This window comes from Lytechinus pictus, chromosome 13, assembly GCF_037042905.1.
Source record: "Lytechinus pictus isolate F3 Inbred chromosome 13, Lp3.0, whole genome shotgun sequence".
NCBI classification, from domain to species: Eukaryota; Metazoa; Echinodermata; class Echinoidea; order Temnopleuroida; family Toxopneustidae; genus Lytechinus; species Lytechinus pictus.
In genome coordinates, this window is record NC_087257.1 from 3,834,752 (window position 1) to 3,902,937 (window position 68,186).

Consider the following 68,186-nt stretch of genomic DNA (forward strand, 5'->3'; position numbering starts at 1 on the left):
ACGGCCATGCCCCTGCTCGAACCAGATCATTTTGCACCACTGTTCAAACAGTCATAATGGAGATGGAAAAAATCAACATCTTCGCCATCATCATTATTGTCAGCATCCTCCTCAACATCATCATCATGATCATCACCTCCATCATCATCATCATCTTCATCATAATCACCACCATTATCATTATCATTATCATCATCATCATCATCATCATCATCATCATTCATCATCATTCATCATCATTCATCATCATCATCATCATCATCATCATCATCATCACCATCATCATCATATTCTCATCATCATCATCATCATCATCACCATCATCATCATCATCATCATCCAAATCATGATCATGATCATAATCACCATCATCATGATCATCATCATGATTATCATCCTCATCATCCTCATCATCATCGCCATCATATCATCATCATCATCATCATCATCATCATCACCATCATCATACCCATCACTCCTCGATCATCGCCTCAGTGCACCATTATCACCGTCTCCTCATCATCCGCTGTTCGGCTTGCATGGGGCAGTTTGGTCGCAGGCTTTAGAATAGATTAAATGGCCTTGGGAAGCGGGGGTGCTGAATTAAGCACCCCTAATTAGATTTTCTTGGGGGTGCTATAACGTTTATTATTTTCCATAGAGGCAGCACCCCTGGAAGTCTGGAAGGTGTGAACAAAATGAGAAATGTAACAAATGTGACTGTAGTGAAAACTTTTTTTTTTGCTTTTCAAATTTCTCGGGACCAAAATTAAGAAAGGTTTTCATAATACAAAACCTCCATTTTGTAGTGAAAACCACGTTTTTCTTTTCATATTTACATCAGCACCATCAGTAACAAAAAAATCATTCCCAGGGCCCTGCTCGATTACCGAACATGCAAATGTATGTGATATTTGTTAAAATAACAACCTTTTGTGTGCCTTTCCCATGCATGACCCCCCCCGTAATTATTATGATTATAGTGCCAACGTATTTTACGTGGATTGAAAATTTAGACCGATATTCCTACAGGAGAAAAATATACTTCAACCCAAATTAACAAAAGACTCTAGAAACACACGCCTTCTCCCTTTCTGAATCACCTCCTATTTCATATTGGTGGTGTTTTTCACGGTAAAAACGCTAATTAAGATTTTTAAGAAAGTTGTTTAAGCCCATTATTCTAGCAACAAGTTTTGTTGTTAAGTTTTAATCAATTGTTTTAACTAAAAAAAAAAGAACTTGTTTATTTTTTTTGATTTTTTTTAAAAACCTTAAACATATAGTTACTTGAGTGGCGGGCTTAAACAACTTTAAAAGCATTTTCAACGCACTCTCTATATACCAGAGCGCTCGGATCCCATATTTATATTCAAAGTTTCTCTTATCATTCTCAGTTTGAGTTTGATTTGAAACTATTTTAAATTTTCGTATAAACGGGATCCAAGGATTCCTATCATATACGATTATGGCAACTTTAATTGTCATCTTATTGAAACTATGCTCACTCTAAACAAGGTTACCCCAACATTGGGTAAAATGGAAACATGCATGTTTGCTGGGTAAAGACTATAGTGATACCAAATACTTTGTAAATTTTGCAGAATGTTGCGGTGAAATTTACCCTTAAAACATGCATTTGGCCCAACATGGGGGAAAATTACCCAGCAAACATGCATGTTCTTTTTCTACCCAATACTGTATAGATTTTTACTCAATATTTATTTTTTTTAATTGTATTGGCTCGATTGATTTATTACCATATAGATAACGTCTTATTTACCCAGGGAAGTTGCTCTCAAACTACTCAACCAGATATAAAGTTTATCAAATCTATACATGCTGAGCGTCTAGCTAGAAAACTGAAGGCCCCTTTGGTATGACTTGGCCGAGAATCGAACCCATGATACCCCGTTCATGAGGCGGACGCCCTACCACTGAGCCACCATGTCCGGATAAACCACAGTTCATTAATGGCAAAGTTACCAAGCTCGTATATAAAACTCCTCAAAAAAAGTTAGGAAATCTGAGTTTGGCCATTGATTTCTCCCAACCTTCAATTTTTCGCAATGCATTATTGACATCATTCAAAAGATCATCTAATTGTCTTTAAAATGATACCCTACATGATATTATTATGGTTCCCATGAAGGTGCAGGTCCTTGAAAAGTGGGACAAGGTCAAAATTCAAAAGTTGCAAAATGACACAATAATTGAAAGTCGCTCCTTTTTCCCCTGGTGATGAGTGAGTTTCTCAGCGGTTTCTTTTGTTTTCATGCACGTTATACATCGACAAACGTGGAATCAAACACCCCTCTGCACAAGCAAACACATAACAAACAAACAAACAAACAAACATGCATGGGTATTTCAAACCACGACTCAAATCATGTTATCTCACAGATCTCCATGTTAATGTTGATGTTAAGGTGCATGAAAACGAAAGAAACCGCTGAGAAACTCACTTATCAACACAGAAAAAAGAACAGTGACTTTCAATATTGTGTCATTTTGCAGCTTTTGAATTTGGACCTTGCACCACATTTCAAGGCGCTGCACCTCCACGTGAACATAATCATATCATGTATATTTTGTATCATTTGAAAGAGAATTAAATGATCTATTCATTGGTATCAATCACCTATTAATGTTTACTAAAACCGAGGAGGAATTATTGATTTTTTTTTTAGGGGTTTAGATTAATAAAACGGATCAATTCTTATCGCAAGGGTTACTTGATGGGGGGGGGGGGGGGGGGAGGGCAACAAGAGGAAGTATGTGGACAGGAAGCTCCCTATATCATACAAGGAAAATTAAAACAAATTTTTGCCGAGGAAATGGGGATACTCCTAATGCCCCTTGGATCCGCGCATGTTAAATACACTCAAACAACATAATACTGTTAATAGTTAATATATTCAATAAACAACCGATCAAAAATAATTTCACAGTTAGAAACAAAAACTTGAACTTCGATTGCGTACGTGTTTTCTTGGGAGTGAGAAGAACTATTTACATAATTTGTTTTAAACAGGAAATTTGGAAGAAAAATATCAACCCACGTCTATTGTCCCTTATTCATGTAATCATGTTTTACGATAGTGTTTTATTTCTTAACATGAATCGCTTGTTTTTTTTTTTTGAGGGGGGGGGGGGAATACTTGTAGACATATCTTAATTGAAAAAAAGGTTAAATTATATTTACAATCATAGACATATTATCAAACTACAAAATGCTGTTTAATGATTAAACTGAACAATTAAAATTTACATAAAACTGAATATCTTGAAATTATTCGAAATTGCTATATCGTAAACTTATCTCTGATGTCTCACATTATTTTGCAATATTACAAAGAAATAAGGCGATGTATACAGAAAGCTTATACTTCGTGAAATATTAATGCATGTAAACATACATAATTATATACTCATTATGGCATACCTATTCATTGTAATGAATCATTCCTGTCGCAAGTTGTAACGAAGAAACCGTTAGCAGTTACTATAGATCACAGGCGGATCCAGGGGGGGGGGGACAGCCGGCCCGTGCCCCCCTTTTGAGAAGCAAAATTAACATTTGTAATGTAAAAATGCCATTAAAACAGATGTTGCCACCTTTTTTTAAAGTGAAGACCTTTTTTTTTGCTTGTCAAATTTTTCCTCCCAAAAAATGTGCCCTCCTTTGGAAAATCCTGGATCCGCCCCTGTTATAGATCTATATTTTCAAATCCATCGACATTCGGTTTGGATTTGGTTTCTGCATGGACTTATTATAATAGGGGTGACACGAGATTTGCTCCGGTGTTAATATTTCAGAGGGCGTAGGGATTAGGATTGTCGAGTTTTTGGTTCTAAACGATGTAAATTATGGTAAGGGTTTCTAGTTGGTTACAGCCCGATAGACCGCGGGTCCGATAGACCGCGGGTCCGATAGTCCGCTGGTCCGATAGACCGCGGGTCCGATAGACCGCGGGTCCGATAGTCCGCGGGTCCGATAGACCGCGGGTCCGATAGTCCGCGGGTCCGATAGACCGCGGGTCCGATAGACCGCGGGTCCGATAGTCCTCGGGTCCGATAGTCCGCGGTGTGTGTAAAATTATGGTCAGGATATAGTGAGATCCAATGCCATCAAGAGGTCAAAAGGCCAATGATACGAGTCCATGGGGTTCTCTAACGATGACCCAAAGGACAATCGCCCCCTGACATCTACTTCAAGGAAAATATTATCCCCATATTTTTATCGTCAGGGACTGTTACCCCCCCCCCCGGAAATTTACCCTCTAGACGCCATACGGAGCCTCTAAAATGCCATCGACTTGACGACATGGCGAGATAATTTATCTTGCCATGTCGACTAAATAAGCTTATTATGTCCGCATGGCGCGATACGTTATCCTGCCACTTATAAAAAGTTATATGTCAACCTGGCGAGATATTTTTTCTTGCCAAGTCGACTTAAATAAGTTACATGTCAACATAGCGATATATCGGGATTCTCGCCGGGACTTGTACACTTCATATCTTGCCATTTGGACATATCGACTTGACAAGATAGAATATATCGCTATGTCGAAATAATAAGCGTATTAATTACTTAGGCGGCGGAAGCGGGGGGGGGGGGGGGGGGGGGGACCTTTCCCCCCTAAATTTGAGGTGGGGGACGGTCCCCCCTAGATTTATAGTTGAGAACCTTTTTTTTTTTGCTTGTCAATTGTTTTCTACGTCCCCCCCCCTAAATTGAGGTGGACCCCCCTAAAATCTTTTTGTCCCCCCCTAATTTTGGTTGATAACCTTTTTTTTTCTTGTCAAAAATTGTGGTGGTCCTTCCTATAAATTTTGGTTGACTTGCTTGTCAAATTTTTTACCTGTGTCCATCCCAAAATTTCAGGTGGACCCCCCTAATTTTTTTTGCCTTCCGCCGCCAATGATTAATTAAGACATGGCAAGATGGCATTTTCAAGGCTCCGTACTAGGGGTAATTATCCGGGGTAATTGTCTGGAGGGTAAATTTCCGGGGGGGGGGGTATCAGTCCCCGGCGGTAAAAATATGGGGATAATATTTTCCTTGAAGTAGTTGTCAGGGGGTGATTGCCCCAAATGGGTTATTGTTATAGAACCCAGGCGCGGATCCAGGATTTCGTGGAAAGGGGGGGGGGGCCAAATTTGACCTGATTTTTGGTGCCCATATGTGTACTTTTCGAGAAAAAAAAAGCGCCCACTCCTTCCCGGGAAGGCTAAATTAAGTGCCTTAAATGGATTTTGAATTATCTTATAATCACATTAAAAAAAATAAAGACCACTTTTTCATGTGTTCTTGAAAAAAAAAATCCATAAATATATAATGTAATATCAATGGGAGCGCGAAGCACGAGTGATTTTTTTTTTTTTTTGGGGGGGTTCAATTTGGTTTAACTTCTAACCAGAGTAGGCCCTACTAGAATATTGTGTGAACGGGAGCTGTAGTTTCTGTACTGTTGTGTTAGAATACCCTTCAATAATATTAATGATAACCTCTTGGGAATAATGCAATCTCGAAGCAATCGACTAATTCTCCTCATCAGTGGCGTATTTATTCAGCATGGGTGCACGGGGGGGGGGGGGGGGGGTGGCGAGGGCACCGAGTTAAAAAAAAATAATGAAATGGGGGGGGGGTAGACGTCAAAGAAAATCTGAGATTTCATTCCTAAAAACAAATTGAGGTATCGCACAAGGCCTAAATAAATAATGAGAACGCGAAGCGCGATCTTTCTTTTAAATAGATTTTTATATCCTGCAAGCCTAAGTCAGGGGCGGACCCAGCTTCCGCCAATAGTGTGAGGGGCCATTTTTTCACCCATATTTTTCCCGATCGGCCGCTCAAAGTTGACTTTTTTTTTGTTTCTTTGAAGGGGTTGTCCCAGTGCCGTAATGAGCCAACAATTTCGAGGGGGCTCGATATGGTGTATCGCATAAAATTAATAACAAGTTGCCAGTGAGCGAAGCGAGCAAGCAAATATCCTGACATTTTTATTACAAAAATACAAGGTTGTGATAGATTTTGACATAATATTTGGAAAATAATATTATATTTCATCCTAATCCCTTTCCTTTTCTCTCTATTTTTTCTTAGTCTTGATTCTCTCTATTTTTTTAACAGTCATTTCGTAGCTTTACTTTATAAGCAACATAAATGTGTAATAATCTCTTAAGCCCTATGTAATCTAAAAATGAAAAATCTTGTATTTTGTCCTGAAAATTGAACATTTTGGGCAATGTTTGTGAACCTGAACAGGATGCGTATGTAACTAGATAATTACCACGAGCGCGAAGCGCGAGCAGAAATGTTAAATATTCGTTCTGGCCTGGTCGAAAAGGGACCAGTTAAGGATGTTTTGCAGTTAGCCATTAAGACGATACACATTTCAACGATTAAATAATGCGAGCGCGAAGCGCAAGCTGAACATTTTTGATATTCCAACCTAAAAAGATGAGATTTCAAATCCCCCAATGGGACATTCGATTCATGTTTGTCAATCATGAAAAAGGATGGGTAATTTTTGGTATCTCCCTACAATAATAATGCGAGCGCAAAGCGCGAGCTGAACATTTTTGATATTCCAACCTAAAAAGATGAGATTTCAAATCCCCCAATGGGACATTCGATTCATGTTTGTCAATCATGAAAAAGGATGGGTAATTTTTGGTATCTCCCTACAATAATAATGCGAGCGCAAAGCGCGAGCTGAACATTTTTGATATTCCAACCTAAAAAGATGAGATTTCAAATCCCCCAATGGGACATTCGATTCATGTTTGTCAATCATGAAAAAGGATGGGTAATTTTTGGTATCTCCCTACAATAATAATGCGAGCGCAAAGCGCGAGCTGAACATTTTTGATATTCCAACCTAAACAGATGAGATTTCAAATCCCCCAATGGGACATTCGATTTATGTTTGTCAATCATGAAAAAGGATGGGTAATTTTTGGTATCTCCCTACAATAATAATGCGAGCGCAAAGCGCGAGCAGAAAATTTTGGACATTTTGATTTGAAACTGGATAATTTTAGCACGTTTTGAATAAGATCAAGCTTTGTATCTCAAAAAACATGCGTGCACGTGTTTTAGAGTTAGACAGAATCCTGGCAATCTGAACACATTTCATTCTTCATCATAAAAATCAATAATGCGAGCGCAGAGCCCGAACTGAAAATAATATTTGAAATTCCGATATGAAAAGGGTCAATTTAAGCACTGTTTACAGCACTGTGTATATAGGGAAATTTGATAGCACTATATAAATAATGCGAGCGCGAAGCGGGAGCTGATATTTTATTATTTATTTGACCTAGGATCGAGACATTTTAGGCCTAAGGACATTTTGTCATCATATATGAATGATGACTATCTTCTATTTTTTTTCCTAAAACTTGTTGATATTTATTTCTGAAAAAGGGACAATTTAGTTATTATGAATTCATACAAATCTTATTTCATATTTATTAATCTGTTAAGCCTAATGAGTGTGTGAAATTTGTTGACAGTGCATGAGGCCTGAAAACTGGATATTTTAAGTATTTTTGTAATCATAAATAGGATTCATTGGTTGATATATTTTTAGCAAATAATGCGAGCGCAATTTGCGATCCGGAATTTTTTAATGGGGGGATTTAAGTAGTTTGTTATAGAATTAATATATAGGTATACATAACTCACCAATCAAAATGCGAGCGCGCAGCGCTAGCTCATAGGCCTTTATTATTTTTTTTTACAATCGAGACACCTGAAAAGGTATATTTAGATAATCTTATATTAAATATAAAAAGACAATAGGTAGGCCTACTTGGCAAATAGTGCGAGCGCACAAAATGTTGCAAATGTTGATTCAAACCATAAAACGGACATTTTCCAGAACACTTAAAAACATAAATTGGTAAATGAAACCAAAATAATGAAAGGTCAAAGTCCGAGCTGATTTTTTTTTTGTATATTGATATCAAAACTTGATATTTTAAACTACATATCAGCCTATTGAGCAAGATATGTATCTCATTGAACAGGCAATGCGAGCGCGATGCGCGAGCGAAACTTTAATATAGTGACATTAAATGTTTTTAAAAATTGTTTTCCAAGTCTTCTCCTGACCTTATTTTATTCACTCGTCTTCCTCCTTTTATGTTTTGTCTTCTTTTTTCTCCTTTCTTTCCCCGTTTTTCACAATTTATTTGCTCTGTCAATAGGGGGGGAGGTTGCCCTCGGGCCGCCTCAATCCGCCTATGTTAGTAGTTGTTATGATGAACACGATGCATATCTATTAAGAAATGAATGCGACCGCGAAGCGCTAGCTGAAAACTTTATAATGATGAAATGAAAAATACATTTTCAATTGTCAGGTTAGAATATCAAATATTTTCAGCTTGTGCTTCTCGTTCGCATAAAAAACTGTAAGGTCGGGATGCGTATATAACTAAACAATGTATTGATGCCAGCGCGAAGCGCGAGCTCAATTTTTTATATACTGACTTAAGAAGGACTAAGGTATAATTCCTATTCTAATTGCTTGTCCTTTTTCTCTTCCTTTTTTCTGTTTCTTACCCCTTTTTTTGCGCCACCATGGGGGGGGGGGCAAATCTTTGCCCCCTGGATCGGCCTATGTATGTTGAAAAACACTAACACTTACATGTAGGATTGAAGCAGAGGATGAATACCTCGTTAATCAAATATTGCGAGCGCGTAGCGCGAGCTGAATTTGATAATAACCCTTTTTTGTGACCCTGAACAGTGTATCTTTCTCGCTAAACAGACTTAAAACTCGAAAACATTGTTTTTTCTGTTATCGTAAAAACGGGATATTTTAATTCAGCCGCATTAATTTAAGTTTTTTGGGCAGGACATATATTTCACTATAAACAGGCAATACGAGCAATGTTGCACCCCCGGTCGAAAATGAATTTGCATGAAGCCCCCTATTAAAGTTCAAGGTCAATTTGGCGCCCTCGGTTGAACATAAACTTGGCGCCCCCATGTGAAATATAACTTTGTCCTCCCTCCCCCTCTCTGAAACATGTATTTGACGCATTATGGTCAAAATTCAAATTAGCGCTCCCCAAGTTCGAACATCAATTTGGTGCCCCGCTAGATCGAACATCAATTCAGCGCCCCGTAGTTCGAACGTCATTTTGGCGCCATCAAATCGACGTCCAGGTCAACATCTCCCTCTTCCGTTTCCCATCTCCTTTTCTTTCTTTTTTCTTTCTCTTATCCTCATTCCCCTTCCTTCCTTTCTCTTTCTTTCCCCCTCTTCTTTCCCCCCTTTTCTTCTCTTTCCCCCATCTTTTCTTTCCCCCTTTTCTTCTCTGTTTCTGTCTTTTCTTTCCCTCTTTTCCTCTCTCTCTTTTCTCGTTTTTTCCTCTCTTCCCCCTTACTCTCTCTTTTTTCTTCTCTTTTCCTCTCTTCTTCTCTCTCTCTCTCTCTTTTCTTACATTTCTTCCCATCTTCCTCTCTCTTTAAATATTATTCTCTTCCTCTTTTTTCTTCTTCTTTTCCCCCTTTTCCTTATTATGTTCTTTTCTTTCTTTTCCCTCTTCCACTTTTTTCTCTTTCCCCCTTTACTTCTCCCTTTTTCTTTTTCTTTCCTTTCCCTCTTTTTTCTCTTTTAATCTTTTTTTCTTCTCTCCCTCCCCTTCCTCCCTCTCTCTCTCTTTCTTCTCTACTTTTCCCCTCTGCCTCTCTCTCTCTTTTTTCTTATCTTTCTTCCCATCTTCCTCTCTATTTAAATATTCTTCTCTTCCTTCCTCTTTTTTTTTCTTCTTCTTTTTCCTCCTTTTCCTTTTTCCTTTCTTTTCTTCTCTTCCTTTACCCTCCTCTTTTTTTACTCTTCTTTCCCCTTTTCTTCTCCATTTTTTTCTTTGTCTTTCCTTTCCCCTTTTTCTTATCTTTTTTCTTCTCTTCCTTTCTCCTTCTTACTCTCTTTTCTATTCTCTTCTTTTCCCATCTTCCTCTTTTTTTTATTCTCTCCCTTTTCCCCTCTTCCCCCTCTTTTTTGAGCTGGGGGTGGGGGGGGGTGAGGCAGTTCCCCCTCGGCCCCCCATGGATCCGCACCTGATAGAACCCCATGGCTTCGTATCATTTGACCTTTGGACCTCTCGATGACATTTGATATATCTGATCATAATTTTACACACACTGCGGACTATCGGACCCGCGGTCTATCGGACCCGCGGACTATCGGACCCGCGGTCTATCGGACCCGCGGTCTAACGGACCCGCGGTGTATCGGACCCGCGGTCTATCGGGATGTCCCCTTCTAGTTTGGGGGTTAGCCTTTTTATTTGGCCCAACCGTCGTGCAGGTTCGAAGGTTCAGCCTTCCCCACTTTTGCCTCAGCCCCCAACTAAAAAAGGGTTCCGTCTCCCTGTTTTGACGAGCTCTCTTGACTTCTGACGTCATTAGCATTTTCTTAAATGGCTTTCTGGTTACGTAGGCGTAGCGCATAAAATTGTTATTTGCAAGAATATTCAGTCAAAAGATATCTTCTTTATTTGGCATACTTTAAAAAGATGGAATATATAAGTATGTACATAAATAAACCCCCCAAAAAGGAGGAATTATCACGACTATGTGCGTCACATGACAAGTGGGAAAACAACTGGATGAAAGTTAATTGGAGATCGAGACTTCCACGGAAGGCTATGTACGTTGATAATGATGTCGTCCATGCAGATGCATTTATAAACAAGTACCTCTGAGCTCATTATTTGGCTCACGGAAATAAAGAAAAGATTCATCGTTTTATTTTGGTTAGCCCAAATAATCAGGGTAAAAGAATATTTATAATTATTCAAATGTAACGCAAATGACATCGTGAAAATGATGTCGTCTAGAATCCCAATAACTTACTCGCGGAAATACCGAGGACAAATTAAGCGTGAGGCGAGATCAATTATCTGTTCACAATTCTCGTAGTCAGTTTTCCCTGAAGGTATGTATTTAAATCAAGAGGGTGTTTTAGGCGGGGGAAATAATTGCGATGTTTAATAATGTGATACTAAACGTGCTATTATTATCATTATTATTGCAGCTATAATATTTATCGTTTTTCACTTAGAGTGGGTTTCTTACGTGGGTGTGGGTGAGGGGGAAACGGAGGAAAGAAAGAAAGAGAGGGAGAAAGGGAGAGAGAGAGAGAGAGAGAAAGATGGAGGGGGGGGGGGGGTTAATAAAATTGACACTGAGAGGCAATCATTATGTAAGCCTAAACTCATGAGACCACACATTAAGTTCTCATTAGACGTTTCGCGTTAACGAGAGAAAATGTGCCAGTATTTGAAATTGCACCAATTATCCCAATAATTGCACCTTCCCACCTTTTTTCAACAGAATGATGAACAACCCCTTTCGACGCGGCTGACACGACTGACGCATCAGACGCAACGGCAATGGCATGAAGGAAGGGGTTGACGGTTTACCCGGGAAATCGATGCAACGCCCAATCCTGGCAGCGATTGAAAAATTTCATTTCATTTTAATTCATTCCATTTATTTCCATATCCAACAAACATTATAGTAATATAGTGTGCGCTGTAAAACAATGTAAGGCAATAAATTTAATTAAACAATGAGTTCATAATTACAATATAGGCAGGGCGTATGGATGGGATGACATTTAAAGTGATATCCTAGCGATTGAATTAAATTGAAATGAAAATTTCATTTCATTTCATTTCATTTCATTTTGATCTAATTTAATTTCATTCAATTCAATTACATTTCATTTCGTTCATTTCCATTTCCAACGATTACAATATAATGTTTGATTTTGTACATCTTGATATGGGCAATAATATAGCAAATATCTACGAACAAAAATTATTACAGTCAAGATTATAATACAAACAGGGGGCCGTTTCATAAAGCTGTTCGTAAGTTAAGAGCGACTTTAAGAACGACTGGTGATCCTTTCTTACGCGCTAAACCATCGCCAATGTATATACCATTTACCACAAAAAAGGATCACCAGTCGTTCTTAAAGTCGCCCTTAACTTGTGAACAGCTTTATGAAACACCCGCCTGGTTTGGAATGAAGGAGGCTGCTAAAAAAGCGGAGCTGGTATGATAGAGCCTCCAATTCAAAATTATCTTATAAATAGTATATATTTACTTTACCCTGTTCTCCGCATTGCTTGCTCTTTATTCATTACATTGTCCTTTTTAATGCAAATAGAGGATGCTATTTTATAGACAATTACACAAATAAAACAGGGGGCAGTAATAGGCTAGGACACTATATTTCATGTAACTGGATAGTTCATACATTGTTAATATTATGCTGTAAACGAAACCAATAAGAAACCATTATTAATATTGACCCTCTACATCGTACTTGACTTTGTACAATATACTTTTAATATTGAAATGTTTGGCGCCTAAACTACTGTGCTATCTTTAATTCATTAAAATTCAATTTTGAATTACTTACTTTATATTTTTAAGAGCAAGTGAAGAGAAATAGAGACCACGCTAAAAATGTTAAGTGAAATATATACAGAATTGGAGAGTGAGAAAGACTTGATAGGGATAAAGACTAGAGAGGGTATGAGAGAGAGAGAGGGAGAGGGAGAGAGAGAGAGAGGGGAGGGGGGGGGGGGTGTGATCGAGGTATGAAAATGAAACAGAATATAACCTATACAAACCTGAGAGGTGACTTAGCCTGACTAGACACATGAAGGTCCGGGGTTCGATTCCCGACCAGCATGACCAATGCAACTTGAGCGTTTCTATACTCTGCTGTAATAAATAATTATAATTTTGTTGGGTAAAAATGTGGTGCAATAACAAGCATTTTTTTAAAACTCAATTTCTATATACATAATCATAGGCCCATTTTTGTGAAATACATCTAATTACAGACACTAATTTATTAAGGCTCAAAATTTTCCCTTCCAGTTGGCTCTCAATAATACGGAAATACATTTGAAAATTTACAGTGATATCGATTAGATTTGATCTATTTCCACATTCCAATAACAAAAGTATATACAAGTGTAATAAATTTTTCTTAGCATCACATTACAATAAGAAAATGACATAATGAATAACATTTGCATACATAATCTGATTGAAATGTATTTATACCTGATAATCTTTTTTTAATTATTAAAACAAATAGCAGAAATATATATATATATATTTTGAAATGTAGGAGACCTCCATCCTATTTAAGCTTATAGAGCTTGAAATTGATAAAGGCCTCGAAAGGAAAGGGGAAGAAAAACCAGACAAACAGTGCAATAAAAGAGACTTATCTTTTATTGCACAAAATAATAGGAATGAAAAAGTAAATAGGGAAAGAAAAATTCAATTAAGAAAGTTAAAATCATGTTGATAAAAGTGAGAGTGCAAGTGTGCGAGAGTGCAGGTGCGGGGGGGGGGGGGGGGGATTGTTATATCGGTTGGTACGAAACACACAGAGATTTTAGGTATCATATTTTAATATCGATATCAAAATATCATACCTAGAATTGTTCGTTACTAGCAGGGTCGTTGTTGCATGACCTGGGGAGGGGGCAACTGCCCCATGATTCATTTTAGTGAGGAAAAGAGGAAAAATATAAGTAAACATGGTAGAGGAAATTGTTTTATTTTCAATTGGTCTACTGCCAATTCGTCCAATTCCTAACTCGTCAGCTATTTTGTTCTACCATCAGTTCGTCCACTATCCCCATGGTCTAACTGCCATTTCGTACACTTACCATTTCGTCTAATAACCAGTTGGTCCAATTAGCCATTCAATCTATATACCATTTGGTCTAATTGGACTAAGTGTTAATTGGGCGAACTGAACGAAAATGAAATAAATATTAGACCAACTGGTTATGGGACGGAATTGTTATAGACGAACTGGCGATTAGACGAAGTGATGATTGGACCAAATGGTTATCGGACTAAATGGTTGTTAGACGAAGTGTTGATGGACGGAATGGCTTTGGACTTAATGAAGGTAGACCATGTGAACGAGAAGGCAGTAGACGAATTGGCAATTTACCGAGGAAAAGAGAAGAGAGAAACAGTAATACCTCGGTCACATTTGCTCTACGGCAGCCGTACGGCGAGTCGAAAACAGCCGTTTATTCATATTTATTTAAACCATCTATGTGTAGCTGGTATAAAAAAATGTTAAAACGGCTGTTTTCGACTTGCCGTACGGCCGCAGTGAAGCAAATGTGACCGAAGTATTAGGAAACAAGATGACTTAATTGTGCAACTATATACATAACCTATATCGCATACATTCGTAATTCCGAAGCTTCGTTATTCCGAAGGTTCGGATATTTCGAAGGTTCGTTATTCCGAAGGTTCGTTAATCCGAAAAAGAAATGAGGTTCGTAATTCCGAAGGTTCGTTAGTCCGAAAACTAAATGATTAACTAACCTTATTTCGTTTTCGGACTAACGAACCTTCGGAACAACGAACCTTATTTCGTTTTCGGTTTAACGAACCTTCGGAATATCGAACCTTATTTCGTTTTCGGATTATCGAACCTTCGGAATAACGAACCTTCGGAATAACGCCACAAATGTTCGGATTAACGAACCCTTTTACGTTTTCGGATTAACGAACATCGAGGTATAGGCAATTTACGTGTTTCGGAATTACGAACCTTCGGAATAAAGAACCTTCGGAATTACGAACCTTCGGAATTACGAAGTGTAACCATATATATACCCACATACATGTTCAATATTCTAAAATAAAATCACATTCGGGTCCTCCCCCCTACCCCATGACGTAATCTGAAGCCGGCATCTGCTTTCTAGTACAGCGTAGACATTGATATATAATTATTGGTAGATATTTCACTCTACCTTGTTCACAATATAATTTTAAATATTATTGTACACACAATTTCTAAAAAAAACAAACAAACAAAGAACAAATTTAGTAAGCATACCTTGTGGTGATTATCGACTCGGTTATTAGATCTCATTATCAAGTGGTTTTACAATGCCAATGTGTAAGTCTATGATATTAACAATTAATATCCACAGTGAAAAATAAACATTAGACTAAATATTGACATTCACGATTGCCAAAATTATGATAAGTTAATACAAATATTGTAATAATTTAACAGCACACAATTTCATTATGAAGCTGATTTGACAATAGTATTAACGATATAATATATTTTTTATTTTACAAAAATAAATACTTTGACGGATTTGAATAAAGGGCCAAAAATTTATGGCACACGTAGCTTTGTTATATTATCATGGGTCTTTTAATGAATCGGACATAATCCTTGTTAATTTTTTTTCCACTTTTCAAGCAAGGGATTGATGACGACGACGATGATGATTAACAAAAAAAAAAAAGAAAAAAAAAAGATACGGATATTAAATGTGTATTTCTCATCAGTAAACATTCTAGTTATAAAAAACCCAAATTATGTTCAATGATATAATCTAGTTTATAACCTTTCCTCCCGCTGAATTACACATTGCAATATTCGAACATAGAGAAACAAAATCTCTTTTGTGATATTAAATCAGGAACAAAATCGCTCTAATTTCACAAGTACCCTATAACTTTTATACTCGTTTCGGACGGTGAATTATTTTCGGTAGATTTTCCCAGAGGAGGAGGGCGGGGTCACTCTCCACATGGCCTGCTACGCACCCGCGTCCAGAAAAAGCGTCGAAAATGGTCCCGTTTCAGGCACTCAGGCGTCGTCTTTGGCAAAAAGGGTACAGGTTGCATTTCAGCACCATTCGCTGGTAAATCGCCTATTAGCAGTCGCGTACCTAGGATTTTCCAAAGAGGGGGGGGGGGGGGGCAAATTCGTCCGCCAAAAAGATTGACAAGCAAAAAAAAAAGGTCTTCAACTGCAAGTAAAGAAAGGACATTTCGCACCAGAAAAAAAATTGACAAGCAAAAAAAAAAGGGTCTTCAACTTCAAAGGAGGGGGCCACTTGTGGCTCATCAGGGATCAGTTTTGACTCGTCAGGGGGGGGGGGCAGGGATACGTCCTTTGCATGAGTTGTGACTCGTCAGGGGGGCAGTCTGCCCCCTGCCCCCCCTTAGGTACGCTAGTGCCTATTAGGGTAGCCTTTTCTCTCTCTTCACGCCATTTAGGGCTGCTAATTTGGTTATAAAGATTACGCCTTTTGGGGGTGCAACTTTTATTTGGGCAAATTTGAGGAGACCTGGGAGCAGACCTAAGCCATAAACACCATGAAGGAAAATAATCCTTGCACACGCCGGCCAGCACAGCAGCTAGACTCTTACACCTGGCTCTATACTAGGCAGCACACGTTACCTATACCACACGCCCACAGGTATCAAATTAATTGATTTCGATGTTTACGCCACTTAGGGTATCAAATTAGGGGATTTCCCTGTTCACGCCACTTGGGATGGCTTTTCTCATGGGTTACGCCATTTAGGGTTGCAAATTTAGTTAATGTAGTTGAGCCATTTAGGGTGCATTTCTGAGGTTGTCGGACACGGGTGGGTAGCAGTCCATGTGGAGAGTGACCCCCCCGGGGGGGGGGGGGGTGGTTCAGGCATCTGATTCCATCGGCATATTGACAACCTTGGTCGTATCAGAAACACTGAACACCTTGGATGAACCCGACGTCGAGCTATCTTCAACTTTCCCGCGTAGTCGACGGACACGACGAGCGAGCGCGCTTCGGCACACTAGCTTGCGAAGCACGTTGCGGAACTCGTCCAGTCGCCACCAGTAGATGACCGGGTCGATGACGAAGTTGAGGGCGACGAGGATGTTGCTGACGGCGTCGATGTTATCGTAGTAAATGGCGTAGATCTGGAGGATATCGTGGAAGCAGTGCACGATCCAGCAGATGCAACTGGTCAAAGTAATGACAGCGAACGTGGCCAGAACCTGTAGTGAAAAAATACAGAAATACGGTATCATTTTAACTGAATGGAAATGAATGAAAAATATGTATCAATAATAATTTTGTATAAAATACAAATCGTAGCAAGTCATTGCAAAGGAATGCAAACATAAAAGGCCCAAGGCATATTGCTTTTTTTGTTGATTTTATGTGTGTTTTTATGCCTTTTTGTAAAACATTTGTCAATTCAGCCTCACAAGCTGCGATCATTTGTTTTAATAAATCTTGAATCTTGAAATCTTGAAAATATCTGAATAAACACAGCAAGCACGACATACGCAGGCCTAATGAACATAATTGAACTGAAGAAAACCTCTGGAATAATTTGCCATTAAATTTAAGAATTATACCATCACTAGAGACCTTCAAATCTAAACTGAAGTCTTATCTTTTTTAACAGTATTAGTTATTGGCACTTTGACACTCATCCAAACTTTCTTATTCTTTCTTTTCTTGTGCGCCTCGGAATAGAATATTTCTAGATAGATGGTGCTATATCAATGCCTATTGTTATTATTATTATTATAATAATGAGCAAGGGTACACGATTTATGGAGAGTGACCGCGGAAAGCGACAAATACTTCAACATCCAGTCCATCGACATAAAATCGCACGGCGTTTGTAATTTCCATGCATGACCTAGGCAATTCGAAGTGTCGCTTTAAAATATCCTCTTAAAAAAAGATAAAATGTTATATTAATATTGTAGATAATATAGATCCTCGAGAATGACATTCCTGAAATTTCGACATTTCTGCTTTTGGAGTTCTATCCGATAAGGGGAGAAAAGTCGTGTGTATTAAAGTACCTCACCGTGAGTTTTACTTTAATAGTTTTTTTTCATATAAACTGATCTTTGTCCGATAATTTAATGTTAAATTCAATTAAACATACTGATAAAAAGGAGACCTAACCTTCCAAATGGATAAAATGTACGAATAGAAAACTACAAGTGCTTATCAGCACAAAGAGATCCGCTCTGCCTCTCTCAGTAGATCCAGCAAGCAAACCGATTGTAGCGCATGTTATAATCAAATATCTATCGCTTTATTGTTGAAAGCTTTCAATGAGAAAATGCAAGTAGGTTTAATATGCGCTTAACAATAAGCATAACAAGAAAATATCTATTTTAGAAGAGACATGTAAAAGAAATTTGATAAAAGAGGATCACGGATCAATTTCATAGATGCCTTTCATTTTAAAATCTTCTCATCCCCGATCAAAATAGAAATTAACAATTAAGCAACGAAATATTGAAGACAAAATCTTCTCCGTCAGTTGATGCATTCATGGCTTTTATCAAGAACAATTTCTCCTTGAGAGATTATGGGCAACAAAATATATACCTATATAGCTGCGGTCATTCGACACCAGTAATAACTTGCCATATGTCCCAAATATCTACATTATGCAAAAAAGAAAAAAACTTAAGGTTTGTTAAAAAAAGATAGAACTCGAAAAAATAGTCAGCTTGAGAAAAAAGAGATATGAATTACGTCAACATTGTACTTTCGCTATCTAATCTTTATCAAATCGTGTAAGAGACCAACCAATGGTTAGCACTTTTGAACTTTCTGTCCTATATCAAATTAAATAAAAAAGCTACAGGCTACAGCTTTTTTATTTAATTTGATATAGGACAGAAAGTTCAAAAGTGAACAACAACACAAAATTTTCTATTCATCCCCCTCAAAATATGATCAGTATTTCAGAGAAAGTAAATTCAGAATGGTAATTTCTACTTTTTGGCGAAAGAAAAACAAAATGATTTACAAAAACTTTTTACTTTCATTTCTCATTCTTTTTTTTTCCTCCTTCCTCATTTAGATTTTTCTTTTGGGCGGGGGGGGGGGGGGGCACTGATAAAAACGACCCCTCTGCAGCATTGCGGTTCCAGGTAATGGCGGGAGTAAAAATGACAGGGGTAAAGCGACGGAGGTAAAAATGGCAGAGGCAGAAATGGCAGAGGTAAAACTGGGGGGGGGGGGCAAAAATGGGAGAGAGGCACAAACGGCAGAGGTATAAATGGCAGAGGGAAAAATGGAAGAGGTGAAAATGGGAGAGGAAATTGGCAGGGGTCTGTCTTTGACTATATACCTTTCGATTTTCTTTGAGGCGACTCTTGATTTGGTCAATGCCTCCCGCATCCCTGCCCGCTCCCGAGATATCCTTGTAGGTCATGACGTAACAAAAGGCCGTGATCGCCAGACTGGTGAACATGATGATGGGGTTGATGAGGAGGAGGAACATGCTGTAGACGCCCGAGCAGTATTTCAGCACCAGCATCGGCACGGCCAGCAGGACCCACATCAGTACGCTACCGACGATGCAGCGGGGCGCGGTGATCAGGTTACGACTTCCGAAGGGGTCGAAGGCGATGGCGATGAAGCGGTAGCAAGCGACGGCCAGGACACTTAGGACGGAGACGAGGATGGCGCAGTGAAAGATGACCTTTAACCCCGTCTTCACCTCGTATGATGCCTGTGCATGTATGAGAAGAGAAATAGATGGTGACTGATGGTGGTATGCATCCACATGATTCAGGCAACGGTGATAAAATGCGATCGATTCACTAGCATATCAGATCGTACAGCTGAGTACGACAGTCACACTGGCTTCATTTAATCGTACGAGTAATCGCATTGCCTCACGTCGACTCTCACGACTATGCAGTCGGTCGTGAAACTATTGAGATTGGTGAGAAACCACCCGTAATAACTCGTGGAACACTCCCATGTGAACGCAATGCCACTCGCACGAGCATTTTAAGAGTAAATGCGACTTACTGATCGCTTCTGTCGTACGACAGCCTGTCGTGCGACCAATAGATCGTAAGTGGTTCCAGACCAATTGTGAAAGGTGTTTTAGATTGCTTGGGAGGTAGAAGGGAGTGGTTGATAAGACAGAGTCTGGCCCTCAAAATGTTTTCCTCATTACGCCGCTGATCAGCAAGGTTGTGTCATTTAATACCTAGTTCCCACAGTCACGATGTGCGCCACGATTGAAACAGTGGTCTTAATCGTGGAGTAATCGTAGCGATCGTATTAGATTACTCGTGGCAATCGTGTGCATCGTAAGTTTTTTTAATGGTTGACATTTTTTCGCGATCATTTACGACGAAAGGCCAATTGGGACGTTCGTAAAAGATCGCAGGACTTTGGGTACGAGGTATAAAGACCACCGCACACATTACGATTGCTCTGCGACCCAATATCGGAATAAAACGAAGTAGAATTTGATGCTAATATCGAAACATGGAATATCTTACTGTGTAATGATCTAAATCATCGAACGAATACCTATTTTCAAATCAGTGACTATGCTATCACCCTCATTAGAATAAGAACAAATTTAATATCTAGTCGTAATGACGCAATTTCAATTGTACGATTGGCTACGATTTGGAACTAATATGGCCTTTACTCCAAAATATAGACTTGCAATCGTCCAAAAATGGTTATATTAGTGTTATTTCGGTTAATTTAAACCTCAAATAAAAAGATACTTTTCATTTACATTTTCGGAAAATGAGAAAAAAGCGATTTGTTAAAGAAACGCGCATGCGGAATCTTATTCAGAAGACTCAAGTCATGAATATTCATATCATGTACACTTGGGGTCCGGAACGCGAAATTATTTTTCCCACCGAGTTCTGGACCAACATATGAATATTCATGACTTGCGTCTTCGGATTAAGAGTACGCATGCGCGTGGACTTTGCCTCGACCAGTGCCGGTCGTAAGCATTCACGTTGCTCAGAATGAATTAGCATCGTCAAATTACCGGTACCCTTACATATAGTTACATAGGTCTTATATGCTTAGATCTATATATATATATATATATATATCCAATTCTTAAACACTTATCAAACTAGCTGCCATTAATGGCAAGACATGTGCTAGGCTAAGGCTCGCTTAGGCTAGCGCATTAACTTTACCTCAAATCTGGACCTGTCTAATGCCTAGTACTAATCAGTGTTGTAGTGCCTTGATGCTCGGCCTTGGCCTTAAGGCCTACTTTTTCAAAGCCTTGGCCTTGAACATTCAAGCCTTGACCTTGAGAGTTCCTTGGCCTTGAGGATTTTGAGCCTTGAAATTTCAAGGCATTTTCAAAGCATTTTCAAGGACTTTTCAAGGCATTTTGTATTTTGTACTTTCATTTGTTTTAAATAGGATATTATAAATATTTCAATTGTTTTTTATATTTAATGACACCAATGGTCAATACTACCGGTCACCAGTAACATTAGCAGCAGCAGTAGTAAGTGTACTAGCAGTGTCATCAATTGTAATTGTCACCATTATCAAGAATTTTCAAACAAAGAATACATCAGTTATGAAAAATAGCATTATGTATTGGTAATGTGTTGTAATCATGACTAATGATGATAATGACAGTAAATAATAATTATCATGATCAAGATAATAGTGCTTTGATGACAAGAATAAATTTGACATCTGACTGTAATGTTGACAACAATTTTCATACTTTAAACATAGCTAACTCTAAAGAACGATAACAAGGTTGATTTCTATTCCATTAGGATTTTCCTTGTATTATTTTCTTTGGCCAACAAGAATGTTTTAAGTCTTAATGATATTCTGAAAAGATTTAGACACAGTCTTCAATTTTGTCATATCCAAATGGGTTATGTCAATGGCATGGTGAGCCAGAAACTTTGAGGGGCCAAACATGGCATATAGAGCAAAATGTCTGTCAAAAAAAGAAGAAAGCGATTGAAGCGAGCGAGTGAAACAAATGTGTTCCCCTCTTTCTATAGGAAAAGCTAATTTTGCGATAGATTGTTTAAAAAATAATATCACATTTACTCTATCTTTTCCTTTCCCTCCCCCTTGTCTAAGTTTATTCTTGGGGTTGAACTTCTTCTCTCTATCTCTTTTCTAAATTGTATATTTGTTTTGGGTCAGATTGACAAAACAAAGGGGAAAAAAATGTTTACTTCATTTTAATCATATATCGTTCAACAGTGAATTTCATTTCTCTACAGTTTCAAGGAAATAAACAACGTATTTGTTTTTGTGTCAATATGGTTTCAAGAAATAATAATTTAATAAAAAAATAATAGTTGAATAATTATTAATATTATCAATAAGTATTAATAATTAATGATTGATTAACTGTTTAAAGAAATAATTAAGATTTACCCTCTCCCAACTAAGGGTATGGGGTGCGCCCTGTTTATTTTATATCCTTTTGAATATAACTTTATTTTGTTAGTATTCTTTATTCTGATTTTTTTTTAAAGGTAAAATAAGTGTAGAAGATACAAAAAATGAGAATTGAAATTTAAAAGTGGTCGTAAGCAGAAAAAGATATGAAAACTGACAAGAGTCCTAAAATGACTCATTTTCAGTTTAAGCATTTGAAAATTTTAGCTTGCGCTTTGTGCTCTTTTGCCCACCCCCCCCTCCCAAAAAAAATTCCCTGTAGGATTTTTTTTTTCAAAATGAAATATGCCCTTTTTATAAAAGAAATATACCTTCTTTAATAATAAAACATAATACATTTTAGGTTCGAAAATCACAGATGTTGAATCGTGCTTGCATCAATTATTGTTAGTACTAATCCTGCTAATGGTTACAAAAATGTATAGAATGTTACTTTATGTTTGGAATATCACAAATTTTTGGTTCGCTTTCTGCACTCGCATCAATTATTGTACTCGTTCTCTTCCCGTTCACAAAAAAAATGCTTAGAATGTCCAGTTTTCAGGTTGGAATATCACACATTTTTGAGCTCGCGCTTTGCGCTCGCATTATTTTTATTGGTGAGTTATGTATCCTATTTAAAATGCAGTAATTAACTGCTTCCTTTAGTGGTCAGTATATAAAAAAAAATTAGCGGGCGTAAAGTTATTTTTTAGTTAGATACAAATCTTTTTCATGATTACAAAACCAGCTCAGAATATTTAATTTCCATGTCTTATTACACGACATGTCAAGAAGCTTGAGCTGGTGGTTCGCGCTGGCAACATTGCGCAAGGATGCCCTTTTAACAATGATAAGCCCCATAATTGACCATAAATCAAGTTTTACAACTTCAGAATTGATTCTTTTTTTCAAAACCGCTTGCTCGCTATGCTTTGTCGCTGAGAAGTAAAACCTAAATCAAAATATCTATCTAATAATTAAAAATCACTTTAGAAAGCCTTTGCTCAACTTAATTTCTACAAAACACACAATTACTTCACGCAGTTCATGATCTCATTTTGAAAATACATGTATCTGTTCGCACAAAAAACTCATTTTGATAAATGAGTGCTTTTTTGGCGTTGACCCCCCCCCCCACAATAATAATTTTCTGCTGCCCCTGTCCCAGGGAGTGGAGAAAAACATACGTTGACAATGCCAGGATCAGATGACCGTGGTAATGATAATTATTGCAATGTAAATCGCCTAGAAAATTATGGATTATGTTTATACAGGTAACTATATCATTATTTCAATATGTCTCTATCATGAAATTATTTTTGTTTTAAATGTACAAAGGTTAATTTTTTTTCTCGCTCAGTCCCCTCGCTCACATACATTTTACCATGTGTGATGTCTGCCGCCTAAGTATTGTTAGTTCATTGTTCTGTATATCGTAAGATTGAAATGCCTTGGCCTTGAGGTTTTCAGGCCTTGGCCTTGGGTTTCCATGCCTTGGCCTTTGGTATTGAAGCCTTGGCCATGGAGGTTTGAGCCTTGACTACAACACTGAATAGCCGACTAATGCCATGGTTAACTTCGAACTGGTTAATTCCGAACTTTACGTTTAATTAGGTTTAGACAAATGTTAGCTTATTTGCCATGGTTTGTCTAGTCCGTAAACAGAACCAGTCCTAGATCTAAAAAAAATTATCTTAGTTAGAGTCTAGTCTCTAGATCTAGACTTTGATCTACGCTGTATAAGCAGAATGCCCCTCTGACGAGTCACAACTGATTCAGGGGACGTGCCCCCCCTTTGAGAAGCCAAATTAATAATTTTTTTTTTTTTGGGGGGGGGGTTTGTCACATTTTTTCGCGGACGAAATATCCTCCAAAAATTTGCCCCCCTTTTGGAAAATCCTAGATACGTCAGTGCATCAGTGGCGTAGCTACGGGGGGGGGGGGGGGCACGTGCCCCCCCCCGAAAAAAAATTGGCAGAGCAAAAAAAGGGGAGAAAGAAGAATAAAGACAGAAGAAAAAAAGAAGAGGAAAAAGGGGAGGAAGGCGAGTGAATGAATCAATGTGAGGGGAAGACTTGAAAAAACTGAAAAATTCATGTTACTCTATAAAATTGTTGCTTGCGCTTCGCGCCACAATTGCCTGTTCGATGAGATTCATATCTTGCTCAATAGGCTGATATGGAGCAAGTTTTGAAGTCAATATACACAACATATTTTAGCTCGGACTTCGTTCGAGCTTTCATTGTTTTTTTTTTTTCATTTACAAATTTAAGTGCTCTGTAAAATGTCCGTTTTATGGTCTACACATCAGCATTTTAAGCACACGCTGCGTGGTCACATTGTTTGATTTGCCAAGTTCATAATATCTACGTGTATTCCATAATGTTCCATTAAACAAATGTATTCAGAATGCCCAGAATGCCCGGTGCCCCCCCTTGAAAAAGCAAGGACCCCCAGTGCCCCCCCTTCAGGAAAAAATCCTAGCTACGCCACTGCAGTGCATGGAACGTATTCTAACGTCAGGCACAAACTAACGTCAGTGATCTTGATCCCCGTCTTCACCCCAAATTAAGGATTTCTTAGCTGAAAAAAATTTTACATGCAAAAAAAGATCTTCACGTTCAAAAGAGGGGACATAAATCTATTTTTGTTGCATTTTGACATTACAAATTATTGATTTGGCTTCTCAAAGTGGGGGGGGGGGGGCACGTCCCCTGGATCAGTTGTAAATCGTCAGGGGGCAGTCTGCCCCCCCCCCTTGGTACACTAGTTGTTCCATGCTGATACATCGTAGATCAGAGTCTAGATCTAGAGCTAAGATATTTTTTTTTAGATCTAGGACTGGTTCTGTATACGGACTAGACATAATATATTAAACCATGGTAAATAAAATCAAACGTAAAGTTCGGAATTTTCCGGTTCGAAGTTAACCATGGCATTAGTCGGCTATTACTATTAGTATTAGGCATTAGACATGTCCATATTTGAGGTAAAGTTAATGCGCTAGCCTAAGCTAGCCCTAGCTTAGCACATGTCTTGCCATTAATGGCAGCTAGTTTGATAAGTGTTTAAGAATTGGATATATATATATATATATATATACATATATAGATCTAAGCCTATAAGGCCTATGTAACTATGTAAGGGTACCGGTAATTTGACGATGCTAATTCATTCTGAGCAACGTGAATGCTTACGACCGGCACTGGTCGAGGCAAAGTCCACGCGCATGCGTACTCTTAATCCGAAGACGCAAGTCATAAATATTCATATGTTGGTCCAGAACTCGGTGGGAAAAATAATTTCGCGTCCGGAACTGCGGTTGGAAATATGATTTCGCTCTCCGTATGGCCAATCCATCGTTATTTTGTTATGTATACATTTTTTATGCTTTATAATTTGTAAATGAATACTACTGCAAACATGGTAATTTGTATGTTTGTGCCCAAGACGTTATTTCCGTAAGGTAATAGTAACAATGATAATGATATAATGATGATGGTACTACTACTATTACTACTACTAAATAATGATAATAATAATATTAATCATTATAAATACAATAATGATAACAATAAAAACAACAATAATAATAATAATAATAATGATAATGATAATGATACTAATAATACACTGTATAAACGCTGTTTATAATTTTAAGCATGTTGTTTAAGCCCGTCACTCCACTGCTCTAACAAGTAATGTTTAAACTTTTTGAACAACTGTTTAAACTATTTAAACAAGTTGTTTATAAAGTTACTTTAAACAATTACAAAAAAGTTTAAACAACTTGTTGTTAGAGTGACAGGCTTAAACAACGTGCTATCTTTTTACTGTGTGATAATAATTGTAATAATAGAACTGTTTTACTGTATACAGCGCATTATACTGTACCTTTCAAAAGGTCTCACTGCACACAAAGAAGAAAAGATGAGGGAAGACTACAAGTAATGCTATAACAATAAGTATACATTCAAATTAAGAATAATGAAAGACTACATCAGACATGCTGCATACAAGTTAGTTTTCAACTGCTTTTCAAATATTTCTGAAGAGGATTCAGATCTGAGAATAATGAGGGAGATCATTCTATTCTATTGCTACTGCAGATGTATAAATGAACGATCATCTGCCCTTTTTCGGCTTACTAGACAAAACAATCGAAACTCGAAAGACATCTACTCTTGAACGTAATCCAGGCGAGTTAGGTCTTCGTCCTTTATTCCTTTTGTGATTTCCTTTGTTATAAAACGATAATCGCATACAAAATAAAACAAATACGATTCAAAGACATACTTGCAGCGAACAGTAATAGGATTATTTAATATTGGTTTTATTCCTATAACTTCAGATCTACTGCAGATGACAGGAATTAAGCCGGATAATCTATCGTATTGTTTATTCGTGCACGTACTGCGGGCTAATTTATTGATTCCTGTGTGAATGGGGGTTGGTCTCCCCAACTTATCAGGCCTACCGAAGGGCTCATTTAAACTAGTGAAATTAATGTTTTTCTTTTGAACACTCATCTCTGCTTATGTAGTTCAAAATACAACGTGAATGCGAATACAACATGAATACGAATACTCTGGGTACTTGTATGTTGAAGCCCCAGCCCAAGATAAAGCGATAATGGAATGAAGAGGATTGTGGTGATAATTATAATTTTGATGACGATGATGATTTTCATTATTACTATCATCATTATTATGGTGATAATGATGATGGTGGTTATGATAATAATGATGACGATAGGCCTATCAATGTTGATTACAATGACGTCGACGTCGACCGCGCGCTTCTGATTGATCTGATATCAAGTTAGATTGATTTTCTGTGTTGTGATTGATTGCATCTTGTTTTTAGAACGGTGCCCTTGGACAAATAACTCAACCAAGCAGTCATAACTTATATATGTATAATGCATATTTTTATGGAAAAAACAATTACCGCTTCTTCCTGAACATGGATAACTATACGAATAACAACTATTTGTTAACTGAAAGCGTACAGTTCACTTTACTATCAAATCATCACCATCTGTATATATGTCGATGTTATTATTTCATAACTTAATGTCAAAACTAGTATATAATAATGATCACAATTTTCATAAATTCATTGTACAATGAGCAGATGGGCAGTAGAGAAAGCGGAAATAAATTCATTTTATTGAATAAAAGAATAGAATCCGGAGAACTATTTTGGTTATAAAGAGAAGAGTTATCATCATTACGAGGAAACGAAACGCAGGCAAGCTTTCTTCCATCAAACGCAATATCAAGTTTTGTTTACCGCCATCAATTATCGAATCGCAAATTTCACATACATATTCCCTTTTCACCTTGTTAAGATCAAATTCCTGTCATGAAAAGAGAATGCCTTTATCACACAATAATGGCGGTCGTGAAATTATCACTTATTTACCTTATTGAGCAACGTTTCCTTTCCTAATTAGATGAAAACGAGCGGAGTTCTCGTACTTCGCGCACTCCATTTGCTGTAATGAATCAATAATTGGATCAGGGGACCTATATTTAAGACAAAACTCAACGCACGACAGGTTGCCATTGTCAACTAACCATTATGACGATTTTCAATTTTCAATAAAATTTGTAAAACAATAATTATTACAGTTTTCTTTTCTGTAATTTTGCCGTCTTTCACCTTAGAAGTTGTTAATTAGAGAGCGCTTGTTCGCCAAGTGAAGTTATCTTTTTCACAATTTTTAGGATATTTTGTTTCAAGTTATATGACGATTCAAATTGTCCTTGATATAGTACACCTTTATCATTTTATGTCATAATAAGTTCTTTCTCTCTTCTCTTTTTTTATTTTTTTTCCGGGTAATCCTTTTCATAGTGTTTCACTATATCTACAACATTTACATGTCTGTAGTTTTATTGATAACTTCTGCATGTTCACCTTGTCATATTTGTCACTCTTTCGTTATTACGTAGGCCTCGTGTGATTTATGTAGTTTAAGACAGTGTATAAATTAAGCTGATGTGATCATGATGATTATAGAATGTTATAGAATGTGAACAAAAAGCATTTTCTCACTGTTGTAAAAAAATGAAATTAAATGTGATTAGATTGAATCGTACATTATATCACATACATGACACACACCAAATCTGTCTTCACCCTTAGATGGTAAATTGAATTAAAACAAGATTCATAAGAAAAACAAAACCAGACCTTTATCTTTCACTCGACACTTTATACACACTCAAAAAGATGAACCAGTCTTGCGATTATCAGTGGTGAGTGCTTTATAAAGCTGGTCGTATATTACGAGCGATTTTTACAATCGACTGGTGATCCTATCTTGTGGTAATTAGGTGCACCAATTTTTCATAGCTGTTGATAAAGTTCCATGGAAAGGATCACCAGTCGTTCGTTGACTTATGAACAGCTTTATGGAACATCTATCTGCATGGGGCCTGTTGCTTAAAACTTCTGCCATAAAAAAAGAAAAACTCTTGCAAACTATAAATTATGCCATTGGCATTTAACACATTGGAAAACTCTGGCAAAAAGCCAGAGTTCTTCTCTTATGCAACAGGCCGCTGGAAGAAGTTGATGGAAGGAACATATCGATTCATTTTAAGTATGTTAATACTTTTGTTCGAAGTATTGATGCACACAAGTTCATTCGATGATGCGATAAAACGATTAACTTTGAAAAGAACACTGCCCAGTCTTGCTGAAGATTACACATAAAGTGTACAGTACACGTGGAGGTGAGCACTTTCTAATGTTACAGTCGCACAAACGAGACCGGCTCCAAACCGACCAATGGTCATCCGAAATACCGTACTTGCTTTGATCGGTCTGGAATCGGTTACGTGGGTGGGACAGCATCATCAGAATTCGCACAAATACGCCTGAAAGTTCCCTCTTGCAGCAAATCTATCGATATTGAGTTTTTTTTTTCAAGAAATCTTTTCAGGAAAATGTGTTTCTGGCTGTTTCACCGAAACGGAAACAACATCACAAACAGATATCGAAAACCCGCCAAAAAAACACCTATCGTAAGAATTGACTGGATATTGCACCTCATTTCGCGGGTAATTGATGGTAGAGTGATGTGCATCATCGGAATAAACGCTAATAAAGTGTGAAATACCAGTATTGGCTGGAAATTCGAATATGAACCACTGAACTGGAATTCCAGTTCAGTGATACGAACTAAAGATGCCCGGAAGGTGAAAGGTGCTAGCTGAGTGCACACATCACGCAATTTCTTACAATAGATGCAGTGCCAGAATTAATGGGAAGGACCGGGTCGGTGTTTCATAAAGCTGTTCGCGAGATACGCATGACTTTACGCAGGACTGGTGACCCCTTCTTGAGCTAAATGACATACCCCTACGTCATTCATTTAGGACATGAGAACATGTTCCAGTCGTTTGTAAAAGTTGTGCGTAACTTCACGAGCAGCTTTATGAAACACACACCGGGGGTGTATGGTAAAATGGAGATATGCATATGGATTCTAATCGAATGATTGGCTGAAAGCTATCACATGACCAAACATGTATTTCGGCTGACAGGAAAATTTGTTTACGGCTGGCAATAATGATTTTAGCTCTATTGACTGATCCTGGTTTTGAGATGCGGATGGTTTATCAAATAGCTTGGATCCACATCACTGCCTAATTAAACATATAATCATTCATATCATTTTGCTCGGGCATTAGAGTAATAATTACACGAATCGAGGTACTTTTGGAAAAGTGGTACAGGCACGCCCGAGGCATTATAGCCGAGGGCGCTTGGACGGTATCAAAGTTAACTATGAATTTTGTAAATAAATTGGTCCAAGTATGGCGCCCGGAAAAATGCCATAATATATATACATGGTATTTTGAATAATGCAGAATGTATCAAATTGAATTATTTTCGAACCAGGACTTGACCCACATCGAAACACCAATTCTGGAGAGTTTTCTAATACAACTCCCAGGGCCGTAGCCAGAAGCATTTTGTTGGGGGGGTGTACCAGCTAAATTTGCCAACTAAATTTGGAGTGACAGCGCCAACGTGAGCACAGGGGGAGTCTGGTGGGGATGTGCCCCCCTACAATAATCACATGCTAAAAGATTTTGAATTATTAGAATTGAATTTGTTATTTTTAATGGACCTTCTGTGCAAGATGTCTCAACTAAAATGTTAAGAGTGCTACTGCTAACAGTGGCGTACCGTGGGTCACGGCATGGGGGGGGGGGGCACCAGCAATAATTTTGAGTCATTAAGTGGGCGCGCGAAGCGCGCTCAATTGCCAGGTATACTGACCTAATAGAGACATTTTAAGGACTGTGCCATTAAACGGATATGTATCTTACTGATCAAATAATGCGAGCGCGAAGCGCGAGCTGAAAATGTTTGATATTTAGTCGTAAGGGACATTATACGCAAAGTTTTGTAATCATGATACGTACCTGTCTCACAAAACAAACAATGCGAGCGCGAAGCGCGAGCTGATTTTTTTTGTATAACTTAACCCTAAAAAGAGACATTTTAAGGACTATCTTTTGGAATTTATGAAGTGCGTACGTATCTCATCATAGTCATCTAATGCGAGCGCCAAGCGCTTGCTGATTTTGTTAGAATTACACTGGCACATGAAGCACTTTTTGTGGTCATTGTAATCATGAACATGATACGTATTTCACTAATGAAATATTGCGGGCGAGAAGCGCGAGCTGACAATTTTTGAAATTCAGACCTGAAGAGGGGCATTCTATGGCTTGTTTGTAGGAATTTATTATTTCACTAATTAAGTGATGCGAGCGCGAAGCGCGAGCTGAAAATTTGTTATAATTAGATCAGAAAAGGGGACCTTTTAAGGACTGTCTTTAGGAATTCGTGCACTGCAAAAACGCCGGTGTTTAACACCAGCCTAACTATATCTATATCGGTCCACACTAATGCGAACGTAAGCACAGACTGGAAATGTTTTATGAAGGCCTTAAAAGGGGGCAATCACCTTAAGTATATAGTCATGAAAAAAGCATATGTCACTACATAAAACAATAATAACTTGAAGTGCGAGGAGATAATTTGGTGCATAATTTGTATGGTCTTAAAATATAACAGGACTATATATCTCACTAGTCAGACAATGCGAGCACCAGGAATGATGCAACCCCAACCTGCCCCCACTCCCACCCATCCCCACCCCAAGCACATTCTGACACCATAAATTAAAAAAAAATCTTTGGCGACAGAATTTAGTAAAAATAACTAAAAACATTTTTGTGTTTTTTGCCAACTGCAAACTTGTAGACAAGTCTACAAGTTGTAGACTTGTCTTCATGAATTTGCCAACTGCAGAGTTACCAGTTTTTACAAGTCTTGTGTTCTGTTCTTTTCAGATCTGAAACGGGGCAGTACTTGTACATCACTTTGCTGACCGGTAGAGCGTGTAGTGTTCTGCCACTTTAAAAGGCCCACTTTATAATTTGCCAACTATCTTTGGCTTTGATTATTCAACTTAAACCTTGGAAATTCATCCCACCCCATATTAATTTACCTAGTCTTACCTCTAATTTTACAAAACTAATGTGTTTGTTAAATCGTCAATAATCGTGGTATAATTTGCAAACTCACAAGCTTGATATTGGGGGGAGGACCGGGGGCTTACTTATACCCTTTTTACACAGGATTTTCTTAACCCCGGACTATCGCTAACCCCGTACTATCCTTAACCCCGTACTATTTTTTTTCCTTTTCACACATGCCAAATTGTTATCGCTAACCCCGGATAAGGAATGCTTGCTTTTCACACACGAAACTCGCTAACCCCGGACTAGTGGTTTTTGTCGATCATTCGTAGTACAAGTACTTCACTCGTACCTTTTTACACACGCTAAAATTTCCTTAACCCCGTACTATAGGTGGGGCTAAATTGCCATTTAGCCCCACCTATAGTACGGGGTTAAGCTTAGCCCACTTTCGTTTTACACTAGCGATCTTAACCCCGTACTATCGCTCTTAGCACCGCAATTGCTGGGATAACCCTGCTTTTTTGCAGGGCCAAATAATCCCGTACTAAAGGTGGGGTTAGCCCACTTTGCAAAAATGCTGTGTAAAAAGAAAGTGGGCTAAGCTTAACCCCGTACTATAGGTGGGGCTAAATGGCAATTTAGCCCCACCTATAGTACGGGGTTAAGGAAATTTTAGCGTGTGTAAAAAGGGTAAAAGTGTGTTATTATAGCTCCATCTGCTTTGTCCTTTGTATTTCGCTGACTAGTAGGGCTCTAAGCCTGGCTACAAGGACTTGGATTTGCCAACTGGTTGTCTTTACTCTATAAGACGTAACCTTCTTCGAAGTTAGTACCCCTATTTTTCTTTCCTTTTTTCCTTCTTTCTTTCTTTCTTTCTTTCTTTCTTTCTTTCTTTCTTTCTTTCTTTCTTTCTTTCTTTCTTTCTTTCTTTCTTTCTTTCTTTCTTTCTTTCTTTCTTTCTTTCTTTCTTTCTTTCTTTCTTTCTTTCTTTCTTTCTTTCTTTCTCCCCCCTCTCTCTCTCTCTCTCCTTTCTTTTTTCTCTTCCCTTCTTTCCCTCTTTTTCTCCCCTATCCTCCATTTTGCCAACTGGTACATGATTTTGCCGACTGCCATGAATGTTGGGGGGGGGGGGTGTCACACCCCCCATACCCCCCCTCTAGCTACGGCCCTGACAACTCCATGCATTGACGCAATCTTAGAGGCTGAAGTCATTGCGTTGGTGATTTGCAGCTGGTATCGGCAAATGTTCTATAAAATGTAAGAGAATTTGATGAAATATTGAGGCATGGACTATGATCTTACTGTGTAATGTTCTAGATCATCGTAGGAATACGTATGCCACCGCACACCTTACGACCGGGCCACGATCTGAGTTTGGAACAAATCACATTTCGCTGATTTTCTGAAATTGGGAGAGAAAAGCATCTTTTATCCTATTTATTTTAGGTTCAAACTAGCTGTACGACTAATAATAATAATAATGATAATGATAACAATAATGTGACTTATAAAGTGCCAAATCGAATCTGTAGAGTGCTTAAGGCGCATAAAGAGCTAAGAGTTAATAAACAAGTTTTTAGAAGATTTTTGAAAGTCTCGACAGAGATACATTTTTTATATCTTAACAGGAAGGCTATTCCTTAATACTAATGTAACAATTTTGGATAATTGAAAGCCTTTATTTTTTAGTAAAGGCCAAATCAGATTTAAATCGTAGCCAATCGTACGATTTTTATGACGTCATTCCGACTAGATGTTAAATAACGTTTATTCTAATGAGGATAACATCGTCACAGATTTGAACGTAGTACGACGATTTAGACCTTTACACTGTTTAAGATGTTACGTGAATCAATCAATATTCGCATCAAATTTTGTAGCCTGCGTTTTATTCCAAAATGAGTCGCAGACCAGTCGTAAGGTGTGCGGTGGCCTTGAATTTCTTGGAATCAGTTTCGTTGGTATGACGGTGAAATAAGGCGGGTGACATGACATAGCTCCAGGCTTTCGTCTAAGATAGAGGGTTAGGGTTAGGTTTAGTATAGGGTATAGTGTTAAATCCAGGGTTGAAGTTGGTCATTCCTTTGGTGTGTGGAATTCATAGCAGAGCTATTGTCGCTGAAGCAAATGTCATGGAACCCTATGCGGATTTACGACACTTGCCCCTGTCTTAATATCTCAGCGGACATTCAGGTTTGAGCTGAAATTGTAAATATAAGGATTAAGGTTTATTTAGTTTTGGAGGTTAGGTTTTATGTTTGGCTTAAAGTGCATGTAATTGCAGCAGTGTGCAGTGAGTTCTATGCAATTTTAATGCTGTACATATTTTTTGATATATGTTGTTTGAATTCATGTTCCACTAGATTTCTCATTTTGCACTCTAGCATTTTGTTAATCTCTTTCTACATGAAATCCCATAGGGCAGGTTATATCATGTGTTACAATCAGGTACCGGAAGCCAATTCTATAGAGCAAACCTTAGGTCCACCCTTTATTGTTATAATTTGTATAGGCATGGTCAAGTTCATTGTTTTGTTATTAGAGCACTCGGTAGTGCCAGCTTCCTTCTAATGAGCCAGACTGTCTGATGAGCAGTGCTTGACCAGAAGTTCAGAACCTTGACATAGAGATACAAAAAGCCAAGAAACTTCAGTTTGTAGTAAAGACATAGAAGAGAGAACTCCAGTTGACTGTCAAGATATTTCTTGTATTGATTGCAACCAAGTGTACTTGTTTATAGCCTCCAATTGGTAAGATTGCTTATAAGTTTTACTCTGTATCTTTCTGTTGATATAGTTGAAACCAAGATATTATAAGAATACATAGATTTATAGTATGATTATACTTTAGTTTCTTTCTTAAATTATAAACTGCTTTTGGTATCTAACACTTATCTCTCTATGTTATGGCATATATTCGGATAGATTTGGATATCATGACATTACCTTTCAAGACCTTATTAGCGTTATACCTACTGATAGTTATTTCTGTCATGTTTATTCGGATACAGTAGAATGAATGAGTTCTTTAATAATAATTATGTTCCTTGTAAAGTGAAATTTGGTTTTATAGGAGTAACACGATATCCTACTACATGTTAAGTATTAGAGTTCTGATAATATGCCCTCTGTATTTCTAGTCATTATTTAAATAATTATATAGTTCTAATCTTTAGATTGTTTCACTAGTAGAGTATAACCATTTGTGGATTGTTTTAATGTGTAACTCAAAATGTATATTTACATATCTGTTTTGTTTTCAGTATTTTATCTCGGATTTTGGACCGTGGGATGACAGATTAATAAAGTTCCACACAAGCCACACCAAAGTCCGTGGATATATTTCTGTTGGAGTGAGAGTAGTTAACCGAAACTCCGTCCGTTTATCGAGGATAAAGGGCGGCAGCCACAGTGCAGATTTTCCATCGGGGCAGTTGTGGCTGGAGCAAGTATCACTGAACCCATTATAGGCAAGACCTACGTCAAACCAGTCATCATTATCACTTGTGTTCTCCTTTTTCATTTAGTTTCATTTAATGATTTCTGCAACTTTTCCATCAACAAGCTAAGCAAAGAAAAAAACAATAAACAGAGTATGTATCAAAATATGTGATAAATGAAATAACGAAGAAAGTTGGATTTTCTATGACATAGCAATTAAACAAGGTTGCAGGGGTTGCCATTACAAGCTTTAATAGCTTGACTATATGCCAACACTTGGAAGCATTTAGAATATATGTATCATATCAACTCGTATTACACGGTTAATTTAAAACTATATGTCCTATATTGACATGATTGATGCATTTTTAGTGATTGCAATATACAAGGAAAATATATACCAGCAAAATAAAGGGTATTATAAACTGTAATTTAGTACCATAAGTATCATTTCAATCATTTCCTTCTTGCATTCGGCCAGTAATATAGGGATTGATATTACTTTGTTCATAGAACCGGCAATACATACCGGATACCAGATTTTAGCTCCTCGAGAGCAAGAGCACACTTTGTTTTTCAGATAAGCAGTAATCGCGTTTGGAAAAAAAAAAAATCCTGTTTAAATACTCTGCAGGGAGTGTGGAAAGTGCATATATTTTGTGTGGACAAGCCAGGATCCAGCGAAGGGGTAATTGTAGAGCACTCAGTGACGTCGCTCCGGTGTACTACGCACTATATAAGTAGTGGAATATCGTTAAGATTCCAATTAGAAGATGGTGACTGTCATTAATACTACCACATTTACACCCATTATGCATAATAGTAATTATTCGTGGATAATTCCTCTCAATGAGACAGCCTGCGGCCCCGAGTATGGTTGGTGGACAGATAGCACGGGATATGTAACCAAAGTACTCAACCATGTCTACGGGATCACATCGATCGTCGGCATCATCGTCACGACTTTCCTGCTACTCACTATCGCCTGCCGTTGTCGATTTTGGAAGAAACGCTAAATCTTCGCCTTTAACATCATTCTCGCTGACTTAGTGCTCGATGCCATAGTCCTGGCCCAGTATGTGAGACAAATGCTGGTAGGTACATGCAAATAGTTTTGGTGCATGGTCCTATATGATATTAACCCCCTTACTTGTGGCTTGATCGATAAGCATATCCCACAGTTGAGCTTTTGGACGTAGGTTTTCGCCTAGAACGATTTTTCAAGGCCCCCACCCCCCAAAAAAATACAAAACTTAGTCAAGACTCTGAAAAAATACATGCAAGATTCGTAGTCTTATTCAAAGCCTCCAAAACAGCCGGACGGACAAGAACTGACGGAAAAAAAATCGCCCTCGAGATTCGAGATTAACTCTTTAATTGCACGTAGGATTAATTATAGGAGCAATAAAAATTTCATGTTATTTTCTGTAAATTACGATTTCATTCATACACCATTGACACTGATGATTATTTTATAGATAATAAGATATAAGAAAAGATAACTAATTATTATGGCGCCTTTTCGCACGCCGAAATTAGCGAAAGGGGGCACGTGTCCCATCCCTTTGAAATGCCATTAAAATACTGATACTGTATGATATTGTTTTATTTCTTTATCTTTGCAGAGAGACGTTCCATCACCTTATTGGTCAGCGTGGATGACAGGGGCGTCGATCCATTTTTCAGATTGGGGGGGGGGCAAAATCATGAATCAACTTTCCAAAGGCGCTCGATCACACAAAACAAACAGACTCAAACACACACACACACACACATATGCCTATATGTATATATATACCAACAAATTAAATTATAAAAAATTCAAATAATAATAGATGCGAGCGCGAAGCGCGAGCTGAAAATTTTGATATTTTGATCTGAAAAAAAAAAGTTTAATTGACGTTTTTAATAAAGAACAAGAAATATATCCAACAAAAGATTATTGCAAATCGAAGTGGGAGTTCTTTTGAGGTATAGAACTGAAAACGGGACATTCTATTCACCTATTCAATCATGAAAAGTATGGGTTTTTGCTACAGAAATGATGCGAGCGCGAAGCGCGAGCTGAAATTTTTTTATATTCTAATCTGAAAACCGGACATTTTGAGCACGATTTTAGATGAAGAACGAGTTGTGTATCTCAATCTCGCTTGCTGATTTCTGTGTAACATTACAATCTTATTTTATTTTTTGCACATGCGGAATTATTGGGGGGGCAAAACGATATGTTTGCCCCCCCAATATTTTCATTGGTGGGGCGGTTGCCCCCCCTGCCCTCCCATGATCGACGCCTCTGGTGGATGATATGGCAAGTTCCAAGTTTGTTATCAACCTGCAGTGTCTCCTTCGTTGCCGTTGATCAAGTCATTACATTCAAGTTCGACCCGTTCGGTAGAAGGAATCTCCTTACCAAGTTCACACGAATCTTCATGTGTTTTGTGACGTGGGTGATCATGTCAGGAGTCTATAGTTTTGGTTTACTACTGGACCTCGTCTGTTCTGTGAGAGTTGTCATGTGCGACATGTTCATCATTGTCACGGGGTTGTGCTACATCTTGGCATACATGCGTATTGCAAAGACACCTCTTGGCATTGCTGAGTCTCAGTTGAAAGTGCGGCGAGAAAGAACGAAACGAGTCCTCAAGAATTACTCTCTCATTTTGCTAACGAATATGCTTTTTATTTTAGTTCCCGATATTGCATTCTTGGTTCATCTATTTCATCTAAGTCCTTACAATAAGTGTTTCTTTTCATCGTGGTTGCTGGTGCAAACGTTTAACCCACTAGCAAATGCTTGTATTTACTGGTGGCGAATAAGAGAATTTCGGAACATGTATACGCGCATGCTAAGATTACCAAGTCCGTAGCAGGGGAGGGGGGGGGGGGGGGTCGATCGAACCCACTAGATTTTCGAAAGAAAGAAAAAATAGGGGAGAAAAACAAATCAATTTAACAAGAACGAAATGCCCAACAATAAAATTGCCCTTTTTATTTGCTTGACCAATTTTTCAGCCAATGAGGATGCGTGCGCACCCCATGAAATTGGAATCCCCAAACAAAGAACAACCCCGGGGGGGGGGGGGGGGAGGGCGTTTCATAAAGCTGTTCGTAAGTTAAGAGGAACTTTAAGAACGACTGGTGATCATTTATTACGTGCTAAACCATCGCCAATGACCCTTTTTAGTGTATAACATTTACCTTATAAGAAAGGATCCCCAGTCGTTCTTTAAGTCGTTCCTAACTTGTGAACAGCTTTATAAAACACCCACCAGATCCGTTAATTCGGGAGTGATGACCTCCTTTTTTGCTTGCTAAATTATATTTCAATCTGGACACCAACCTTTCATTTGGTATTAATGACTCCTCCCCCTATTTGTTTCTAAAATTTTCTGGGAGGAAAAGAATCAACCCCTAAAAAAACACTCTGGATTCGCGGCTGGTCACAATCATGGAACCTTTAAATGAATACAAACTAGAACTTTAAATTTTAAATTGTATTTATTGCAGAAGTATTTAGGATCAGTGGCGTAAATACGAGGGGCATGAGGGGCATGTGTCCCTCAATCGTCTGGCCCAAAAAAAAAAAACGGGGAAAAGGAGAAAAAGAGGGAGAAAGGAAAAGAAACGTAGTGGGAAAGAAGAAAATATTGTTCATTATAATGTTATATTATATTATAATTATGTTATGTAACTGAATATTACATAAAGAAACATTTTTGAGAAGAAAACACGTGGACAAATGATATGCCATTGCTCGCCGTTTAATTCCGTACGAGGCATCAAAACACAGAGGCAATATGCCTAAATAACATAAGAGGTGATAAACCTCAAAACAGTCTGAACAATGTCGTAAGACATAACGAAAAACTACATCTGTGGCATCCTATTAATCTTACTGAAAGATATGGTCACGTGATCGCCAGGAAGGGTAGTAACTCCTCCCTGGGACTGTTGATCACGTGACCCACCCGCAGGATAGTAGTTCCCACGGGTGTTTCCCTAAATCTTGGTAAACAACATCTTTGGAGCATATACTTTGATATCAATATTGGTGATCTGTCAGGTTTCAAACAAATTGTTTCTGAACAAAAACCTTCTACACTTCTAAAGCAATGTATCATGACATGCTCCTCCTTACCATTTACATATAAAAGTCATAATTAGCCATATAATGCTCTATGCTGCCTGTCCTTAAGTCCTACCCAACCTCCCAGCCATATTGTAGGCATAGTCACTTTAATATGACTATCTGGACAGTGGACTTCTTTAAACCTGAGAATATAATATGTATGACATATAAAAGTATACCTCTATCCTATGGCCATCTATTCAACAATGTTGTATATCTGCCTTCTTGATAAACTCGTAAGTGCCCTGCCCAACCTTCCAACCTTATGCAGGCCAATAAGTTACCTCCAGATGTCCTTGTTCCTAATCTAAAACATAAAATCATAAAATAATTCAATATCTCTCCCAACCTCCCAACCATGATGAATGACTGTCTAAATTCTGCCCAACCTCCCAGCCTTAATGCAGAAATCAATGTCTTTCCAACCTACCAACCATGCTGATCTACTGTCGTAACTCTGCCCAACCTCCCAACCATGATGACTGACTGTCTAAATTCTGCCCAACCTCCCAGCCTTAATGCAGAAATCCATGTCTTTCCAACCTACCAACCATGCTGATCTACTGTCGTAACTCTGCCCAACCTCCCAACCATGAGATGTTTAATAAGAATATCATAAATCGTGATACACAAAATGTCCTACACACGGTAATTCTCAACAGTAATTCAGCTCTACGCATGGACTAAGATATCAGCTTGTATGGTAACATATGTGCTAAAGTCACCGCTACACTGCATTGCCTCAGAAATATGCAACCCCCTTAACGATCCCGTGACTAAATTCTGTATTGACGCCAGGTCCTCCCATCCCGATAATATATTACCAATGTACCTGGGTGGGAGTGGAGGGGAAAAATTTGTTGCCTCGAAGGAATTTCAGACTGCAATGGCTTTATTACGTGCACACGTTACTAGTATATTCCACAACGCACATGTTTCCCGCTGTGATTAGATCACATGTTATCCGGTTAGTGATCACATGCACAATCTGTATCGATTTGGAGTTTTACACATTATATTCCTCTATGAACCTAACACTTGTTTCTCTCAAAAATTTACTGATCACTGAAAATGATCATTACCTTTTGAGAAGAAAACACGTGGACAAATGATATGCCATTGCTCGCCGTTTAATTCCGTACGAGGCATCAAAACACAGAGGCAATATGCCTAAATAACATAAGAGGTGATAAACCTCAAAACAGTCTGAACAATGTCGTAAGACATAACGAAAAACTACATCTGTGGCATCCTATTAATCTTACTGAAAGATATGGTCACGTGATCGCCAGGAAGGGTAGTAACTCCTCCCTGGGACTGTTGATCACGTGACCCACCCGCAGGATAGTAGTTCCCACGGGTGTTTCCCTAAATCTTGGTAAACAACATCTTTGGAGCATATACTTTGATATCAATATTGGTGATCTGTCAGGTTTCAAACAAATTGTTTCTGAACAAAAACCTTCCACCCAATTAATAATTTTTTTTTTTTTTTTTTTTTTTTTTTTTTGCCCCGTCATAAGTCGCATGATTCTGGAGCATACATGAACTTGTCATGCTTGCAAATAAAGCTACCTAATATATTGGCATGGAGCTGCATTAAACACTTAACCTCACATGAATAGATGCAAAATGCCTATAAAAGGACGTTCTTTCTAGGGTAAACTAAAGCAACTTCTAGTTGATATAATCATCTCAGGACTAAATGCATATAAGATGGAGGATACTGAGCACAATGGCCTGGATAAGGCATTACACACCATTTACAAACATTATCATGTAGCCCTTACAGCAAAACCTTCCAAAGACCATCAGTATCCTTTCAAAGAGTATAAACAAAACAGTATATTTTGCTCTCCTGTCTTAATTATCGTCCTTTCTTTCCCAGTTCGTTTTCGGTTCTCAAATTTATGCACGTCACCACAGGGACAGCCCCGTCTTGCGATTTCTGATCAACTAAGCAATTCCAAGAGTAAATAATGTATTGTACTACTACAATAAACTTAATAAGCTTTACCAAGCTGATTCATTCGAAAGAATTGGTTTGTCATAATTGACCTATACACTCTCCCGTGCAGTCCCTGCTTCTCACCCCTAAAATATGAAGAATAAAAAAGAATTGTTCGTCTATCTATTCATTCTATTCAGTTGTTCTTTCTTTCTTTTTACTTCCAAGTGTTATTATCCTCAATCCAGACACGTGCATATCATTATTGATAATGGCAAGGTAGTACTGTCGACGGTGCCCTTCACAAAGCCCGTAAAATGAAGTATGTACATAAACGACTAGAAACAATAAACGTAATAACACTAAGATACATTACAAAAAAAAAAAACCTTGCCAGAAGCCTCGAGTTCCCAAAATGTTTCTCAAGCTCCTCTCCTCTCCATATCTAAACAAATCCTGCTTCCCTTGCTGCAGTTCTGAAACTGTCAATGAGAATGTCTGAACCCGAATCAGAGAGGTGCACTCTATCTCTATTGAAGAGGCTGTGGATTGTGGGGTCAAATTCATGTTTGATGATGGTGGTATCCGACATCCTGGCTAGTTTCCTCCTAGCGTATTTGTTAAGAGACTAACGAACTCCATCCAAGGCCTCCTGTGAATTAGAGCCTTGCTTGCGACCATAGTAGAAGAGCCGCGGTAAAATACCAGACCAGGTGATATGGGTGTGCGGCATTCTCGTGCGTAGATCTTGGATGGCTGTGTCAATTGCCATCCTGCACCGGCAGACATCATACTGTCCGATGTCATTTGATCCTAAGTGGACAATAGCTAATGCAGGAGGAGTGCCGCATCTCAGCCGGTTAGAGACCATCCTGGGGAGATCCTGGAGCGTGGTGCCGCCTTGCCCATGCCAGCGGACCACGATACCTCGCTCTCCAAATTGCTGATAGTTGCGTTGTGAAGCTCGTTCTTTTGCTCTTCTGACCAGGCTATCCCCTACAATCCAGATCCAGTTTCCAGTCCCCTCTGCAATAAAAAAATGAGAGTTCCCGGAAGTAACATGTTCTACACATGTACACATGCCCAGTGCACTGACATCTTTCTTGTCATATTACATTTATAGCTGATTGGCTATTATCTCTGTTATTGTACTTTGACAACTGATTGTAGTTAAGTTGATAAGTAGGTTAGGATGTATTATGTAAAGAGCTTTGAGAAAGTTTAAAAGGCACTATATGAATATTGAATTATTACTCATTATTGTCATCATGAACTTGGATATCCGTTCACACGCAAAGGGTAATTACAAATATGCACCCTATGCAGTATCCAATTGTCTACATTGTTATTAGCCGGCTAGATATATCTTTATTATTATTGTGTTACTTCTGCTTACATACATGTTTAGACAAATTACAAATGTGCTCCCCATGTAGAAACCCACTACTCGGCTAACTGGATTCTACCTTTATCATTATTGTATAGTTATGAATAAATGTAATAATACGTGGATGAAACTGCGACCAAGTATAGCGAATTATAAGTATGCTTCCTGAGTAGTAACCACAGGAACCATCCATAATTGTTTGCCCATAGCTTACATAACCTTCCCACATAGTTAGCTGTGGTACAATGTCGCAATAGGTCACCTTATGTAACGTAGATAGGCATCACTACGCCATCTACCCATGGTCATAATTTGCTCGGGAGGTATACCCTTTAGGGCTGCCATTGTGGCTGCCCCAATGCGAAAGGAGTGTGTTCCATATTGGTTACCCCCGACCCCCGACACAAACAGTGCCTTCTTCAATACTGCATTGAACTGATACCTGGAAAGGGGGGAGCCATTCATATAGCAGAAAAGTGGCCCTCTCCCTTTAGGCCGTACCCGTAAGTACGTCTCCATAGCCTTGACAGGGCATGTGCCCTCTGTCTTATTTTCTTTGATTTTAAGCGTGGTACCCCTCCCGTATTGGTCTGTCTTTGAAAATCTAATCTGTACCAACATGAATTGTGAATTTTCTTCCTGACCCCATTGGATATCATCTATAGCCAATATCTTCCTCCCATCATCACTCTGACTCTGAACCGTGAATTATCCAACCCTCAAGAAGCCAAAGAAAGCCAACAAAATGCCGCTTGAAACATTATTGACTCATACCTCGAGATTTGCAGCCGGCACGCCTGGGCGTTTGCCCTCTTTGTTTACCCACTGTTGATGAATGGGGGCAGGGCCCCTTGCCGAACACCACCCCCTACTACGTGGAGGAGCCACAACTCCCCGTTTATCTCCGCCCAGGAACCCCCTGTGGCATGAAATCGGTGCCGAAATTCTATATCGTAGTCCCTCCAACCATATCCGTAGTAGCGTGAAGCAGCAGAACGAATGAGGTGACAGTACTTCAGAATTTCATGAGTGTGTCGTGGATTTGCTGCCAGATAGACGCTCATGTATATTAGGAAGGCATTTGTCCAAATTTCAATGGACATGATTTTGTTTTTGGAGGGGGCATTGTAGGGCTTTAACACCCATTTTCCTTCCTCCTCGGCTATTGCCAGATTAGTTCTCTGTTCTGCTGCTTCGCGCAGTGTGTGGGAGGCTACATCTTGGGCGTTAACTAACAGATTTAGATTCACATACTCCCCCTTCCAAATCTTTTCTTTTATGCTTTGGGGAATAGATACACCCAGTGTGTCACCTACAGGGTTTAACGGGGAATGGTGAGGGTGGTGATAGCCTCTATTCATGTTCTCTGTGTTAGGTCTACGTTCTGTATTGATTATGGTTTGGTTATTTGGCCCTGTGGCCTCATTATCATGGACACAGTGTGAATTTTGAGTTAGGTCAGTTCTTATCTGAACACTAGGAGGTACAATTGCGGGGAAGGATGATGTGAATGGGGTCTCTCGTACCATCCCAGACTGACTTCGTTCTCTAATATTGTGCGATTCGTGACCTGTAATGTTATTATTAGTATGGCCAGGTACGTAGAACGAATCTGTATGATCTTGTATTTGTACTGACATGTATTCAGGTCGAGAAGGCTCACCTGCGGTATTATTACTAGTGCTGGGCCTGGGACAACTCTGAGTCTGACCCTGAGTGGATGGTAATTGCAGCACAGGCCCTTGTGAAGCTGCTGGCCTCTTATTAGCTGGACGGCTGGGTGAACGGCCGGATGAACGACCCTGCTCAACGTCAATGGGTTCTGGCGCTGCTCCTACTGCAGTGGCTGCGGGGGCTTGTCCGGGCTCATTTCCCGTCGTACTCGTAGGCCTACCGCTTCCCGGTGGAGCTACCGTCCGAGTTGCGTGTGAGGCAGCTGTCGTTTTTGTCTGGCGGGTGCCTCGACTTCTACCTCGTTTTGCCCGAGAACGCGTCTGAGCCGGTTCAGTGGTGGCCTTTCTCCTCTTCCCCATTGTTTTCCGATTCTGTTCGATTATGGAATGACTAAAATAGAAGACAAATATCGCTATTTCGTCGTTGGGGAAAACAAAAACGTTGCGACCTCCTAATAAATTTGTTGCCTCGAAGGAATTTCAGACTGCAATGGCTTTATTACGTGCACACGTTACTAGTATATTCCACAACGCACATGTTTCCCGCTGTGATTAGATCACATGTTATCCGGTTAGTGATCACATGCACAATCTGTATCGATTTGGAGTTTTACACATTATATTCCTCTATGAACCTAACACTTGTTTCTCTCAAAAATTTACTGATCACTGAAAATGATCATTACCTTTTCATAGCTTTATGTAACTCAATATTACATAAAGAAGCATTTTTCATAGCTTTATGTAACTTAATTTGCTCAGGGCCTATGTCTTCATTGTTCCTGGTGCTCGCATTGTCTGTTTAACTAGATAATTATAGTAGATCAAATATTTTTTCGGAATACTATAGTTTTCAAGTATATTTGAGAGACGTGACGTTGTCAAATCAAGTCAATATACAACAAATATATTTCCTCGCACTTCGAGCTATTATTGTTATATATAGTGACATATGCTTCTTTTTCATGACTACTTAAAGTGATCGCCCCATTTTAAGGTCTTTATATGAAACATTTCATATCCGTGCTTACGTTCGCATTAAAGGATTGGTGAGATATATCTGCTCTTCATGAATTCCTAAAATCAGTCCTTAAAATGTCCCTTTTTCTGATCTGAATATCAAAAATTTTCAGCTCGCGATTCGCGCTCGCATCATTTGGTTAGTGAAATACGTATGGTCTTAGTAAATTATAACAAACAAGCCGTAGAATGCCCCTCTTCAGGTCTGAATTTCCTATATTTTAAGCTCGCGCTTCGCGCTCGCAATATTTGATTGGTGAGATGCGTATGATAATCATGATTACAATGACTACAAAAAGTGCTTCATGTGTTTAGATGTAATTCTTACCAAATCAGCAAGCGCTTGGCACTCGCATTAGATGACTATGGTGAGATATGTATACTCTTAATGGATTCCTAAAATATAATCCTTAAAATGTCCCTGTTTGGGGGTCAATATATACAAAAATTTCAGCTTGCGCTCCGCGCTCGTATTTTTTGTTTAGCGAGACCGATACGTAACATGATAACAAATTTGCTTATAATGTCCCTTTCTAGGTCTCAATATAAAAAAATTTCAGCTCGCGCTTCGCGCCCGCATTATTTGATCAGTGAGATACATATCTGTTTAATGGCACTGTCCTTAAAATGTCTCGATTAGGTCAGTATACCTGGCAACTGAGCTCGCTTCGCGCGCTCATTAAGTGACTCAAATTTTTTGCTGGTGCCCCCCATGCCGTGACCCACGATACGCCACTGTTTAGGATAGAAAGTTTGATGATGTCTCTATTTCCTCTACCACGTCATATCAATAAATTATGATTGTATATTAATAGAATTAAAAGAAATACTAGCGACAAGTGGGTGGGTGGGGGGAGGGGGGTCGCGTTAGGGTATAGATGTATTCTCTTGCCTTCTTTTTGTTGTTTTTCATTATTGTTTAGCTCAATTATTTCTAATGTATATTTCTATTTTATATCATATACAGTAACTGTTGTTTTGTCATGTTATGTACAGTGACTGTTGTTACATATTCTCTGGACCCCAGGGAAGAACAGTTTTGTTATATTAACAAAGCTGAGTGGGTTTATCCAGCCATCTCACTATACTTTTGATTTTATTATGTATATACATTTACCTTGTATTGTTTTTTTTAACATTGTGATATGGAAAATAAATACCAATACCAATACCAATATCTATAATTTCATATTCAACTGTTTAAAATGTACCCGTAAATATTTTATAGGCAATCCAAGGAAAAGCAATTACGCTGTATATTCTCGTAAAACGGGAGTAGTGAGAATACAATAGGATTGTATGGACGAGGCGCAACATTTCGGGTGAAAACCGACAAATATCTATGGTTTTGTTATGAAATATAGTTGTTCACGAACCGAAGGAAATTCAATCGCGATTAGTGGTGGTGTATAGTGCTGCAAAGATTTAAATCGAGAAAATACTATATTTTGGTGAAAATGTTCCCCATTTCCTTCACAAGTTCACCAGTACACCAGAGTGTCGCAATGAAGACAGAATTTATTAAAGAACCTTGCTTTGAATATTGTTTGCACCGATATATTTTCATTTTCATCGCTGTTATTACAAAACTTTCAGTCTTTATTCAGATCTAGAATATAAGCTTCTCGCATTTCCAATTCACTTATTGAATTTTGGTGTTTACCATAATAATTTAAATGCACTGGAAAATACTATTTTGATAATAATATCCAATTAAATTCACATTAATATAGGCTTATATGTATAATGAATTTCGGAAGTGACCGCCTTTAGTTTGGATGTTATTGTATGATTTCTATCGGGAAATATAACATCTGAAATAACATTAAAGAAAAACTACTAATATGCTGTTCTAAATAGATAAATTTTGTAAAAAAAAAATTATGATGGGAATCAACATAGTTACTGTAGATAGATGGGAACATATTGGGCTCGTTAATCAGTATGTGGTTGCATGTATTAATAATGATAATAATATTGGTAATAATGGTCAAAATAGTTATCATCATTATCATCATCATCATTACCACCACCATCATCATTACCATCATCATCATCATCATCATCATCGTCATTATTATTTCTATATTAAAAAACAAATCATGGCTAATCGCCAAAGAATACAGACCACGTGCATGCAGGCAATTACAGAGAAACACACTATTTTCACTACTTTGCTCTCATGCATATAAACATTTATTTTCTTCCATTTAACAAATGTCACAAATTATCGACCTTGAGAAATCTGGATTAGAGCTGGATTCTTGGTATGTTATACAGAAAAAAAGGGAACTGACTTTTTTTCTTTTGAATAACATCCCCCCACCCCCATTTCAATCACTTGTAATTCCCTATCATTCTTCTAACTCACTCATGAAATATAAAGACATGTCTCCCTAGAATACTGAATTACAGCACAGGGTAAGGAAATAGTGAAACAAAATGTTTACGCTGGATTGCAAAAATTAAAGAGCAATTTTGATTAATTGTTAGCTACTCAACAAAGTGTGCATCCAACAATCATCTCAACTGAACACGAAATCGGAACGTCAGCCAGCCAATGAATAACCATTTGAGAAATAAAAACCGTCAAGAAAAACCATAAGACTATGACATAAAAAGAAAGCTAACGGTGACATTTTCTGTATATGAGGGAGCAAAAACGCAATGCAATCCATAACACTGACATCAATACAATCGCGTTTTAACTCAACAAATGTTGATAAATCACAATCTATGTTTGAATTGAATCCAATGCAACTCTTTGTAACACACTGCCCCGGTAAAATAAATCGCCCTCTTCAAAAATGAAATGCGACTTAATTCCTTTTTGCTAAAGAGGTGCAGTATAGTGGCAACGCTTTCGCCAAATGTTAATAAGAGGCTCAAAAGCAATGCTAAAAATATAACATGATTTTGTAAGATGCTGACTTTTTTTATTCATCATACGCGAGAGAAGGAATGATGAATTGATTTTTTTGCTCTATAACTCTCTTACAGCAATGTTGAAGTATGACACGGCGCGGCGGGGGAAAAATGTGTCATAAATTCTAACGATCAATGAGAGGGACAACAAAGGGAACGGAAAAACCTTTAAAGGAAAATGAAACCTTTGGAACAAGATAGCTTGTGTGAAAACAGAAAAATCAAAGAAACAGATCAACGAAAGATTGAGAAAAATTGAAACAGATCAACGAAAGTTTGAGAAAAATTGAATGAAAAGAATCAGATCAACGAAAGTTTGAGAAAGTTATGAGAATTTTGAAGTTTGAGAAATTTGAAGTTTAGATCATTATTGTAATGTAGATCCGCACATTGGCAGTGCGACAAAGATGGTGCCATGAGCCTAATTACATCAGGAGGGCTAAAGATATTCGTTCGACCCAACCCACTCGAATTTTTTCAATTTGATATTGCTGATTGACAAAAGTGTATGAATATGATTCAAAATCTAACACTGATTCTAGAAATGGTAACTACTGAACTTCCTTTGCCCAAATTGGGAAGATATATCAATGATTTGGAACTATTTTTTGACTGGCGGAAGAATTGGGGCTATTTTACTGTTTCAGTTGATGAATTTGATCCCATCATAGTTATCTTCATAAATGGCGATTTATTTTAAAAATGAGCTGGCTACGATACCCTTCTCTGGTCAGATATGGAATGTCAGATATATATCCTATCCAAAGGTAGTAAATATTCGACCCTCTAATTTCACATTTATTTTTTTATGAATTTTTCTTAAGTGCCATTTTAACACACAGGTCTATAGGGAATGTTTTACGCGCGTGACACCAGATGTGTGATATCCATAGAGTTGGATAAAGCGTAGCTAGAGCGCCGAGTCATTATAGCGCGCACGGAGCTGCGCTGTGCCGACCATGTAAACCGGCCGCCATTCCCACCAGGGCAACTGTGCCCTGTCCGCCGTAGTAATAGTACTCTTTTTTCAAAAAATCATTTCAAAATTCTATAGAATCAGATATCTTTTGTGCTATTCCCCCTATTTGGAGAGTGCTGAACACGATTATGCTTGTTAAGAAATATATAAATGACGTATTCGGTTGTTGCCATGGCAACGGATTATTTTCTCAAAAATAGCATATAGGTCATATTGTTTATAATGGTAGATAAGCATGGTATAAATGCCCCAATCTTGAATGAATGAATGAATCTTTATTTCGTTTCAATTCCGATATCAAACAACAACAACAACAGTCAATTATTGTGATACAAGTAAATATCAAAGAACAAAAGTAAATAATTACAGGATAATATACATAATACATGCACTAGTTTTTATGGAACATTAGTAACACCCATAAGAAGAGATGGAAATGAAACGTGGTGACCTACTAGGAAGCTTAGCTTGAGGGCCATAGGCCACCAGAATTTTTAAAACTTACATTAGCAATCATTTTAAAACATCATAGAACAAGCAAACAAAAAATTGGAGTAAATAACCAAAGTACAGATATACATATTTACAAAAGATACACTAAAAAGTAACATAAAGGTGAAATGCAGAATGCACACATTCTTTTAGACCTAAAGTATAAGAATCTGAAATTCGAAAAGAAGAAAGAAAAGAGGAAAAAATAAAGAAAAAATGCAGAGCTCTATTTTTGCATAGATAATTGTGGGAAGAATACAATTTATAAAGTTAGACGAGATATAACAAGCAGGCATTTGTTTACTGATCTAAGTATTTCTTCAGTAAATCGGTCTTTAACTTGTTTCTAAAAACACTAAGGCTAACTGATTGCTTCAATGAAGAAGGAAGGGAGTTCCATAATTTTGGCCCTGTATAAACAAATGTATTTAGCCGAAAACTAGTTTTGACCAATGGCAAGTGGAGAAAAGAAACTTGTCTTGTATAGTAAGAATGGATTTGGTCATTTCTAACACATAATGAATCAAGGGCAAACTTCCAATTCGATAAATAGTAATACTTCTAATAATTTAAAGTCATCCCAACGTACAGTTGAAATTATACCGTTGCCACGGTAACGGCTTTTCCCCTAGAAAAATAAATATTTTGATTAAAAATGTAGAATCTGAAATTTTTTCCCTTACCCCTTATTTATCGGTGCTGATCAAGGAAGTGATTGTTGCTACCCAAGTAAAAATAGTTAAATACCATTTTAGGCCGTTACCATGGCAACCAAATAAACCATAACTTGATAAATATAACATGTTGTTAAAAGATATTTGTGGATGCGTAATGCTTGACCCACAACTAGTTTTCGTTCTGTATGACCCAATCAAATGATAAGAATCACTGTTGCCTTGGTAAATAATGCTTGAATTTAACCATGAATATTGATGTTGCAAATGACCTGTTGTCATGGTAATGGCTCATTCCCCCCCAAAAAAACCAATACATTTATAGAATCTGATACGGGGGGGGGGTTCCCTAATTAGGACGCTGAAAATGATCAAAATCTACATTTTTTGATAAAGTTTTTACTTTTTTGGGGAAAAGTGGGTCGTTACCATGGCAATAGTTAATTTGCAACATTGATATTTGTCGTTAAAATCAGCCATTACCACGACAACAACAATTCATTTCATGCAGATCACTAATTTGACCGCAGGGTTCAAAATTAATAAGTGGGTCAAACATATAGCATGTAGATTATGGTATTTTCCACCATGTTATTATTAGGTGTTGTTTGGTTGCCATGGCAATTTATTCTAAGATGTTTTTTTTTTCCTTTTTCATTTCCAATATCCTCAAATTAAGATGAAATTACCACCCCCCCAAAAAAAAATCAAATTCAGAGCTATACATTCTTAAAATTTACTTTTGGGAAGAAAATGAACCGTTACCATGGCAACCATTTGCAAAATTTATATTTATCATTAAATTCAATCGTTACCAGGGTACCAATGATTATCATCAGTCTGTTTAATAACGGAATTCATTTGGATCAAAACTATTAAACTCATATGTAGATTTAGTGGTTTTTATTGTATTTTTCACCATTATCTTTTTACATGTTATTTTTTTTATCAAGTTATGGATTATTTAGTTGCCATGGTAACGGCCTAAAATGGTATTTAACTATTCTTACATGAGTAGCAACAATCACTTCCTTGATCAGCACCGATAAATAATGGGAAAAGGGGGAAAATTCAGATTCTACTTTTTTATTCAAAATATTTATTTTTCTAGGGGAAAAGCCATTACCATGGCAACGGTATAATTTCAACTATTGGGATGACTTAAAATTTCTAGAAGTATTGCTATTTATCGAATTGGAAGCTTAAAACTGTAAGATTGTGGCGTTTACATGGTCGGTACACGGTTTGCCCGGAGTCAGCGCTCTAGCTACGCTTTATCCAACTCTATGGTGATATCACAACTTCCCAATGGTTTTGTATATATTTCACTTAAATGCCTCTTTTATCACATCTATCAGTAGATCATTAGTCATTTCTATAGGAGGGCTTGTAATTCAAATTTTCAAAAGTATATTATGGATAAAGAGTTTGTATCACCATAGGAAAGAGCAAAAAAGAGACATTTTGGGCGTACTTTATAGTCCATCAAAGGGAAAGTTGTTCACATGTGACATCACACATATCTGTCGCATTGCCAATTGGAGCATCTCCATAGCATTAGTGATCGCAATATTCAAATGCTCATAACTTTCTAATTATTTGTCTGATATTTCTCAAACTTTCTTTGATCTTATTTTTTATCTCTCTTTCCACACAAGCCCACTTGTTCCAAGGGTTCCATTCCCCTTTAAACATTGTTCAATACGTTGACCCATGCAGTAAGATATTATAACTCTTGACTGCTGCACACTGAAAATTTCTCAATGATATCATTGCACTAGGTGTCAACCTCAATTGGTTTAAGTCATATTTATCCTCACGATCTCAATACGTTTATATGAATGGTGTCAAATTATATTATGCTACCGTTGAATGTAGTATACCCCAAGGTTCAGTGCTTGGACCATTGCTATTCTCTCTCTATATAAATGACATTGGTTAAGTAATTAAAAATTAAAAATTATCTCTTTATGCTGATGATACATGCATTTATTTCAGTTCCAAAAATGCTAATGATATAAAATCTGAATTGTATAGTGATCTCCAAGCAGTATCAGAGCAGCTTGCATGTAACAAATTAAAGTTGAATATAGCTAAATGTGAATTTGTTCTTATTGGTACCCGAAATCGTATACATAAAGTTGATAATGATATAACCGTATCCTTGAATGGCGAATTGCTAAAAAGAGTTACTAAAACAAAATATCTTTGAGTTGTAATAGATGAATTTCTAGATTGGGGAGCTCATATCAGTCATATGAAATCCAAGATTGCTAAATGTACCTTATATATCCCAAAATCATGCACTAATTTTGTATAAAACTATTATACAATGTCATTTAGACTACTGTGATGGAGTCTGGAGTAATACGGGTAAAGGGTATATAGAACAACTAACTTTGTTACAAAAACGAGCTCTTAAATTAGTATTGATGGTATCCCTAAGGTATACAACAGAAGACCTCTATCGTCGATTAAAAATTGACAAAGTCACTGAAAGACGTAGAATGAGAAAGATAATGTTAATTCACAAAATTTTGTATGGAGCTGTTCCAGAATATATAAGTAGACGATTTAATTATCAAATATATTACTATAGAACTCTTAAATCGGATTATAGTCTTTGCATCCCCAAAGTTAAAACAAATTATGGGAAAAGGCGATTAGAATATAGAGGTGCAATTGCCTGGAATAATCTTACAAATGTCTTGAAAGGAATAAGGTCCACCTTCAGCTTCAGATCACAACTAAGACTCCATTTAAACGAAGCTACCATTACGAATGTGCTTTGATTAAAGCTTTAATCAGACATATTGAGATTTATATAATGATTTCACTTGGGAAGGGCGGGGAAACAAGGGGGAATAAGGAATAACGATTGGTATATTTTTAGTTGTATACCTAAGTGCATGATAACTGAATTTTGATAATTCATATCCCACTTGCACTCTGTAATGTTAATTTATCCACTTTTGTTGTTTGTATCCGTGTAATTTTTTTTAATGAATTACTTTGTTTGCTTAAAAAAACTATGATCATTTTTTTGTATTGAATATTGTATATTGTATCACGGCCCCTTTGCTGAATGGGCTTTTAACCGTGGTGAAATAAATAAATGAAATGAAATATCATCGAGGATCTAGATCTGGTACAGTTACATAAACTGAACTTTGTGAAATCTACGCTGAAAAGTGTTCACACTGAAGATCACCAACACAGATAAGCGCACGTGGGACAGTGTATTATTATTGCTTTGAATGTCGGCCCGACGCTTGACCCGAATCCCATGCTTATTTTCTAATTTCTCAGCAATTAGACAATTTCTTCCAGAATCCTTTGGCACATATTTTTTATTTATACAAACAGACACTTTGGTGGTCATTTCATTGGATTCTGTACGAACTCATTTTGAAATCGTTACCACAACTGGCATTTATCTGTAAGCTTTGTTAAGTTTTGATTTGAAAATAATTGTGCGCTGGCTATAGAAACCATAAATTTGTTAGCCCATCTCCTCCAACCTTCTGGATTTTTTTTGTTCAAGAAAATACAATCATGTTCATATTTTTATTGTTAAATATTTTGTTATGTACTTCGTATTTTCTTTGTTATTTTGCTTTTTTGAAAAAGTTGCAGAAACAATAAATGAAATGAAAAGAAAAATGAAAGTGTTCTTTTATTTTACTTATATTTGTGTAACGTACATGAAATTTAAATATAAAATAAAACAAATATAATACAAGTAAGCCGATTGTTAAAATGGATGCACTGATAAACCATAAATATAGAAATCACTTTAATAAAATACACTGATTTCGGGGTAAAAATATATTATGCTTTCAATATTGGGTTTGAGGCATTGTAATTACAGTTGGAAAGAACGATTGTTAAAATGGGCTGAGTGCTCCTCATTTTTTTCTTCAACGCTTTCTATCTTACTATTTCTCTCCCCGTCTCTCTGCCCCTTCTTTATCTCTCTCTCTCTCTTTTTTTCACACCCTCACATACATACATACACCCCCACACACGCCCGCTCTCTCTCTCGCTTTCCCTCCCTATCTCAAAATTCCCCCTCTCTCACACAAACATACACGCACACATACCCACTCGCAACCTCTACATTGCATTTTCTTACTGTCTGTCCTATGTACTCCCTATTAAGCTACACACGCACACACATTATTTCATTCTTACACACACACACACACACCTACCCGCATACACACACATCGACACACAGACGCGCACGCGCGCACCCACATCCGGACTCCCGCTCACACACCCACGCGTGCACCCCCACACAACATACCCATGCACTCCCCTAATCTATAATGTCTATTTCCCCGGCATCACCTCCAAAAATGTTGGTAATTAATCTCATTTCTCCTTCACGCTCGATAAGTCAATCTCTTCTGATTTGAAGAGATACATTCTCACAAGGGGTACTCAGTAGAATTTCTCTGAAAATGAGTAGATTCCTATCAAAAGGAAGGCAGCTTCGATAAAAGTGACAAGATTCTTGTAATGTTTTAAAAGTAACTGACAGGATCGATATTAAGTGCCCCTCTGACAAGGAACCTTCATTCAAAGTTGATGAGATTGTTTTTAAAGTGCACCCTTACTCATTATCACTCAATATAAGCCTTATTTTTCTTATATCTCTCAATCTCTGCGACTCATCTCTTTCTCTGTATTTTCACTTCTCTTACATTTCTTTCTCCCTAAAGTACAATATATAACGTCTTTCAGATTGTAATATTATCACCAACGTCACATCGTTTTTGTGCTTGTGCATTTCTGTCTGTGTTATTGATTTTTTTAATTTGCACATAGTTATATAATCTGAAATTATGTCATCCTACGCTTTCTAATATATGAAGCCCAATCATCTTCATTATAAAGCCATATGAATAAACAAAAACATCAATAAGTTATTCCCTGAGAAAAATCCTACCAATAAAACAATTATCCATAAATTATCCCCCGACACGTCTAACCGCCCTTTCACACGGTAAAAAAAAATCATAACTTGAATGACGATTCCAGTGAAAAATAAGGCTAATGACGAATTTTTAGCACGTGTGAAATCAAACTAGAACATAATTAGAATCACGAATGCCTGCTATCATCATTACAATGATGATTCAAGATTCACGTGTGAAAAGGCCCTTAGACATCGCCAGGTTCACCAAGTTTGGCGTCATTTATATCGGATCTTTCTTTCCTGTTCCATTTGGATTTCATCACGTTTAGAACTGCTAAGCGGATATGGTAAAACTTCGATTCTTCATTTTCATAATCTAATTTCGTCTGCGCCATTTGCCCTTCGCTCGTGCTCCAGATTCTTAAGCTATACGGTCATACAAATCTAATCCAAAGTGACTGGAAAATTAAAGGTTTTCACTCCTCCAACCTTTCAAATTTTGATTTAACATTTCATTCTTTTTTAACAAAAAGAAAATAAAGAATGAAAAGGGAGATAAAAAAGGGAAAGGTTGCACTTGAAAGCTAGATAATAACCAAGGAAACGATCTGCCTCAAAATGTTAAACAGAAATAATTTTTTTTTCAAAATTATGAAATTGCTTGTAATTTTTCGTTCAATTGACTGTTATAGAAAAAAGTCGGTGTAATATACGTGGAAAGACATGTTTAAAATTATAAACTTGCCAAACACTGTTAAAAAAACATGATGTCAAGTAGTCAATCACACCATACAGACATATCCGTCACTTCTATAATTTTTATTATAATTTTTAAAGAAATATCGGACATGTTGGATGTTATGTCACAAAGTAGAATGTACTGAAGGATATTTTCATGTGCAATTACAGACATTACACAAATAGAAGTGGGGCCATGTGAATAAATACACATCCTTCATGCGAGCAAAGCAAGATTCATATGCTTTTAATCGGATCATCGCCTGGTCCTAATGCTAAAAGCCGAACATATAATTAAAAAAAATCCCAAATGATAGCATTTTGATAATCATTTTTGAGAAAAAATTTGTTTGTTTACTTTAAGGAGATGTCTTGATGTCGTCTGAAGTGGTTCTTAGTATGGCATATGGTACTTTGCTGATATTATTGATCTACACACAACCCTTCACCGAGTTACACTGCTAAATACATTTGGCGGCTATGTGGCTCATAGTGGTCTCCAAATGTCACATGTGAATAATTCGCTTTTCGCTATTTGCGGTCGCTCTATCAGACCAGAAGAATGTCACCAACATAATATTGACAGATTCTGTATCATCACATAATATTTTTAACGGCGTTACTATTTGGTACCAGTAATCCATGCAATATGTGGGATGCGTCGTTCTTTTGTACAATAATTGCTTTAAGGTACACTATAACCTATCATTCGAAGAAATTGACATGCAAAAGATTATTCTAAACTCTCTAGTCATACACCCACGCGAATGCTGACAATGTTTACTGATTAATATTTCATATCTTCTGTTGTGTAGTAATTTCCACAGGTGTTTATATTGTTTTTTTCTTATTGAAAGAATAAAATGAAGTTTAGAAATAAAATCCTGATTCTTGCGAAATTTATTCATTTATTCATTCATACATGCAAACACAATTATTCGTGACATCTATTCATTGTTCCCTTTTTTATTTTTTTTATCAATTAATTAATTCACTCATTTATTTATTCTTTCTTTGTTTCTTTCTTTCTTTCTTTCCTTCCTTCCTTCATCCATTCCTTCCTTCATTCATTCATTCATTCATTCTTCTTCCTTCATTCATTTGTCCATTCAATCATTTATTGAATTAAATTCAATTATTCATCCTTTCATCACATTCCCCTAACATTGCTAACACTGGAGAAAATAGAACAAAATAGAAATATGAGTTAAACAATAATTTGCCTTAAATGTTCACGAGTCCAAAGCTTGTATTGATTATTTAGAATTTCCCTTTAATTATGTAAAACTGATGCTGAACTGTTAGAAGAATGTTTATAAAAGTCTTAAACCGATCGTAACCAATTTAATGTAGCAGAAATCATCATACGAAATTTAATACGAATAATATATAAACAAAATGTGAATTCCATCTAAAATCTGAATTTATGTTCTGAATATCAATTTTAATATTCAACTCAATTATTCGATATTAAGTACTAATTGTATTGTCAGTAAAAAAAAATCTAGTATCTCATTTTATATCATCAATACTTGTGCCCTTCTGTATCCATATTTAACATTTTTTATTTAATTTGTATATTCTACGTGTATTAGTACATTGACATGTGACCCCCCCCCCCGAATTTTCAGTGCGGACAACAATACTGAATTGAATTCAATTAAGAAGTGTTAAGTCTGCGCTATGCCTGGAGAATTTGAATCATTCAAGGAAAAGAATAAACACTGATAAAGGACCAATAATGTAAAATCAATATTTTTTTTTACACAGATCCCTTTCAATAGACTTGCTATTATTTTGCACACACTTAAAATGTTGGGCAACATACTGTCCACTGTGTTGGATAATGTATGTTGGTAAAAAATAATATATATATTGGGCAATTATTATCCAACTGAGCAAATTTATTACCCATTTGATATTATATCAGTTTTTATTAGCCAATTTGGGCAGATTCACCAATAGTTGTGTGGACAGTATGTTGCACAAGGTTGGTTAAAAGTTGGTTAAAAACTATTTCAAGAGTGTATACTCACCACTGTTGCAATGAACATCTCGCAAGTTGCTGCCACAAAGTCCGCCATCGCGAGGTTGAAGGTGAAGATGTTGCGCTGGTCCCGCAACTTCGGCACGTAGAGGATTAACCAAAGCGTGAAGCCATTGATTAAAATAGCGAGGGTTAGCGTAACTAGTCGGAAATAAACGTAGAACATGTACGCCGACATGTTGCTTTTTATTAGTTGTTTTAAGTTTTGGTTTATTAACCTAGACTAGCATTGATCGAGGATTAACCCTCTAACTGGATGGATGGTAAAACTCCTCCTTCCACTTGTTTAACAACGTAACAACAGTGAAATTCTAGTCAATGCGTCTATTTTCATATTTAGTAACATGAAACAGAGATTAGTTTACTGCAGTTTCAAGTAAAGAAACAGAAACGAAAAGTCTAAATGCTCATCGTTGAAATTCTATCACAAAATGATTCAGATGAAAGTCAGGAGATTCCACGCTCAGAAGTTGCTGTTGCTGTAATTTGATCAAAAAAAAGAGAAGATATGTTTTTCTCATCGATGTAAGCGATACGAAGAAAAAAAACTGCTTGAAAGCAAACTTTACAACTGAGAGGTAACAAAATGCGACCGTTTCTCTTCGCTTTACCCCAAGATACCAACGTATATCTCTGAAGAGATGCGTCGTCCACAATCTTTCGCGCTTTCTGATTTTCCTCCCGCACTCTTGGAAGCCTTCCATGAAGATTTTGGTGAATGATTTTCACTGGAAGATGTTACAAGCCAATAGAAATCCTTGCAACTAATTGGCTGTGAGCAACTTCGATAATGACAACCACAGACTCATCTCTTCATGGAATACTCATGCGCGTGTTGGGGGTGGCTTTCGGGGCCCGCCCCCCCCCCCGGGTAGCGGCGAAAAGGGGGTCGCAAAAAAAGGAATAAAAAAGAGAGGAAAATAAATGGAGAAAAAGGAGGGAAAGAAGAAGAGAAAGAAAGAAGAAAAAAGAAAAGAAAAGGGAAGGGGAGGAGCCGAATTGATGTTCTAACTTGGGCGGGGGGGGGGGGGGCGCCGAATTGCTGTTTTACTGAGGGGCATCGAATTGATCTTCAAGCTAGGGGTGCCGAATTAATGTTCGACCAAGGGGGCGCCGTATTGGGATGAGGCGCCAAATTCATAATCTACCTTTGAGGCGCCAATTTGATGTTTGACCGGGGGCGCAAAATTCAAGTTTCACATGAGTTTGGCTCTAGCGCTCGCATGAAATTCATAGTTAGATGCTCATCCTGTTCATGATTACCAAATGTGCTTAGTCAAAATTTTAGGTCAGAATATAATTTTTTTTTACCTCGCTCTTTGCTTTCGCATCAATTGTTCATTAAGGTGACGATCGATCCTGTTCATGGTAAGATAAGTGCTTTAGAATGTCCAACTTTTGGTCGAAATATAAAAAAAAATTCAGCTCGCGCTTCGTGCTCGCATAAAATGTTTTGCAGGACACTCATCCTATTCATGGTTACCAAAAATGCTTACCATGCACTTCGCGCTAGCACAAGTGTTTAGATAGATACCCATCCTGTTCATGGTTACAAAATGTGCTTAGAATGTCCAGTTTTGGGTCGGAATATAAACAAATTTAAGCTCGGGCTTCGCGCTCACATAAAATGGTTTGTTAGATAATTATGGAAGCTTGAAAGTGCCACCCAGATGTTCAGATAATCATCTCGTCATGTCTACAATCCTTGAAAGAGATGATTAGATGACAAGATCTTGGAGCTCATCATTGTCTACATCCCGTGAGAGAGATGGTCAGATGACAGGATCTTGGATCTCGTCATGTCTACATCCAGTGGAAGAGATGATCAGATGACAAGATCTTGGTGCTCATCATTGTCTACATCCCGTGAGAGAGATGATTAGATGACAAGATCTTGGAGCTCATCATTGTCTACATCCTGTGAGAGAGATGATTAGATGACAAGATCTTGGTGCTCATCATTGTCTACATCCCGTGAGGGAGATGATTAGATGACAAGATCTTGGTGCTCATCATTGTTTCCTTTTTACAATAGTAATTTTTTATCCTTGCACATTAGTGAATGAGTCGTGTGTGGATTGTTTTTATTCACGTGTTGTTGCAGGGTGATCTGTCTACTGTGATTGTTTACTGATAGTTTATGAATGAATCTGGGTTGGGTTGACTGATTGTGATTGATTGTGGGTGAATGTGTGTTGGGTGATGGGGTGGATGGATGGATGCGTGGTGTGTACTCTTCAAATGGGTCACGAGGTTTGCAAATGGTTCCTGGTTCCTCTTCTCTTTTTCATTTTAACTTGTAAATACTGATTCTCAATAAATTGTGTAATACGAAATGCCACTGTCATTCTTATTTTTTTAGCTTATCATATGCAGCTGGTCGTATTCTTATATCAGCTTAGAATTTTGATGTAATTTTTTAAACCCTTTCAGGACCTTGATGTAAAACAGTGTTTTTATACTGATCTTGTGTTTTTTCCTGAATAAATATATTTCAATAAATAAAATAAATAAATTGTCTACATCCCGTGAGAGAGATGATTAGATGACAAGATCTTGGAGCTCATCATTGTCTACATCCCGTGAGAGAGATGATTAGATGACAAGATCTTGGTGCTCATCATTGTCTACATCCCGTGAGAGAGATGGTCAGATGACAGGATCTTGGATCTCGTCATGTCTACATCCAGTGGAAGAGATGATCAGATGACAAGATCTTGGTGCTCATCATTGTCTACATCCCGTGAGAGAGATGATTAGATGACAAGATCTTGGAGCTCATCATTGTCTACATCCCGTGAGAGAGATGATTAGATGACAAGATCTTGGTGCTCATCATTGTCTACATCCCGTGAGAGAGATGATTAGATGACAAGATCTTGGTGCTCATCATTGTCTACATCCCGTGAGAGAGATGGTCAGATGACAAGATCTTGGAGCTCATCATTGTCTACATCCAGTGGAAGAGATGATCAGATGTCATGATCTAGTAACTCGTCATGTCTACGTCTTTTAGAAGTGATGATCAGATGACATGATCATGGATCCCAGACCTTGTCACCTGATCATCTCTTCCACGGGATGTAGACATGATGTTCATGGTTACAAAACGTGCTTAGAATGTCCAGTTTTGGGTCGGAAATTAAAAAAATCTTCCGCTCGCGCTTTGCGCTTGCATAAAATATTGAAATAGAAAACCATCCACTTCTGAATTACCAAAAAATCCATATACAGACTTTCCAAATTTGAGGTCAGAATATCAAAAATTTTCATCTCGCGTTTCGCCCTCGCATCAATAAATATTTTTGTTTAGATATCATATACATACCCAACATGTTCACGGTTACAAAAAGTGCTTATAATATCCGATCGGGAAGCATATAAATGAAAATATTTTCCACCCCCCCCTATTGAGAAGGTTGGATCCGCCCCTGGTAAAGAAATGTCAGGTTACGCTCACACAATTTTAGTAGGGCCTACTGTGATGAGAAGTTGAAACCCCAAAGTGCTTTCATAAAGCTGATCGTAAGTAATACCTTGGTCACATTTGTTCTACGGCGGCCGTACGGCGAGTCGAAAACAGCCGTTTTACCATTTTTTTGTACCAGCTACATATAGGTGCTTTAAATAGAAATGAATAAAACGGCTGTTTTCGACTCGCCGTACGGCCGCCGTAGAACAAATGTGACCAAGGTATTAAGATCGTAAGCTTCACCAGTCGTTCTTGAAGTCGCTCTGAACTTACGAACAGCTTTATGAAACACCCACCCGGGGACCATTTCATCAATATTTTTGTCTGACAAGTTGTCAGATCTGGCATCTTTCCTTGATTCTGATTGGCTGAGAGGCACTGTTACTATAGTAACTGTCTGATAAAATGGGACTTGTAGAATATAACGTCCTTTCATGAAACGCTCCCCTGGGCGCATTTATTCTTTTTAAAAAAGTGGTATGACAACATATTCATGGATATTTTTTTCTTGAACACCTAAAACAGTGGTCTTCAATTGCCGTTTTTCACGTGATTATATGTATGCATTTAAGGCGCCTATGTTTGCCTGGCGGGAGGGGGGTGGGGCGCCATTTTCTAAAAGTTAACAGGGGCGCCAAAATTAGGTCGGGCCCCCGGGATGTAAAAACCTGGATACGCGCCTGATACTACCCAGATTTTTGAAGACGGGAGGACAGATATCGATTCCTCTTACAAGACGATAGCATCATCGTGGGTGAAGCGTGGCGGAGTGTGTGTGTGTATTTTATCATAACTTTCTAATTTTTTTATTCAATGGTATTGTTAATAAAAAAAATCTTGTTCAACTTGAAATTTATCTATAGATTATAAGTATTTCCGTGTTTTATAATTATTTTATTTTCTAATCCTATACCTTGTGATTGTAAATTTTGACACGATGCTTCAAAGAGGGCGATTGTCATAGAGATATATTACTAGTTCGCGTTATTAGTATATATCTCTATGGCGATTGTTTACATTATCGGCAACATGTGGACCGCCACAAGCTGGCGCTATAAAACTATTGATTGATTGATTGATTTAGTTTATTCATATATATATATATATATATATATATATATATATACAGTGCGTCCCAGAAAAAAACGAAACCGAGATTTAGCGACGATTTATCATAATGACTTAATCATAAATAAAATAGACAAATGACCTACCAATGTAAAGCTTAGAATCTCCTCTTTCATCTGATATTACTTAGATAATTCCTCATTCACGCATGAGTGAGCAAAAACAATTTGAAGAAAGGATACCAAAAACTCATTTGGCGGGGGGTATCTGAATTTCAAAGAGAAAATCACATTACTGAAAAGTTCAATATCTGCTCTTTTATTTGATACCTTAATCACAGAAAATGGTCACGAAGTAAAAAAGTTATGATCCCTCGAAACAATGCTTGTATTTCCATAATTTCATTAAATAAACGTGTGTCTACTGGTTTCCCACAGAAGCTATCGCACGGTAACAAAAGACTTAATGCATGGCTGATCGTCAACAAAACGGAATGTCGAGAGAGTTTGAACGCTAGCCTGTAAAACCTCTTCATTTTATGAAATTATTGAAATTCAAGCCTTATTTCAAATAACCAGAACTTTGTTATTTCTTGACCATTTTCTGTAATTGAGGTATCAAATTAAAGAGCAGATATTGAACTTTTTAGTCATGTGGTTTTCTTTTTAAAACCCAGATACGGCCCGCCAAATTAGTTTTTGGTATCCTTTCTTCAAATTGTTTTTGCTCACTCATGCATGAATGAGGAATTATCTAAGTAATACCAGATGAAAGAGGAGATTCTAAGCTTTACATTGGTAGGTCATTTGTCTATTTTATTTATGATTAAGTTATGATAAATCGTCGCTAAATCTCGGTTTCGTTTTTTGTGGGACGCACTGTATATATATCTTCCCCGAAGAAGGTAGATGACTACCGAAAATTTGGAAAGTTAATAGTTAATAAAGAACTTGTTGGCATTGCAAACTTGCATTACTCGTGAATATTATCGTTTGTTTCGCATATACATATATATATATATATATATAATATCCAATACCAGACTTATGTACATATTCTATGTTGTCAAACATAAGGGAAAACAATTTAGATTTTCATAAACATTGTCAAATTGCTTTAAATGAGGGTTTTCATAAAATTTCTGTTTTGCCATGCAAACTACATGTAGGCTTACTATTATACAGTGCCTGTAAAATTATGAATTTGTAATATCCTGAAGATTTTTTGACATTTTAACATTGGTACAGGTCTATTTAAGCAAATGACGATACAACTGTTGAAAAATATTTCCACTTGAGTGAGCACCACTTACTTTTGAAAAGTTAGTAAAAAATGATTTGCGCAGAACTTTGAAAATAGTTATGCGAATAAAAGTAGACCTTAATCATGAAGAACACGTAGAATTTAGCTAGTAAAATTGATTTGAAGATATATTTTTACCTTTTTTAACTTGTTTCCTTGCCCAAAACACTTCGAAGAATGCCATTGCGCCCCACCCCACTCCCCCACACACCGAGGCCATCGTGACGATATTTGCTTCACTATGAGCTGTGATTTACATGAAATGGCTTAGGCTTGATTTTCATTTTGTTAATCTTTATCAGGCTTGGGAAAAGTGTGGAGGAACAAGTATTAAATGAAAATGTAATGTAAACCCACTTTAAATGATAAAAACTTAGTGAAAAAATGTTGGAGAGATGTCTGATATCAACTTTTGTTTAGATTCAGTTATGTCCTCAGATCCAGCCGGCACAAAAAGGGTAAAGGTTGTGCTTACTAAGGGTTAAGATTTGAATTTGGGTGGCAAAATTGTTGGAAAATGCTTGAATGTATCCGTTTTATTTCAATGGACTAAAAGTGCAAGGGAAATGTATGAGAAATGTTTTGTAGGGTAAGTTTGATTTCGCCTTTTCCCCTTGACACAGCGTGAAAACGAGCATTTCTGCGCAAACAGATTTCTGCGAGCTTTACAAAAATGGACAGTGCTCACTCAAGTGTAACATTCTGTTAAAACTTTTGCTTTCATTGGATAGATGAGACTCAAACCCAAGAATATATGTGAGAAAAATACCCACATGTTGTATATTTTTCAATTCCAAGAGCTTTTTCAAAGTGTAAACTTTTTTTTTGATACGCACTGTAGTAGCAGAGTGCTGATGTCATCAGCGATACTATCTTTTGATAAACATGTAGGTGTGTTTTTGGTGAGGTTTTCAGGTTCTTCACATATTTCTTCAACTTTAAACAAAACTTCATCTGATGCTTTCACATTCCCTATCTGTAGAATAACTGGAGCTATTATGGACCAAAGATGAACAATTTCATCCTGGAGCAGAGTGTTTTTGGTGAGAATTGCTAATATCAATATTTTTGTCGGTGGACCATACGTATAGATTTTCCTTCTTCGTGTACAGTGCTAACAATACAGTTGCAAGGACGACATTCGACTGTATTGTCCTCTACAGAACAGTGAGCCAAGCATTTATAGATCTCATATATCATTGCTTTTTAATTCATCACTTATTAGTATATTTTTCATGGAAAGAGTTCCATCAATAACTATGTTAGTCCAGCTTAAAAAAAAATACAAATCGTACCCCAAGTTATCATACACAGACAATCATTAATGCCATTATCATGATTATTGTCTGATTTTCTGAAGTAGTCAGTCTTGGGCATCTGACTCCAAGCAAGTCTATGTCTTACATATAATTAGCTTGCATACATTATATCTATATCTTCTTAAACTCAACTTACATGTACATGTATGAAGGATAAAAGGATATTTTCATTCTTATTCATGTTTTGTCTTATCACCCATTTTTATTGATGCCCACCAGTTCCACCATCTTTATCATGGGGAATATGACAAGATAACCTATCATAATGATGGCATCATTACGTAGATACGTATACAACAGCATGTGAAACATTCATTCTGAATGATTATAGAGACTGATTTTGTTGATATGAAATAAATTGATGAAATTTTTTGATTGAATATCATGCCATAACAGAAACTCCCAAGTAAGTACTGAATCTATTGGCTATGAACCCCTTTAAACGTTGGTACTGAATTATAATATCTTCTGCCACCCAGGGTTTCATGAAAGAACTTGTCAGAAGTTTATCCGACAAGTGCTGTTTTATCCAACAGTTATCATGGTAACAGTGAGTCTCAGTCAATTATTCTCAAGGAAAGATGTTAGACTGGACAACTTGTCGGATGGAAATGTTAAGGAAACGTTCCCCAGGATGCTATAGGCTCAAAGTATGTATTCTGTATATTTTTTTAAATCTTTTTTTATTATCACCATGATGATGCTTCTAATCTCTTACATATGCTTATATTTGAATTTAGTACTCTTGAAAATATTTAAAAAGATATATTGCACCCCTTTTATGCCGTTTGATTTGAAAATAGTGCCAAAATGCTATTTTTGTTAAAATAGCGGGAAATTGTTTTCCCTAATGTTTGACAACGTAAAATATGTACACTATAGTCCTCTGGTATTTATTTTTTTCATTCTGTTATAAATACTGTGGATAACGCAAAAGTGGCATGACTTGTATGCATCTAAATCCTGCATTTTATTTATTTATTTATTCATTTTTTTTTTTTTTTTTGGGGGGGGGTTACATTTGACAAAAATCCACTAAAACACATATTCTTTTAACTCAGACAATACATATAATTTTACTAATAGCTGTACAAATGATTAATTCATTGAAATGAATATTCAATCTCGTGGAATTGACTTTCCTTAATGTTTTTTCTTTCTCTTATCGACTTTTCAAAATGTTTATGTTACGTATCTGATTTATCGGTGCCTTTGTTGCCTTTTCTTTTTTTCTACTTCTTCTTCATTACCATCATCTTCTACTTCTTTTCCCCCTCCTCCCTATTCTCCTGCGTCTTCTTTTTTCCTTTCTATCTCTTTTTCTTTGTGGATATTTTTTTTAATGTGTTATTATTATTGTTAAAATCATTGATACATATATATATTTTTATTATTATATTGATTCTTTGTAGATATTTTGTTGTATACACTGAACTATTTAAAATGCAAAAGAAGAATCCATTGTAAAGTTTGCATGAAAGTGGCTCCAATACCCGAATAAGGGTGACATGGGTCTAATAAATTCATTGTCATTGTAAGTGTTGTCTTTAGTATGACGTATATTGTTGCTGCGCAGATCATTATGAAGCATATCTCTTTCTACGCATCCTCAAATGCCCGGATGTGAGACCAGGGGAAAAACAAAGGTATATTTTGGGTCGTCTCTGCATGCAAAGTCAATATGCGCACATAGACCGAACAAAATACAAACATTATACCTATCCCTTCACGTGATTCAGAAAATCCAGCGTATTTTGGAACCAGATATGAATAACATAGGTTGCGTTTGGTGAGCTGAAAGTATGATAGTATGTGTAGGGTGTAGAATTTGTGGCGAACATGGGGTGGGGGTGATGGTTTTGACCATGTCCAAATCCTTTATGCGTGGATATCTTATCATTCTTAAAAGATGTCAATGGATACACAGGCTTTTGGGTTTTGTTTTGTGTTGAAATTGTGCTTATTTCATGGATTGTATTGTGGTTGATAATAGACGTTTTTTAGAGAGAGGTAGAGGTTTGAAGCTATGTTAGGATGCTGAGGATGAGATCAGGTTTCACTGCCCATGTTAATAATTAATTAAAGAGCAGAGAACGTTTGGCTGGAAAAGGACAGTTGTTGATCAAACAATTTGGGTGGTGAGAGGATGCATTGCCCATACAGGGAATACATCCACTCACCTTGTGTTTTTTTTAGATTGGAAGTGAATGTTGGGGTAGTTAGTGTACTCACTTTAGTTGGAGATGTTTATGTGTGGATGTGTCCGAAGACCTACCCTGCCTGCTAAGTGCTAAGTTAGTGGTGGGCGCATGGGCGAGGATCGCCCGAGGCAGGTGCGCGCGCCTGCATGCCCAATCGCCTAGCCCTAGCTTACACAAATTCCAATCTTATCAACTAGAAACTTTCACGACAGGTATCACTACTTTTTCTGGTAGTGATATCAGATTTTCACGATATTTATTTATTTATTTATTTTTGTTTTATAATAATAATAATAATAGTACATTTCTTAAATACGCATAACACCTACATGTACAGGTCTCTATGCGCGAGTGACTAAATCAAACATTCTGAAAGAGGTGGGTTTTTAATTGAACTTTGAATTTCTCAAGCTGGGTAATATTTCTTATTGTCGGTGGTAGAGAATTCCATAGTGCTGGTGCAGCTTTCTGGAAAGCCCGATCCCCATATGATTTGGTCTAGCTTGACGGTAATTTCAGAGAGAAGATTTTGTGAGCCAGAACGGAGATTACGCTTGGGTTTATGAATCTGGACAAGTTCTTGAAGATAAGCAGGGGCAATACCATGAATACATTTGAATGTTAAAGGGATTGTTTCACTTTGTGAGCAATTTAAAAAAATATCATATTGCTTTTTGAAAATGGTATGAACATTTGACTAACAGCTCAAAAATACCCATGTGAAAGTTTGGGATCATAACATGTTCGGGAAGTGTTTTTAAAAACTGAAAATCTGAGGCAATGTTTGAAGAGAAAAATGCACTTCTCGACGGTTGATTCATGATTCTGTTTCCAATTTAAATCGATATTATAT

The 68,186-nt window shown here is 37.3% G+C and overlaps 2 protein-coding genes, 1 long non-coding RNA gene and 1 pseudogene across 3 annotated transcripts; 1 reads left to right on the forward strand and 3 right to left on the reverse strand.

Moving 5' to 3' along the window:
- Positions 1 to 15,864: 15,864 nt before the first annotated feature.
- LOC129274859 (uncharacterized) lies at positions 15,865 to 20,582 on the reverse strand. The gene is made up of 3 exons (XM_064108890.1): positions 20,553 to 20,582; positions 19,004 to 19,387; positions 15,865 to 16,889 (listed from the first exon to the last, which is right to left on the reverse strand). The coding sequence occupies exons 1-3, from the start codon at positions 20,580 to 20,582 to the stop codon at positions 16,545 to 16,547; spliced, it is 759 nt and encodes a 252-aa protein (XP_063964960.1). The 3' UTR covers positions 15,865 to 16,544.
- Positions 20,583 to 34,182: 13,600 nt separating this feature from the next.
- On the forward strand, positions 34,183 to 36,732 carry LOC135156420 (uncharacterized). Its single transcript, XR_010295557.1, has 3 exons — positions 34,183 to 34,345; positions 34,858 to 36,129; positions 36,661 to 36,732. It is a non-coding gene; the product is annotated as an uncharacterized LOC135156420 (long non-coding RNA).
- A 2,048-nt stretch (positions 36,733 to 38,780) lies between these two features.
- On the reverse strand, positions 38,781 to 42,193 carry LOC135156363 (uncharacterized; annotated as a pseudogene).
- On the reverse strand, positions 40,279 to 44,532 carry LOC129282682 (uncharacterized). Its single transcript, XM_064108642.1, has one exon. It carries the CDS (start codon positions 44,530 to 44,532, stop codon positions 43,318 to 43,320), a length of 1,215 nt encoding a protein of 404 aa, XP_063964712.1. The 3' UTR covers positions 40,279 to 43,317.
- Positions 44,533 to 68,186: the final 23,654 nt, after the last annotated feature.

Coding starts and splice junctions, on each gene's coding strand:
- LOC129282682 (XM_064108642.1), bottom strand. CDS start 44,532: ATGGGGAAGAGGAGAAAGGCCACCACTGAACCGGCTCAGACGCGTTCT.
- LOC129274859 (XM_064108890.1), bottom strand. CDS start 20,582: ATGAATATTCATATGTTGGTCCAGAACTCG. Junction 19,388..20,552: donor ATATGTTGGTCCAGAACTCG/GTGGGAAAAATA, acceptor ATACATGCACAG/GCATCATACGAGGTGAAGAC. Junction 16,890..19,003: donor GCCTCAAAGAAAATCGAAAG/GTATATAGTCAA, acceptor TTTTCACTACAG/GTTCTGGCCACGTTCGCTGT.